General features: G+C 37.8%; 2 protein-coding genes and 1 long non-coding RNA gene across 4 annotated transcripts; 1 reads left to right on the top strand and 2 right to left on the bottom strand.

Annotated features, from left to right (window-relative positions):
• Nucleotides 1–10,037: 10,037 nt before the first annotated feature.
• LOC105037616 (BURP domain-containing protein 6) lies at nucleotides 10,038–12,093 on the bottom strand. 2 transcript variants are annotated; one of them, XM_073260350.1, is made up of 3 exons: nucleotides 11,905–12,093; nucleotides 11,699–11,804; nucleotides 10,038–10,917 (listed from the first exon to the last, which is right to left on the bottom strand). In XM_073260350.1, the coding sequence occupies exons 1-3, from the start codon at nucleotides 12,076–12,078 to the stop codon at nucleotides 10,187–10,189; spliced, it is 1,011 nt and encodes a 336-aa protein (XP_073116451.1). In that variant the 5' UTR covers nucleotides 12,079–12,093; the 3' UTR covers nucleotides 10,038–10,186. The 2 variants fall into 2 exon arrangements, with proteins under 2 accessions (XP_073116451.1, XP_073116449.1); XM_073260348.1 differs by having other exon boundaries at nucleotides 10,038–10,929.
• Nucleotides 12,094–15,020: 2,927 nt separating this feature from the next.
• On the top strand, nucleotides 15,021–16,956 carry LOC140859197 (uncharacterized). The gene is made up of 3 exons (XR_012142660.1): nucleotides 15,021–15,221; nucleotides 16,039–16,362; nucleotides 16,448–16,956. It is a non-coding gene; the product is annotated as an uncharacterized lncRNA (long non-coding RNA).
• A 32,454-nt stretch (nucleotides 16,957–49,410) lies between these two features.
• Nucleotides 49,411–51,466, bottom strand: LOC105048270 (BURP domain-containing protein 6). Its single transcript, XM_019851993.2, has 3 exons — nucleotides 51,333–51,466; nucleotides 51,127–51,232; nucleotides 49,411–50,341 (listed from the first exon to the last, which is right to left on the bottom strand). The coding sequence occupies exons 1-3, from the start codon at nucleotides 51,429–51,431 to the stop codon at nucleotides 49,584–49,586; spliced, it is 963 nt and encodes a 320-aa protein (XP_019707552.2). The 5' UTR covers nucleotides 51,432–51,466; the 3' UTR covers nucleotides 49,411–49,583.
• Nucleotides 51,467–72,089: the final 20,623 nt, after the last annotated feature.

Raw genomic sequence — 72,089 nt, forward strand, 5'->3', positions numbered from 1 at the left:
TACCCTAGCCAGACTCTTTGAGTCCGATTTATCGAAAACGGGAAGGAAGAAGACTCCGATTAGGAGTCCTTCCTCCTTCTGTGAATTTTTTTTTTTCGTTGGGCCATCAAGGGTTACCGGCCCAAGAACCTGTGCTGTTACAATCTCCTCCTTAAAAAAAATTTCGTCCTCGAATTTACATACCTGAGTTTTCGAAGAGTTGTGGATACTGGATCTTCATTTCTATCTCGAGTTCCCATGTAGCCTCTCTCTCACTATGATTGCTCCATTGAATCTTCACATAAGGAATAATTTGATGTCGTAACACCTGATCCTTTTTGCCAACAATTCGTACTGGATATTCTTCATAAGTCAGATCCTTCTGAAGTTGCAAAGGTTCATAACTCACCACATGACTTGGATCTGGAATATACTTTCTCAACATTGATACATGAAACACATTATGTACACCAGATAAAGCCGGCAGTAATGCTAACCGATATGCAACGTCTCCAATCCTGTCTAAAATTTCAAAAGGGCCAATATACTTTGGACTCAACTTACCACGAACTCCAAATCTCATGATACCTTTAGTAGGAGAAACTCTCAGAAAAACATGATCGTCTATTTGAAATTCTAGCTCCCTTCTTCTATTATTAGCATAACTCTTTTGCCTGTTCTGAGCTGTACGAAGCCGTTCTTGGATCATGTGTACTTTTTCCACTGTCTGTTGCACTATTTCTGGTCCCAACAATTTTCTTTCTCCCACCTCATCCCAACAAATGGGCGACCTGCATTTTCTTCCATATAATACCTCAAAAGGAGCCATCTGAATGCTTGCTTGGTAACTATTATTATAAGCGAACTCAACCAATGATAAGTGATTATCCCATGCACCACCCAAGTCCATAACACAAGCCCTTAACATATCCTCTAGGATCTGTATGGTTCATTCTGATTGTCCGTCAGTTTGAGGATGAAAAGCTGTACTGAAATTTAACTTGGTACCAAGGGCTTTATGAAGGTTCTTCCAAAATTGAGAAACAAATCTACTATCTCGATCTGACATAATAGTAACTGATACTCCATACAGTCGTACTATCTGCTCTATATACAAACCTGCCAATCTTTCTAAGGAAAGATCAATTCGAAAGGGTAAGAAATGCGCTGATTTCGTCAATCGATCAACAATTACCCATATAGCATTATTATTCTGAAATATTTTAGGTAACCCAGTTACAAAATCTATAGTAATATGCTCCCATTTTCACTGAGGAATTAGAAGAGTCTGCAATGGTCCTGCTGGTCTTTGATGTTTGGCTTTTACTTGTTGACGTACCAAACATTGGGCTACAAAGTGTGCAATATCCCTTTTCATACCAGACCACCAAAAATTTCTTTTTAAATCTTGATACATTTTTGTGCTTCCAGGGTGAATGGTGTAAGCCGAACGGTGAGCCTCCTTCAGAATCTCGTCCCTTAATCCTGGGATCTTGGAAACACATAGTCTGTTATCGAACCTCAATGACCCATCCTCATGTGTCCAAAATTTTGTCTGTATACCGGATTCCACTGCTTCTATGACCTTTTGTAACTCTGAATCCTTCTTTTGAGCTGTCTTAATCCTTTCAATCAAAGTAAGCTGTGGTATAAAATTTACAAGTTGAACTTGAGGATCACGTAGGTGTATTTCAATTCCTGATTTCTCCAAATCTAGCAATATAGGCTTTTGTGAGGTAATTAGAGCAGCCAATTCACCAGAGGATTTCCTACATAGAGCATTGGCCACAACATTTGCCTTTTCAGGATGATAATTTATTGTCAAGTCATAGTCCTGCAATAGCTCCAACCACCTTCTTTGTCTCAAATTTAACTCTTTCTGAGTAAAGATATATTTTAAACTTTTATGATTTATAAAAATCTCGTAATGCTCTCCATATAAATAATGCCTTCATATTTTTAAAGAAAAAACCACAGCTGCTAATTCTAAGTCATGAGTAGGATAATTTCGCTCATATGACTTCAATTGTTGAGAGACATAAGCTATCACCTTTCCTTTTTGCATCAGAACACAATCGAGACCCTTACGAGAAGCATCGCTATAGATAGTGAAACCTTCTGTTCCGGATGGAATGGTTAAGATTGGAGCAGTCACTAATCATCTTTTTAACTCTTGAAAGCTTTGCTCGCATTCATCTGTCCATTCAAACTTTACTTATTTCTGTGTTAGACGAGATAGAGGCATAGCAATACAAGAGAAACCTTCCACAAATCTTCGATAGTAGCCAGCCAATCCCAAAAAGCTACGTACCTTCGATACTTTAGTAGGTCGGCTCCAGTCGACTACTGCCTCCATTTTCTTTGGGTCAACTGAAATACCGTCCCTGGAGATGACGTGCCCGAGGAAAGTAACACTGTTCATCCAAAATTCATATTTTTGTAGTTTTGCATACAGCTTCTTTTTCTTCAAAATTTTAATACAATCCTCAGATGTTCTTCATGCTCGAGTGAGCTTTTTGAGTAAATTAGAATATCATCAATAAATACAACTACAAATTGATCTAAGTATGATGCAAACACTCGATTCATAAGATCCATGAAGGCTGCTGGTGCATTGGTCAAACCAAAGGGCATGACTAAAAACTCATAATGCCTATATCTAGTCCGAAAGGTTGTTTTTGATATATCTTCAGATTGTATCTTCAATTGATGGTAGCCCGAACGAAGATCAATTTTTGAGAAGACCTGTGCCCCTTGCAACTGATCAAACAAATCATCAATTCGTGGTAAAGGATATTTATTTCGCACTGTTATCTTATTTAATTCTCGATAGTCTATGCAAAGCCGAAGGCTACCATCTTTCTTCCTTACAAAAAGTACGGGAGCTCCCCAAGGTGATACACTAGGTCTGATAAATCTTTTGTCCAACAGTTCTTGTAATTGCTTTTGTAATTTCTTCAACTCTGCTGGAGCCATTCGATAAGAGATTTTAGAAACTGGACTAGTGTCCGGAATCAAGTCAATAGAAAACTCAATCTCTCGATCAGGAGGTAGTCCAGGCAGGTCATGTGGAAGAACATCAAAAATTCCTTCACAATAGGAATATCCTGTAACTTGAGCTTATTATCTTGAGTGTCTAATACAGTGGCTAGAAATCCTTCACATCCTTTTCTAAGAAATTTCTGGGCACGGATAGCTGAGATAAACTTCTGGGGAAAGAAGGGTTTAGTATTCTTAAAACTAAACTCTGACTGATCTGAAATTTGAAACCTTATTGTCTCTTTGAAGCAATCAACTGTAGCATGATATGCTGCTAACCAATCCATCCCCAAGATTAGATCAAAGTCCTTCATCTCTAAGACTAATAAGTCTGCTTTCATCTCCCTATCTTCAATACTCAGTATACAATTTTGCAAATTGAATTAACCAAGATCACCTCTCCACTTGGTGTGCAGACACAGAGATCATTTTCTAAAGGTGTAGCAGACATCTCATTGGTCTTCTTAATAAAACTAGTTGCTATAAAAGAGTGGGTAGCTCCAGGATCAAATAGAGCATAGACATCGTTGGATGCTAATTTAATCATACCTGTCAGATATTTACATAATATTCATTTATCATCCAAGGCTATATTTCTATATATATCTAAGCATATAATATTTTCTGACATGTATACTAAAAGAAATAGGAGGGTCGATTCAGTACCTGTCACCACTGAGTTAGAAGCATTAGCATCCTGTTGTGTAAGTGCATAGACTCGTCCTTGGGTTCTTATCTTTTGTTGTCCCCCATCTTGTCTTTGTACACTTGGGGTGCCCGATTTGCAGGGATATTCTGATAATTTTGAGGCATCTGCTGACTCTGTAATCCTCCTCCACTGCGGTATACAATTACTTTATGACCATCTCGTCCATATTTGTAACATTGTCTCCCGGGCCACGTGCAATCTCGTCTAAAATGAGGTCCTCCACACCTATAACATATAAGGCTCCCTTGAGGTTGTACTTTACCTTCAGTGGCAGTTTGGCTTGGTTTTGGGGTCTTTGATTTGAAGGCTCTGATACTTTGATCTTGAGAATCAATTGCTCGACCCCTTTTCTTCATACTTTTCTCTCTTGCTACTTGAGCATCATTAAGTCCTTTTTCTATTATTAAGCATTTGTTGACAACTTCTTTATAAGTGGGCAGCTCAAATGCAGTCACTAATTGTTGGATTTTATCCCTTAATCCATTCTCAAAATTTCTGGCTCGAACATTTTTCTCAGCTATCAATGCAGGGGCATATCTTGACAATTCTTCAAATTTGGCTGCATATTGAGCAACTGTCATGTGGCCCTGTACCAGTCGATCAAACTCTCGAAATTTTTGGAGTCGGATACTCTGAGAAAAATACTTCTCATAAAAGACCTTTCTAAATTCTTCCCATGTAAAAGGTACATCATTTGGCCCCATCTTTTCAATTTTCATCTCCCACCAATCGGCTGCCTCACCTTGTAACATAAAAGTGGCAAAAGTGACCTTATCTTTAGCAGTACATCTCAAAGCATGAAAAACTTTCTCTATTGCTTTTAGCCAGCTTTCAGCTTCCATAAGATCTGAGGTCCCTGAGAATGCTGGTGGTGCATACTTTTTGAAATCTAATAAATTGATTTGATGTTCATACTGATTTTCAGCTCCTTGTTGCTGTTGGGACTGTTGCTCCTGAAATATTTATTGTATGATCTGCTGTTGTTGTCCTTGTTGCACCTCCAATATCCTCCTCATATCTTCCTCACAGCCACTTGTTGTTGAACCAGTACTTGCATTAACTAAGCTGCAGTAACTTGTTCCCCAAGTTGAATTTCAGGTTCTCTTGGAGTTTCTTCCCGAGAGTGACCTCTGCAGGCTCAGTAGGATATTCTTGTTGTGGTGCATCATCATCCGATGAGGGTGGAGCATTTTCTTATTGTATAGCTGGATCCCAAGCATTAGAGCCATCCGCAAAATGAGTAGGTCTCCGATTTCGTCCACGCTCAGTCCCTCGTGCCATGTCAACCTATACAGTTTCACTTTAGTCAGGAATTTAAGAAAAATATCTCATATTAGTCAATTTTCTTCTAAAAGTCTACCCGTTTACTTTCTCTCTGAAATGAACCTTAGGATTCCTAAACCTAGGCTCTGATACCACTTTGTCACATCCCGAATCCAGTACCTGAGTTGGGCACGTGACACGACCACACAAATCCTAGAGCAGCGCCCTGAGGATCATATAAGGCCTAAATAATTTTAACACTTCAAATTTTAAATAATCAAGTAAATTCCAAATCAATAAATCGAGTCACAACTTCAAATCAAATGTAAACTTGTTCAATACAATTATTCAAATGTTCATTGATAACAGAGAATTTAAACTAATTGAACTACTAAAGGCTTCAGTTCTTATTTGCTCTCATCCAAACCATCCAAACTAAGCATCCTATGAGTCTGAAAAAAAATATGAAGGAAATATGAGCTTCTCTAACTCAGTAAGAAACACTACATATGTACATCAAGCTAGTAGATAAAATTAATATTTCTAAAACTGATACAATTTGTGAAGACTCATATGTATATAATAACTGAAATATTGTCATAAATATACATTTAATAATATGGATCATCGTATATCATCAAGTAAAATCTTCACTCATTATTGAATTACAAGTTATATATTTCATCTTTTCACATCTTCAATTGACAATCTTTTATCCCTTTTTGGCTTTGGACTAACCAGGATCATGCGACGATCTTTTATTCGGATCGATTTCTGTGATCTTCCTTGGATCGAACTATTTATGATCTTTCTCGGATCAAAGTGGCCATGATCTTTCTCGGATCAAATCATTCATGATCTTTCTCGGATCAACTTATTCATGATCTTTCTCGGATCAAATTCTTCCACACATAAGCCTGTGGGGGCTGTCCCAGGCATAAGCTCCTGGCCGGCTATCCACATGACAAGGTCAGTCCAAACCATATTTTCTTTTTTTTTTTTTTTTTTTCATGGATGTATAATATTAATCAATTCAAATTTTGCAGTGTACTCAAAAACAAACATGTCATAACTATATAACCATGCCATCATATGTATTGATAAAAATATATTCATGCTCGCAATCACATAAATAAATAACAGTATTTCACATATGGTAAATTCATCGATCTCAAATCCAACGATGCAAAACTAACAGTAAAATAGTATATACATGTGATGATGATCATGTATAATGATTCTTACGTCGATCAATGATAAATCAAATTCACAACCTTATAGTCTGAAAATCAAAATCCTACTCGTTGTCCCCTTGATCGTTGGACTGTTCTCCTATCAAACAAATCAATTTAACCAAATTAATTTTCTAAAAAAAAATTAAATATTGAGCTTTATCGGGACTCTTACCTATGTCCCCTTTTTTTTATTTATTTTTTTTATTTATTATATATATATGTTTATATATATATATATAATTTAATTTTTATTTAGAGAATAGAGAAGAGGTTTCTTCTCCTCTTCCCCACGATCAAAACAGGGGACCCGATCTCTTTTCGAGTGCCTCCCCCTCATCCAGCCAGGTAGGCCATCTCTGGCCACCCTCCCCGGCAACCTCAACGACGGCGAGGCTACCGTCCTAGTGGCAGCCCCACCCCTCCTTGTTGTCAGCGGCGGAAGGAGAGAACAACGCAAAAAGGGGTGTCCATATTTGAGCCCGAACCGGCATCTCGCCGGCTTCCAAGCACACTGATGGCCGGAGGATCAATTCGAAAAGAAGGAAGAAGGAACGTACCTTGTTCCGACGGCCAAAAATAGCTCTGACGGTCCTTCTCTTCCGATCAATCGCTCGCGACATTCTCTTGAAAAAAATCTCTCAATCCCTTTAATTTCTTCGAAATTTTTTGTTGTAAAATCCTTAGGAGAAAGGGGGTCTTTATAGGGAAGGTTTTCTACCCTAGTCGGACTCTTCGAGTTTGATTTCATCGGAAACGGGAAGGAAGAAGACTCCGATTAGGAGTCTTCCTCTTTCTGTAAATTTTTTTTTTCGTTGGCCATCAAGGGTTACAGGCCCAAGAATCTGGGCTGTTACAAAATCTCTGTCACGCCCCGAACCCAACACCCGGGTCGGATACGTGATGGCCGCACACTCCTTAGAGCAAGCCCTAAAGAATATGCAAGGTCAAATTAAATCATTACAATCTTATCAACCATAATATTTAATTTCAACAATAATTCATAAAACTTGCATAATTACAATTAACATTCCTTCAATCCTCTGATCAAGTATCAACGGTACTCTATCTATGCATCCGCTCACTCACAAATCATACCATAGCCAACCATGGACATCTTGTAACTCTGAGAAGAAAAGAAAGATAAAGGGGTGTGAGCTTTACAGCCCAGTAAGAATTCCCATATCACACTGATATAGTAATATAGTCTGAAAATAAGGATAAGCAATAAAATATAAAATCTCATGTTCAATGTCCAGAATAATGCAAACATTCATAAATTTTTGTCTTGTCAAAATAGATGCATCATCATATATTAACAGGTGAAACACTTTTGTTCAACAATTGTTTCATGTTTTATCTTTCATTTCTCCTTTCATAATCACATGATTTTTAACAGTTTTCTTCTGGCTCTGGACTATCCAAGTCTATACCTCAGTCATCATCCGGATCGAATCCATTTAAAAAGTCTTTCAAGACTGTCCCAGGATGAGCTCCTGGCCGACTGTCCCACGTACCAAAGCCCGTGAGAGGCTGTCCCAGGCATAAGCTCCTGGCGGCTGTCTCAGGCATGAGCTCCTGGCCGGCTGATCCACCTGTAAGCCAGTGGGGGCTGTCCCAGGCATAAGCTCCTGGCCGGCTGTTCCACATGACAAGGCTAGTCCATACCATATATCTCTTTCTTTTCATTTAATCATTATGTGTTGATTTCATCAATCAATTTTGTCTTGCATTATGATCAATTCAGATATGTCATATCCATATAATCATACCATCAATCTCTGATACATATATATTGACATAATATACTCATGCTCAAAATCAAATAACAGTATCTCAGGTATAATAAATTCATCGATCTCAAATCCGACGATGCAAAAACCAACGATGCAAGACCAATAGTAAAATAGCATATATAATAGTGATCATGTACATAGATTCTTACCTTTACCGGTGACTGATCCAAATACAGAAATCAATGTTCTTCTTTGATTTATGAATTTTTTTAACAAAATATTCCACTCGATATCATTTGCAGATGATCATCTCTTCGTAACCCTGATTAATATAAAAATCACATATGGAGAAAATTACCGATAATCGACCTGATAACACAAATCTAGGATCTCTCTTAGGATTAACCAAAATTAGGATTTACCTAAGTATCTGGATCCTCCACTGATCCATAAGACTTCTAGAGAGAGAAAATCCATGAAGAGAGAGAAAATTCTACAGAGAGAAAGTAGAGAGAGAAAGTGGAGAGAGAAACCTTCGTATCCTTCCGATGAGGCACTCATGATCGAGATCATCACAGGTCCTATCAGGGTGACTCAATATGAATCAAGTGTTACAAATTTCGAATAGGATCAGTTGGGATCAGATCTATCGCACGAATTTCGGAGCAATCTCAAATCATCTTATTTTCATCTTCAAGTTTATTCTAGGGTTCATGATGCAATCAGAGAGGAAGAAAAGATCCTAGAGAGACAAAATTCGTAAAGAGAGAGAAAAGTCTAGAGAGAGAATCTAGAGAGAGAAAATGTAGAGAGAGAAGGTAGAGAGAGGAGAGAGAAAAGAGAGAGAAAGAAGAGAGAAAGGAGAGAGAGGAAAATTCTCTCCTTCTTCTTCTTTTTATTTTATTTTATTTTATTTTTATTTTTCTCTTTCTCTTTTTTCTTTTTTTTTTCTTTTTTTTTTTTGCGTTTTCCTTTTCTTTTTCTTTTTCTTTTTTTCTTTTCTTTTTCTTTTCTTCTTCTTCTTCCTTTCTTCTTTTCTTCCCGCGGCCTCCCTTGGCTGAAACAGGGGAGGACCGTGAGGTCCCCCTCGGTGGCTTGGCCTCCGGCGGGGTGGCGGCCTGGCCGGAGATCCAACAACGGCCGGCGATGGGGTTCGGCCGGCGGCTCTTTTTTTTTTTTTTCGAAAAACAGGGGATCCGTCCCCTTTCTTCATGAACTCCGACCATTGGCCGGTCGCCGGTGGCCAAGGCTTTCAGGGAAGGAAGAGAGATATATGGGAGTCCGATCTCGGGGATGGGACGCCGCAACCGGCGGCGTCGGTGGCCGGAAAAGAGAGGAAAAGGTTCGGCCGAAACAGAGCAAAACAGGATTCACTATTTTCAAGGATTTTCCGACGATCCTGACGGCCGGCGAGGAGTTTAAAAACATGGGAAGAAAGAGAAGAGAGAGAGGAAGAAAGATTGAACTCTTACCTGAACTCCGGGGGCTTCTTTGACCTTCAATTTCCGACGAACACGAGAAGAGGCTGCCGTGGCTTCTTCGGAGAAAAGGAGAGAAATCGGGCTCGAAGATCACCGGTGGAGGGTCTTGAGAGAGGGAGAGGCTTATTTATAGGGGATCCTAGAGTTCTAAAAGGCCTAGAGTTCTTCTCCGATCGGGATTCATCGGAGAAGAAAACTCCTTTCGGGAGTCCTCCTTCCGTCCCTTTTTTTTTTTTTTATTTATCTGGGTTATTACAATGTCATTCAGAAAAACCAGTGGGAAGATGTTGTCTAAATTTTCTGGTCATGTATACATAACAAAGATTTACCTAGTCGAAAGCAGATGTGGGATTAAACGTATATCTTCCTCTCGGAGGGATACGAGCCAATTTCCCTCCCAGCTGTTGGCTTTTTTTTTTTTTTTTTTAATTAGTTAACATAGGAAATTCAAATCAAATACTTTCAAATGCAGAAAGACAGGAAAGCTTCTAAAACTGGGGCGAAGTTCATTTACGTCCAACGCAAGTTTATGCCATCGTGAGTAAACGCTAACGTCTTGAGCACCATCACATAAATAAAAGCACGAAAAAGGAAAAAGTTCACCTGAACATAAATTCTAGTTTTAGTTATACGACAGGAATACATGACATACATCACCATAACATCTGAAACTGTAATAGGATAGCCTAGCCAAAGAAATCTTCCATAGAAGTTTTCTAGGGCAATCGTCTCCAACGATGAGATGCTCTATTTGTTGGGAATCCAAACAATATCGCTCTGCGGGAGGAAGTGGCAGATGGGCACCGTCCCGGGCTTGACGTGGAGCAGCTTGAAAGCCACATGCTCGGGATTGTATCCGGCCGTGTCGGTGTGGCATGTAGCCACCCCCTCCACCTTGGTCCCATCCTTCGCGACCATAGACACCTTGAACGCCTCCGCGCTCGTCGTGTGGCAGTAGAACACAGCGTATGGATACTTCTCACCGTGGCAAACCACCGCCTTAGAGCTAGGCTGCTTCTGCACTTTGGATATGCTGTAAACCTGTGTCGGTGTACCCTCCCTATCGACCGCCGTCGACAGGGCTTGGACGTCACGAGTCCCAAGGCTGGACGTGCTGAAATCCACCATGGCCTCGACCGAGGTGGCGCAGTATTTGGTCTCTCCCTCGATCGCCGGCTCCTCGCAGTCTTGAAGGGTCTTCTTCATGGCCTTGGCTTCCATGGAGTAAGGCGTGATGGAGAGGCGGGAAAGGATCTCCGGGAGCTTCGCGGAGGAGAAGGGGATGGAGTCGGCGGCTTGGCGTGGAAGAAGGGTAGCGCCGGCGACGGTCCGGATGAAGTGCAACGTCATCTTGGCACCCGGGTGCAAGTCTTTCTCAAGGAAGAAGACGGTTACGGAGGGATCCGGGATTTGGCTCGGAGTAACGGCGGCGTGCCCGTAATGGGCAAACACGTCGTCTTGTTGGTCCCACTTCTCATCTGCAAACACACCTACAATTACGTAGGAGTTATTGTTAATCATTCATGTTAATTACATGAAGATGGGTCATCCACAATCAAATGATTCGACTAAAATTAAGCAGAGGGTACAGCTAGCAGGAATTGTTAATGAGGCATGTAATCATGGGGTTAGGCTTGGTTGGATTATAGTTCCAGAGCATGAACTAGACTTGTAGTTAATTTCAAGCAGAGCTCATGTTGTTTTAATTTGGAATGTGGTTAGCTTGAGAAATTGCCGGCAGGTCCTGTCCTCACGGGAGCTTCTATTAGCCAAAAAAGAATTCTAATTTAGCCAAATTTTTTTTCTGCTCGATGGCCATTAAATTTTGTTTCGCTGCCCATGTATAAAGCAAAAAGAAAGAACATTGACCAAACAGGTACGAGCGTCTCTGAAATATGCACAACAGGGATTAGGCTTGTAGCCTGATTAATTATTTCCGCGAAACAAGTAAATGGCGGTTAATTTAAGGGCTAGAGTATTCCATTGCCCTTCCCTCTAAATATGTCATCCCTAATTAATCTCAACAGTTAGACACTGTCACAATATTTATTAGTTGTTCAAGCGCTTCTTTTATGTTTCTGTTCTAGGAAAATTACAAGAAACACTCCATATTTAAATTTGTGGATCGGTAGGGATATAACACAATTAATTAGCTTGAAAATAATATACTTTTACCAAATAATAAATAAAACTATCGAGTTAATTTTATAAAAATAAATATAACTAATCGGTCAGTTTAGGCTTAAGTTAGATCGAGACCAGGACGTGTCACATCGTGGATGGCACTTGGCATGGGAGTGTTGGGCAAGACTGACTTCCAGTAGACATCTGCAGGCAAAGCAGCATGATATGCTTCTACTGCAACCTGAAACAAAAAATTGTTCCCCAGATTAGACCACCATGGATAGAGTAAGAAATAGACGGGGATGGAATAGATAGCTAGAAATCCTCGCTGTTACGCTCACCAAAAAGAACAAAAGAAAAACTAGGAAACAAGCCATGGATGAGGAAACCAAGAGTGGAACACTAAAGCTGAGAAGGTAGCTAGAGAAGCTGGTGCACATGGAATGCCAGTACATTTGGGATGGATTTATAGAGGAGTCCAGGGGCTCACCACGAAGAAGAACCACAAGCATCATACTGCCCGAGATCCAATTATTGTGCTGCCCGGCTGCCCTTGTGCCCAGTGCAAGGCGGCTTGGGTTGTCTTGTGCGCAGTGCAAGGTGGCTTGGGTTGTCTTGTGCGCAGTGATAAACACGTGGATATTATCTTCTTGTTCCCAACTTCTATTTCCTCAACGAGCAGGGGCAGCATAACACAATATCTCGCATAAAAAATTACTTTTTTTTGTTGGAAGAAGAGTAATGGAGTTGGGCCTCCCACGTTATTATTTTTAAAATTCGGGTGTGAATCGCGAGGAGGGGACAGACGTGGACCGTGTGCAAGAGGCTGACACACGGTTACACATACAAAGTTATTTTTTTTTTTTTTTTTTTTTTTTTTTTTTGTGATCGCGGGAGGGACAGACGTGGACCGTGTGCAAGAGGCTGACACACGGTTACCACATACAAAGTTACTATTAAGTTTGGTATACATTTTCGATCCTGTCCTCATCAATTTTCGGGATAAATCGGTTACTCAATATGGCATTAGAGTTCAACTTTGCTGGAGATTATTCCCTCCATACTAATTATTTATTTGACGGGCAACGCATTACCCATCTCACAGTTAATCTCGTCTATCTCGAAGGACGTACGGCTAGCATGCCAACTATGTGTCACTGACTTTTTCCCTATCAACTACAGATAATGTCTTAGTTGATTTTTTGACCCTCCAGTGAGATGCCAGCTAAAATAAGAGCAACAAGAGAGCAGCAGATCCTAACTATTTTTCTGTGAGGTTTTTGTATCACTAGAGCAGTATTGTCCATGAATTATATTGTCATGCTCTTTTGTGCCTTGGTATTCCTTTCAAGCCCCTAATTAAATTCGTGCAACGGTGTGGACTTCTTGTCTCAACATTTTTCTTTTTCTTCCTAAAGAAATCTCAACATTTTTTGATGGTAAGATCTAAGTGGCTTTCTATTGATGGCACATTGAAATTTATGTTGTTCAATTTAGCAAAAGAAAAAAAAAAATTATGTAGAGAGGACTTCTTTAGTTCCACATTGGTTAGAGTCAAGAGAGAGCATGGTTTATATAGATTGAAACCTTCTCTCCCAAGTGAGACGCCTTTTAAAGGACAAAACCGTGAGACTCTAAATGACCAAGACCCATTAAAACCTAATGCCCATTGAAACTCAAAAGATGGTCATGAGTCAAAGCGGACAATACTTCACGTATATGGAGATCTAGAGTTAGGAGGGAGCTTATATAGATTGAAACCTTCTCTCTCTCCCAAGTGAGGCGCACAACTCCTCTTTGATCCATAACCGCACCTTTTAAAGGGCAAAATCACGTATGCGAAGATTCGACTCCAACTGCACCTTTTTAAAGGGCAAAATCATATATGCGAAGATTCGACTCCTCCTTGATCCATAACCGCAACAATACCAACCAGCAAGATTCCCATTCCAATTAACAGCACCTTATGCCCAGCAAATTGAATTGTTTCTGCACTGATTAGCAATGATAATACTTGAAATACAAACTTTTGGAGCAGCTCTTCCCAATAATTGTGGTCCGACAGGTGATGGCTGTCCCGGTCATTGCCAAGATTCCCCTGCCATGACTGATTGGTGCGGCATGCTAGTGGATCGAAAAAGTTGAAAGCTACAGATGTGTATGCTGTAATTAAAAATTAAGAATCGTGATGTATAGATACCAGGATCTTTCAAATGGATTTGGAATTTGATTGCAGCTCCAAGAATCATGTTATTCGGGTGGAAAATCAATTTGGGTATATCAATACAATTTCATAAAAACTCATATATATATATATATATATATATATATATATATATATATATAATAACTCAAATACTGACTTAAACATGCATTGAATAAATAATAGATCATCATATACTATCAAGTGATGTCTTTGTTCAACATTAATCTACATGATCTTAATATCTGATTCATCTTTCCACAACTTCAGTTTGATAATCTTTTATCCTTTTTGATTTTGGACTAACCAAGACTATACCTGAATCTCTATCCGATCAAATTTTCACTCATAAACCTATCAAAACTGTCCCAGGTATGAGCTCCTGGCTGGCTGTCCCATATATGAAAATCCGTGAGGGCTGTCTCAGACATAAGCTCCTGACAAGCTGCCTCAGACATGAGCTCCTGGCCGACTGATCTACTATAAGTTCGTGAGGCTGTCTCAGACATAAGCTCCTAACAGACTGTCCAAGGCATAAGCTCCTGATGGGCTGTTCCACATAACGAGGTTAGTCCAAACCATAACTTTTTTTTTATGAAATTATAATACGTTGATTTTATTAATCAACTTCAATTTGCAGTATGATTAAGACAAATATATCATACCCATATAATCATATCATCAATCACTGATACATATATATTGACATAACATACTCATGCTAAAAAATCATATAAGCAAATAATGATGTCTCAAACATGTAAATTCATCAATCACAAATTCGACGATGCAAAATCAACGATACAAGGCCAACGATAAAATAACATATATAATGATAATTATGTATACGGATTCTTACTTTTATCGATGATCGATCTAAATACAGAAATCGATGAGCTCCTCAATCTATAAATCCAAAATTAAAATATTTTGCTCGATATCTTTTTGTACAATAATTGTATCTTTACATGATCAGGATCAAATATAAAAATCATATATATGAAAAAGTTACAGATAAACGATCCTAATGATATAAATCTAGGATCTCTCCTAGGATCAACTAAGATTGGGATTACTTAAGTATCTGGACCCTTCACTGGTCCATAAAACTCCTAGAGAGAAAATCCATGAAGAGAGAAAATTCTAAAGAAAGTAAATGGAGAAATTAGAGGAGAAAGTGGGTTTTTTAGAGAGAGAAAGTGGAACTCAACTCAGAGAGAATGGAGCGGGGGAAGAGAGGAAAATTTTTTTTTTTCCAAGAAATAGAGGACCCACCCGCTTCCCTTCTTCTTCACAGAAGAGGAGATTAAGTTCCCTCCCTGGTTCCAGTCACATGGGAGGCTCTCCTCCCATCTTGCCAGCTCGTGGCCGGAGAAGCAGACCACGGCGGTGACCAGAGACACAGGTCCGGCGACCAACGATCAATGACGGCAATGGAAAAAATCTAAAAGAAAGGTCGGTAAGACAACTCGAAATAGGGAAAATTAGAATTGGATTTTTTTTTTCATGAAAACGTCGGGCACTAATTAGTTAAAATCCAAGCTTTAGAGACTATGGGAGACTGAGGGAAACATGATTGATGAGATCACTGGCTTTTAATGGATTTGAATCTGATTTCTGGCGGCCAAAACAATGAAGAATCACCGGTGAGTTGGGAGAAAATCAACAGGCTTTTGGTGACGATTTTAGGAGGAAAAGTTTAGAGATCAATTTAAGTAGACCTTGATAAGAGAGGTTTTTGAGTTGGATTTAAACTCAATATTCCGCATTGATTTGGAGTTCTAATTGGTGAAGAACTCCTGGAGTTCTTCCGTGTTTCCCCTACCTTGCACGTGCTGGTCAAACAAGTCTTTTTCTTTTTCTTTTTTTTTTTTTTCACTTGGAGATCTGTGCTTGTGATGAGGTTGGGGTTAAGTTGGTTGAGCCTGGTTGAGCCGGGTATTACACTTATTGAGAAAGGAAATGCAACTAGGAGTACAGGCACAACTGGTGCGAATGAGGAATCCACTCGATCTCATGCCACACTTCAGCTTGCCATCAAAAAATCAGGGAATAGTAGCGAATCAAAACCTCTCGAGTAATTGGCAAGCTATCCTTCATCGACCTCGCCGGCGGTGAGCGTGGTGCAGATACTACTGATAATGATAAGCAGACAATGTAGCTTTTTTTATTTTTCAATTTGACATGGCAGCATATTTTAGTTTTGTTGTTATTTAAAAAGCAAAGAATGTACTCTCAGCTGTCTTGACTGAAAATTTAATTTACAATGCAGAATAGAAGGTGCTGAGATTAACAAAAGTTTGCTTGCCTTGAAAGAGTGCATGAGAGCCCTTGATAATGACAAAACCCATATTCCTTTTAGAGGGAGTAAATTGACTGAAGTACTGAGGGATTCATTCATTGGAGACTCCCCCACTGTTATGATATCATGCATTTCTCCAAATTCTGGTTCATGTGAACACACTCTGAACACATCGAGATATGCTGATAGGTGATATTATAATCTGTCAGAAGGATCTTTCATCAGTAACCAATTTAAGAGATTCAACTGCTGCACCCTTGTCTTCTGCTCTATCTGCTTTCTCCAGTCCTGAGGGTAAGAATGTTGAGATTGCTAGTGAAGTCCACAGATTTGTTTGGTCCAGACAAATTGAGAAAGAAACATCTGTCTTACAATGCAGACCATGCCTTCAGTGGTAGAGAAGAGGGGACTTTTGCTTCTTGATATGCTAGTTATTTCAGGGAGCAGACTAAGGGTTCCACAGCTGTAGAGGATTATGATTTCTCTGAGGAGGCATATGAGCAGAACAAACAATCTTGGAAGAAAGGAAAGGCAGATGCATACTCTGCTTCACCTTTGGAGGATAGGGTGAGGAGAGCTGATTCCCGCACGAAGTGGAAGAATGTGCCTGAGGTTGATGCCAACGATTTGCACTCAGATGATGATCTGAATGCCCTTTTGAAGATAGGAGCACTATCAGAATTTCTTAATGCTTGTATTCTGTCAGCTTTTCAACATTTTGATATGTAAAAAATGGTATGATTCCAGGAAGCGGAGGATCTAGTGATGGCTTATAGGAGACAAGTTGAGGACACGATAAACATTATCAGGGTGGTACGCCCCATTGAATTGTTAATGTTTGATGTTAAATTATGTGTGAAATGATGATGACGATGGCAATGATGCAGATATTTTCTCTTTTTTTTCTTTTTTTTTTTTTGTGTGTGTGTTGTTTTGGGGGGGGGGGCGCGGGGGAATGGGGTGAAGAAGGTATGCACTGCATCATCAGTTGTCTTGGAAAATGCAACTCAGTTCTAATCATTCTCTGGTCACAGTGTAATACCCGACCCAATTGGGCCTTGAACCAAACCCCCACCCCCATCCCCCCCCCCCAAAAAAAATAGAACGAAGAAGACTCCCGCTGGGAGTCTTCTTCCATCCAAATCATCAGAGGAGAAGTTGGATCTGGAGGAGATTCGACCTCTCCTCCACTCTATAAGACCCCTTCTTCCCCTTCTAAGCAACCCACGATGATCACCGATCTCTCTCTCTCCTTTCTCCTTGGTTTCTCCAATTGAAGTCGAGGCCTCTCGCACCCATGCTCATCAGAAATTGGAGCCGACGACATTACTGAAGTCCGAGGAAAACACCAACCCTTCTTTCTCTCCTTCTTCCTTATCTTCTCGTGGCCTTGGATGCCGGCTTTAGCCATCGGATTTGCCGAAAAATCAGCAAAAGTAAGAACCCCCATTTTACTCTATTCGATTGGGCCATCTCTCTCTCTTTTTTGGCCACCGGCGTCATCGTTTGCAGTGTCTTTCTCCTAGGATAGGATCCTCACCCCTCTACCTATCATTCTCGGAAAGCTTTGGCCGCCAATGATCGGTCAATAACTAAAAAATAAAAGATAAGGGGTGGATTCTCTATTTTTCTGATTTTTCTAAGCTTTCTAACCAATCAAACCTTACCGCTGGCTCTCCCTTGCTCTGTCGCTATTGACTAGATGCTGCCACTTGCTGCCAGACCTTCAGCCATGTCGCCGCCCCTTGTCGGAGCTCGAGCCACCAAGCTCCTCCCTCTGGTCCTCCCTTGTTTGGCCAAGAAAACTCTCTCCTCTCTCTACTTTTCTCTCTAGGTTCTCTCTCTAGATTTTCTCTCTAAAATTTTATCTCTCTAGAGTTTTTCTACTCTCTCTCTTTCTCTCTCTAATTGCATCATAGACCCTAAGATAAACTTGAGATGAAAATAGGATGACCTGAGATTGCTTCAAAATTCGTACAGTACATTAGATTCCAGTCCGATCCTTATTCAAAATTTATAATATCGATCATGGTTAATCCATATTGAGTCACTCTAATATGACCTCTGATGATCTCGATCATGATTGTTTCATTTGAAAGATATGAAGATTCTCTATCCACTTTCTCTCTCCATTTTTTCTCTCTAAAATTTTCTCTTTCTTCATTAATTTTCTCTCTCTAGAAGTCTTATGGACCAATAGAGGGTCTAGATACTTAGACAAATCCCAATTTTGACTTAAGAGAGGTCCTGGATTTATGTTATTAGGATCGTTTATCCATAATTTCTCTATATATGATTTTTATATTTGATCCAGATTATGAAGAGATACAATTGTCTACTTAAGATGTCGAGTAGAATATTTTATTTTTAAAATTCATAAATCAAAGAAGAATACTAATTTTTATGCTTGAATCAGTCACTGGTAAAGATAAGAATTCCTATACATGATCACCATTATATATGCTATTTTACTGTTAGTCTTGTACCATTGATTTTGCATTGTTGAAATTAAGATCGATAAATTTGCTATGTTTGAAACATCATTATTGCTTATGTGATTTTTGAGCATGAGTATGTTATATCAATATATATATATATCAATAATTGATAGCATGATTATATGGGTATGATTTGTTATCGTGATCACACTGCAAATTGAAATGGATTAAAGAAGTCAAAATATTATAATTTTATGAAAATAAAAAGAAAGAGAGATATGGTTTAGACTAGTCTTGTCATGTGAAATAGTCCACCAAGAGCTTATGCTTGGGACAGCCTCCACAGGCTTATGCGTCAAAGAATTTGATTCGAGAAAGATCATGAATATTTGATCTGAGAAAGATCATAGACATTTTGATCCAAGAAAGATCATGAATATTTCGATCCGAGAAAGATTATAAAAATTGATCCGATAAAGATCGTCACATGATCCTGATTAGTCCAAAGTCAGAAAGAAAAAAATTAAAGATCATGTTATAATGAAAAGAGAAATGAAAGACAAGACATGAAATAATTGCTGAACAAAAGTATTTCACCAATTAACATATGATGATGCATCTCTTTTGGCAAGATCGATAATTTATAAATATTTACATTATTTCAGATATTGAACATGAGATTTAATATTTTATTACTTATCCTTATTTTTAGATTATATTATTATATTGGTGTAATATGGAAACTCTTATTAGTCGTAAAGCTCACATCTCTTTATTTTTTTTTCTTCTCAGAGTTACAGGATACTCATGATTGGCTATGGTATGGATTTGTGAGTGACCGGATGTATAGATAAAGTGTCATGATATCTGATCAGAGAATTAAAAAAAATTTAATTATAATTATGCAAGTTTTATTAATTATTATTAAAATTAGATATTATGGATGTTGAGGTTGTAATGAATTATTTTAGGTCTTGCATACTTTTTAGGACTTGCTCTAAGGAGTATGCGGCCTTCACGTATCTGACCCGAGTGTTGGATTCGGAGCGTGACAGAATGGTATCAGAACTTAATTTTAAGATCACTAAAAATTATGAAGTGATATCAAAACTTTATGTATGATTAATAGGATGTGACAGAGTGATATCAGAGAATATAACTTATGTGGTATCAAAACTTTAAGGTTACTAAGGATTGTGACATAAGTGATATCAATACTCTAAAATTATAATCAATAGAGTATGATAGATAAGATCAGAGCTTAAGGTTATGATCATTAAAGATGTAATAAAATGGTATAAAAGATTAGGTTATGATCACTAGATAATATGACTTAAGTGGTATTTGTTTTTAAGATTATAATTATTTAAATTGTGACTTTAGTAATATTTGAACTTAGATTATGATCATGAGGAACATGATAGACATAAAAGAAAAGATTCAATATTTGAATTTCGAAGCAATAGATAGTATGATAAAATTTATACATAAGCGGTATATAATGTCTATAATGGAATTGATAAGTTTTATCTTGGATTTCAATTAGTAGAGTTGACCTAAGTATGAGAAGAGTTGACCCTGAAATGAAGTGTGAGGTATTGATAAGTTGTGTTGAGTATACTCAATAATTTTGGAATGCAAAACTTATATGGTTGAAGATCATGATAACTTTTCTAATTTTGATGATAATTATCCCAACATTATAAATTTTGGACTTATCAAAAGGAAGTTAATTAGGGTATGGTCTAAGAAGGAATTACATCATATGAGAGAGAAATATTTTTAGTATTGAACCTATAAGAGGTAATATATGAACTCAATTTTAGATGAAAAATATACTTAAAATTTATTATGAGAATATGAGATATATGTATTGGTGAAATCTTTGGTTATTTAAAATATCATATTTGGATATGATTTCTTGATCTTTCAAGTTGTATTGAACTTCAAGTCAAAAGATTACTTTTTTAAGTGGATCTAAGTTATTTTGATATTATTGTTAAATTAAATAAAAAAATTAATTTTATTGCAGTATGATATACACATTATGAAGAAATTTTAATAATTCATATTACCATCTTTGGATTAGATTCTTTAATTATTGAAGATAGTAGAGTATATTAATTATTCATGTCAGAGTTCAGATTTTTGAGCTGGTCTAAGGTATCTTGTTATTGTTAAATTTTGAATGATTGATATAAGAGATAAGATTTTATATGGATTTATTTCTTGATGCTAAGGGTTATGATGAAGGAAGCTTTGCAAAAAATAACTAAGTTGATTCTACTTACAAAGATGTTGACTTGAGTTCTTCTAGTTTGTTCAAGTTGGAGTTAATTCTTTTGTAAAGAAAGATTGGTTTGAAAGTTGTCTAAATGATTGTAAGGTAAATCGAAGGTTAACTCAAATTAATTCTAGACATATTGAATTTTTGAGGAGTGGTGAAGCTTATGTAATGAGTTCAAACATAGAAGGTAGATGCAGATTTAATTTTGATGTGTTATACCCAAGGGGCAATAAAGATAAAGAAACTTTAAATTTTGCTCCAAGATCTATATAAAAATTTGAAAGTTGGATCTACCTTTGATTGATCTAACATACAAAGATATTTTTATCTTTAATAGATTTATATAATTTGATAAGTTAAGATCAGAGTGCGCAGCAAAAGCATGGTGGATTAAATTGATTAAAATATTAATTTTTTGATTTAAAAGATATTATAATGGAATATATTAGTTACAAATAAAGAAAAATTTTATTGATAATGAAAAGATGCTACAGATTTTGACTTAATCTGATCATAGTCGGGCTATTTTTGCCAGTAGGTTGCTTTATTGCAGATAATATCAAGAAATCCTAGATATCTCAAATTTATTATTAACAGTTTGATAGTTTTTTGTTAGTTCAAATCTAGAATATTTTGACATAGATATCAGATTCTATTTTTTCAAATTTAACATTGTTACTCGAACTGACCTAGAGGATTGAGATTTTTTAAAATGAAAGTTTACCTGTTAAATTTGTTGGAAGGCCAAAAGAAGAAAGAAATCGATGATTGTGAAGAGTGTCCAATGTTCGATTTTTCTTTATTTTTTCATCATAGATAGTCTGAGATAATTATAAATTTCGAGTGGAATGTATTGGAACAAATACCTGTGGTATGTTAATATAAGTATAAAATATTACTACTCTTCTAGAAAAATTAAAAAATAAAAAAAAGGGGGAATGAGGTTGAGATTTTAAATAATTTTATTATAACAAGATTATGAGAAATAAATAATATGTAAGATATTATCAGAAGTATGAAAATTACATGATGCAGGTATATTTTTTAAAAATATATCTTAAACGACGTAACTTTATTTTGAGGATGAAATTATTTGAAGGAGGAAAAATGTAATATCCGGCCCAATTGAGCACTGAACCAAGCCCAAAAAAAGAAGAAGAATGGAACGAAGAAGACTCCCAGTCCCACTGGGAGTCTTCTTCTACCCAAATCACTGAAGGGGAAGTCAGATTCGTAGGGGATTCGACCTCTCCTCCACTCTATAAGACCCCCTCTCTCCCTCCTAAGCAACCCATGGTGATCACCGATCTCTCTCTCTCTCCTTTCTCTTTGGTTTCTCCAATTGAAGTCGAGGCCTCTTGTACCCATGTTCGTCGGAAATTGGAGCCGACGACATTGCTGAAGCTCGAGCAAAACACCAACCCTTCTTTCTCTCCTTCTTCCTCATCCTCTCGTGGCCTTGGATGCCATCTTCAGCCATCGGATTTGCAAAAGAATCAACAAAAGTAAGAACCTCTATTTTACTCTATTCGATCGGGCCATCTCCTTCTCTTTTCGACCACCGACACCATCGTTTGCGATATTTCTCTCCTGGGATAGGATCCTCACCCCTCTACCTATCATTCTCGAGAAGCTTTGGCCACCGACGATTGGCCAATAATCGAAAAACAAAAGATAAGGGGCGGGTCCCCTATTTTTCTGATTTTTCTAAACTTTCTCGCCGGTCGAACCTTACCGCCAACCCTTCCTTGCTCTGTCGTTGTCGACTAGATGCCGCCACTTGCTGTCAGACCTCCGGCCATGTCGCTGCCCCTTGTCGGAGCTCGAGCCACCAAGCTCCTCCCTCTGGTCCTCCCCTATTCGGCCAAGGAAGAGAAAGGAAAGAAGAAAAAAAAAGAAGAGAAGAAAAAGAAAAAGAAAGAAAAAAAAAGAAAAAAAAAAGAGAGAAAAAATATAAGAGAGAGTTCTCTCTCTTTCCTCTCTCTTCTCTCTACTTTTTCTCTCTAGTTTCTCTCTAGATTCTCTCTCTAGAATTTTCTCTCTCTAAATTTTTTTGCTCTCTCTCTTTCTCTCTCTAATTGCATCACAGATCTTAAGATAAACTTGAGATGAAAATAAGATAATCTGAGATTGCTTTGAAATTCGTACAGTGGATTGGATCCCGATCCAATCTTTATTCGAAATTTATAACATCGATCATGGTTAATCCATATTGAGTCATCCTAATATCTGATGATCTCAATCATGATTGTTTCATACGAAAGATACGAAGATTCTCTATCCACTTTCTCTCTCTAAATTTTTTTTTCTCTAGAATTTTCTCTCTCTTCATAGATTTTCTCTTTCTAAAAGTCTTATGGACCAATGAAGGATCTAGATACTTAGACAAATTCTAATTTTGGCTAATCCTAGGAGAGATCCTGGATTTATGTTATTAGGATCGTTTATCCTTAATTTTTCTATATATGATTTTTATATTTGATCGGGATCATGAAGAGATACGATTGTTTACATAAGATATTGAGTGGAATATCTTATTTTCAAAATTCATAAATCAAAGAAGAATATTGATTTCTGTGCTTGAATTAATCACCGGTAAAAGTAAGAATCGCTGTACATGATCACCATTATATATGCTATTTTATCATTAGTCTTGTATCATTGATTTTGCATTATTGAAATTAAGATTGATGAATTTGCGGAATATCTTATTTTCAAAATTCATAAATCAAAGAAGAACATTGATTTCTGTGCTTGAATTAATCACCGATAAAAGTAAGAATCTCTGTACATGATCACCATTATATATGCTATTTTACTATTAGTCTTGTATCATTGATTTTGCATTATTGAAATTAAGATTGATGAATTTGCTATGTTTGAAATACCATTATTGCTTATATGATTTTTGGGCATGAGTATGTTATGTCAATATATACGTATTAGTGATTGATGGCATGATTATATGGGTATGATATATTATCATGATCACACTGCAAATTGAAATTGATTAAATAAATCAAAATATTATAATTTCATGAAAATGAAAAGAAAGAGAGATATGGTTTGGATTAGTCTTGTCATACGGAATAGCCCGCAAGAGCTTATGCTTGGGACTGCCTCCACAGGTTTATGCATGGAAGAATTTGATCCGAAAAAGATCATGAATATTTGATCTGAGAAAGATCATAGACATTTTGATCCGAGAAAGATCATGAATATTTCGATCCAAAAAAGATCACAAAATTCGATCCGATAAAGATCATCGCATGATCCTAGTTAGTCCAAAGTCAGGAAGAAAAATGTTAAAGATCATGTGATAACGAAAAGAAAAATGAAAGACAAGACATGAAACAATTGCTGAACAAAAGTATTTCACCTATTAACATATGATGATACCTCTCTTTTGATAAGACAGATAATTTATAGATGTTTGCATTATTCTGGATATTGAATATGAAATTTAATATTTTATTACTTATCCTTATTTTTAGATTATATTATTATATTGGTGTGATATGAAAACTCTTACTGGGCTGTAAAGCTCACATCCCTCCATTTCTCTTTTTCTTCTCAGAGTTATAGGATGCTTATGGTTGGCTATGGTATGGATTTGCGAGTGAGTGGATGCATAGATAGAGTGTCATGATATCTGACCAGAGGATTGAAAGAATTTTAATTGTAATTATGCAAGTTTTACTAATTATTATTAAAATTAGATATTATAGATGTTGAGGTTGTAATGAATTATTTTAGATCTTGCATATCTTTTAGGATTTGCTCTACGGAGTGTACGGCTATCACGTATCCGACCCAGATGTTGGGTTGGGGGCGTGACACATAACTTCCTTTGTCCTCATTCGATTGAATAACCTTGAATAACCCATCTTTTATTACGGTTAGTAATTGCTGGAGCAGCAATGGTCCAAATAGCACGACCATCTTCTCCTTTTCGAATGTCTCTTGTGCACTTCATTTTCTCCTTGGATAGTGATGCATCTGAATTTGTCTTCATCCAAATTCACCCGTGTTTCCCATGTTTCCTTGGATAGTGGTACTTGCATAATGCATACATATCTCTTTGGGCAAGGAGATATAGGTTGACTAGAAATTAGGATCAAGAAAGAACACGAGATTTATGTGGTTGATCTTATGTCCATGGGCAAAGACAACTGAGGATGAACTGCTGAAAATGAAGGGGGACAAGAAAAAGAGAGGTAGCACCGCTGAAAATGAAGGGGGACAAGAAAAAGAGAATATACATGGCATTCAATGTATATGGTCTCAAACAAACATGCTGCTGCTACTCTTGATGTTGTGTCTTGGGGGTGCATCTAGTTTTGCTGGAACAGGTGACTTACAGAACCTGATGTTAGAAAGAGGGTTACCCTAAGCAGGAGATATTATTGCAAAACTCACTCTACAGGTTGTGTGAACTGGCAATAGTCCCAGAACTGCTGTATGAATTATGAGAAGCCTTTGAGCAGCTATTTTGTTACCCTGATTTCATTCAGATTCTATGCTACCACTTACATTAAACAGCCTAACAAATATCTGTTTCCTTATGACATCTCTATGGTCAATTGTTGCATTCATTTCACATCACTAACTCTTTAACAGCATGGAACCATCTTCTTAGATCTCCAAGCCACCCAAAAATCTTCCTTAAGGTTCGATAATGCTTTAGTCTAATATAATGGATGTCATTGGAATATATTTTGAGAGAGAAAGGCTGTTGTTTGTCTAGCTGTTGACTGGAAGTTTGAGGGGAAAATAAGGATACCATAATGGCCACTTTGGATGTTATGGTAAAATTAAAAGATAATGACATTAAAAGATGGTTATTTGGTTATGCTGTTGTTTATGGAACGTCATGTTTTACTAAATAAGCTAGTCTTATAAATTTTAATTCAGCAACATATAAGTGGAGAATGTTAGAATTGGCCATTATTCATGTCATAGAATGGTCAGAATAAGCTCGTCTTATAAATTTTACATAAAAGAGATCTTTGCAACTGTTATTATTGTTGAGAGATCGTGATTGTCAGTATTTTAAACATAGTTGTCTTGTTTGCACGAATGGGAAGGTTATCGGTTTAGGAGGCTTGTAAACTTTTATCTTGACTAAATTAATGTTTTTCAGATAAAAAATCATAAAACAGCTAACTCCTTTGGAACCATCATCAAGGTGGAGTCTACTACCATAACTAAACAGGCTACATGACCATGATACTATTAGAATTTGATGTCTCGAGATTCGATCCACAATAAGTCCAAAATGAGATTCAAGACGACAAATGGAGTTCAACGAGTCCAAGAATAGCCTAAACAGAGTCCAGGCGGATAAGTTGCGTGCGGAGGAAGTCAGAGCGGCCCACGAGCCGGCTGTGGCACGGGTCGGGCCCGACAGCACGTGCGTGCATGGGCCGGCTGCAAGCTGCAGCCCATGGGCATGCACGACAGCGCGAGTGGGAGCCCAGTGCATGGTGTACTACGGTCCATCACGGACCATGGTCCATAAGGACCCGCATGGATCGGGGGGGCATTTCTCCTGGGTTTTCATGGTCTACGATGGATCGAAGGGCTTTCTCAGATAATTCCCTAGGTGTTTGCATGATCGAACAAACGAGGGATGATCTGGGGGCTAATCCAACGGCCAAGGAAGGTTCTAATATTGATCTGATCGCCAAGAAGCTTGATCGGGCATGATCAAGTGGTTGAGGAGGATTGCGGCATTCCCTTCCACCTTAAAGGAGGTAGCTTGGCACTGGTATTCTAGTTTGAAGTCGACTTCGATCTACTCCTTCGAGCAATTGAGTCGATCTTTCGTCAGTTATTTTATCAGCAACCGATGACAGCAGAAGCAGTCGGACTGCCTCCACACTGTCAAGCAGAAGGATGGGAAGAATATCTGATCATTTGTCTGCTGCTTTAATGCGATTGCGCTTGAGGTTCGCGATCTAGATCAATCAATTGTGATGTCCGCATTGATGAGCAGACTTCAGAAGAATGACTTAAAAAAGTCGTTGATAAAAATCTATCCTTGGGGCTTCTTTGATATGCTGGCCAGAGTGGAGAAGTACATCCACATGGAGGATGCCTTCACAGAGGACGAGACCCCCCGCTAATTCCACTGTGGGGGGAGGAAAGAAGATGCTGAACAAGAAACTCTCGATTGTGAAGGAGGAGAAGATGCACCAGTACTCAAGGTCACCCCCTTGTCGTCAAAAGAATGGGGCCTCACATAACCATCGGCAAGGAAGTCCTCCGAGGAAGAATCGGTGTGCCCTATCACCACTAAAAAAATACAACAATTATACCTCGCTAAATGCACCAAGGACTCAAGTACTTATGAAGATCAGAAGGCAGCTCCCAGAGGCTAAGAGGCTGCGGACGCATCCGGCTCAGAGGGACCTGAACAAGTATTGTCTGTATCATCGGAATCATGACCAGAACACGGAAGACTGTATTCAGCTCTAGGATGAGATCGAAGATCTTATTAGGCATGGCCATCTTGATCGATTTATCCGACGTCAAAGGGAGTAGTGGGAGGATCGACGAAGATCACCCTAGCTAGCAAGACCACCACCACAGATTGAGTAGCAGGAGGATCAACCCCCAGTTGGTGTCATTAACACCACTGCTGGGGGGCAAAACAGCAGCAGTGTCGATGGAGAGGGGAAAGTAGGAAGAAGCGGCAAATTGAGGAACTCATAACCTTCACTGAGGATGATTTCCAAGGAGTTTAGTTCCTACATAACGATGTAGTGGTTGTAACCCTTAACATTGAGAATTATAATGTACACCACATCTTCATACATAATGAAAGTTCCATCGACATTTTGTTTTACGATGTCTTTGTAAAAATGGGATTGTCTGCCAACCGACTTGGGGGAATAAGTCCCCACTCATTAGATTTACCGAGAAGTGGAAGGGGTTATCACCTTACCGATGAAGTGTTGGTGCATGTGTGGTACTCCCAAGCCCTGGAAGGCCACAAGAGGAGCCATGAGCTTGGCTCCAGGATTTTAGGATAGATTTGAGTCTTAGGGCTAGCACCAGTTCAATCCTAGGGTGGAGGTTTAGCCATCCACTGTCATGAGGCCCTAGTTTGTGGATCTCATGGGGGCTGATACAAGTTTGGATCAGATTTGGATCCATGGGGTTGAGTGCATGATCAGACCATGGGTGTACATGGATTTGGGTGAGTGCATTCGGATTGGATTAGCCTAGAAAATTTTTGGACTAGGATTTAGGTCCATGTATAGGTGTATATATATACATATTGTAAACCCTAAATTGAGTGGAATGAAATACAGTCTTTTCTCCTAATCTCTCCCCCTCTCTTGGTTTGCATGCCGCCCTAGGCAGCAGAAGAAGGAGGTTTCATGCGTGGCCCCCCATTCCAAAGGGGGGGGTGTGCGATATGAAGGATTAGCGTAGGAAAGGATGGCTAGTTTCTCCGTGTGATCCCACATTCTAAAGTACTTCTCTAGGTGGGATTGGTTGCTAATTTCTAGGAGGTTTCATGCCTCAAATCACTAGGTAGTTGCCTCACAACCAACTCCTAAAAAATAGGAGAGGAAGTGCAGAAGAGGACTTGCCGCACTAGGAGATTGTCGCCCATCTATTGTTGCCAGTTTGATCCTTGTTTCAACACCTAAGAGTCTAGGGATTTGAGGTGTCTTATGGCTAGTCCAAGAGGTGGTTGCAAGCCCTAAGGGACCAGATCTTTGCTGTAAGAAAAATCCCCAAAGGATCAAGACAAGAGGCGTAGCAAGGAAAGGCTGTGCAGGTTGCTGTCAGGGTGTGCGCTGGTAGTCCCTATTGGATAAGAGATTTTCTTCCCACTTGGATTGAATTTTATGCTCTGGTTAAAATAGTAAGGAGGGCTCTATCTGAAGACCTTAATATTTTGATAGATCACCCAAAAAAGATCAAGAAGGTGGGAGATGAGGCACACAAGTAGCAAGTGCGTAGGCTAAAATTTCTACCATGGGGTCCCTATCGTACAGGGATCAGGGACTCTTCTCATCTAACAAATCTAATTCAGATTTGTCTAGATTTGTTAGCCCCAAGTATTTACATCCCTAGCCTTAGTTTCAAGGGTTTTGAGAGTGGAAGATCAGATCTAGAGGTGCATCCTAGGTCCCTAAAAGTGGGAGAGATGGAAACTAAGTTGCTGCTGCAGGGTTCTTGATATACAGTGACATAGAGCATAAAGTTTGCTAATCCTAAAGAGTCTAGATCATCATGACTCTTGTAGAGGGCTCCGTTGCAAATATCCTCAGGTCCATGCAGGTGCACGATGGTCACAACATGAAGGCTGGTAGCTTTCCCCTTCAATCCATCACCTAGGTCGACTTCTTGGTTGTCCGAGCCCCTTTGGCATATAATGCGATCCTTGGATGACCAGACCTTAACACACTCCAAGCTATCATGTCCATGTACCATTTGAAGACAGTTTTTGATAGCGGAGAGAGTTGGAGAAGTCCATGGAGATCAAGACTTGGTGTGCTACTACTATAACATTGCTCTCCGAGGAGGTATCCCAGTTGAGTCTTCCCCCATCAAGGACTAGACACTTGTGATGGTTAGTTGAGGAGTGCAGGATTCCAGTTGAGGAGCTCGTACCCATCCCTTTGGCAGATAGAAATCCAGAGCACACCATCTAGATCGGATCAAGCCTGGATCTGGTGATGAAAGCTCAGCTAACTTTTTTTGTAGAAAAATACAGATGTCTTTGCCTGATGCCAGTTGATATGTCGGGCATTGATCTCTCAGTGATGGTGCACCGACGCAATGTGAACCCGCAGCATTGTCTAGTTAAGCAAAAGAAGTGAAGTTTTGTGCCTGAGCAGTAGAAGGTGATCGTGGAGGAGGTGGACAAGCTACTCGAGGCAGGCTTCATCAAAGAGATGACCTATCCCGAGTAGATCATGAACATGGTCATGGTAAAAAAGGCAAATAAAAAGTGGCACATTTGCATTGATTTCATGGACTTGAATAAAGCTTATCCAAAGAATAGCTACCCTATATCGAGGATTGATCAGCTGGTTGATGCTACGTCGGGTTATGAGCTCCTCACCTTCATGGATACCTTCCCCAGTTATAATCAAATCCGGATGGCACTCAAAGATGAGCATAAAATAGCTTTTATTACTAACAGGGATCTTTTTTATTACAAGATTATGTCCTTCGGCCTGAAAATGCAGGTGCAATTTATCAACATCTCATGAATCAAGTCTTCAAAGATCAAATTAGATAAAATATGGATATATATGTAGATAATATGCTCATCAAAAGCAAGTCCACAAGGATCCACATCGAACATCTCAAAGAAGCCTTCGCCACCCTTCGAAAGTATCAGAGGAAGCTAAACCTGATAAAGTGCACTTTTGGGGTAACTTCTGATAAGTTTCTCAGTTTCATGGTCTCCAACCAAAGAATCAAGGTCAATTTGGAGAAAATCAGGGCCGTCCAAGATATGATCCCTTCAAGAACAATCAATGAGGTGCAGTGTCTCACGGAAAGAATCACCGCCCTAAACCGATTTGTTTCGAGGATGATCGAATGATGCTTGCCCTTCTTTCAGACTTTGAGGTAGTCAAAGAACTTTCAATGGACTGAGGAATGCCAGAAATCCTTCACCGACTTGAAGAACTTTTAGCTTTGCCCCTTTACTCGGCAAACCTGATCCAGGTATGGAGTTGTTTCTATACTTATTTGTTTCTCCTATAGTGATAGGTGCCATGCTGGACCAAGAGTGGGAAAGGATCCAAAAGCCAATCTATTACATCAGCTGGACCTTAAGAATGCGGAGATCCAATATTCGAAGCTCGAAAAGTTGGCCTACACCCTCCTTATTGCCACTCGAAAGCTTCGATCATATTTTCAAGCTCACTCAATCATTCTCCTGACCGACCAACCATTAAAAAGCATCCTTCATCGATCGATACGTCAGGATGAATTGCAAAATGGGTAATAGAGCTCTTTGAATTCGATATCCAATACCACCCATGGTCGCCAGTCAAGGCTTAGATTCAAGCTGACTTCATGACAAAATGCACCATTCCGAACAAGCTGAAAGAACCCAAAGAGATCGAATCCCAAGAATCAACTCTCAAGGATCCACTCGAGGTCAGTTCAGATGTGTGGGAGATATATGTGGATGGGTCATCCAACTCTACGGGGTCAGGAGCAGGATTGATTCTTTAGCCCAGATAGGACTGTCATCGAGTACATCCTTCATTTCGAGTTTTTTGTAATGAATAATGAGGCAGAATATGAAGCTTTAGCAGTCAGCCTCAGGATCGCCAAGGAGTTAGGGATACGAGATCTGAAGGCCCGCAGTGACTCCCAACTAGTCGTTGGACACATCCAAGGCCAGTACAAGGCTCATGAGGAGAATATGATGAAGTACCTCTAGAAGATCAAGAATCTAGTGTAAAAGTTCAGAACTTCAAATTTTAGCAAATACTTAGATCGGAGAACTCTCGCACTGGCCTATTCTCAAAATTGCCAATGTCGGGCTGGTCTAAATTGCCATGAAGAGCCTTCTTCGAGACACTGAGCAAACCATGCACAGAGGAGCCAACAGCGGTAATGCAGGTGGATGAAAAACCTTGCTGGATGGACTTTCTAATCAGTTATCTCAGAGATGGGACCTTGCCAGTAGATCGAAGGAAAACTCGAAAAATAAGATACCAGTTGCCTAGATATCTTCTTCACGAGGAGAAGCTGTACAAAAAATCATTTTCTCTACCACTCCTCAAATAGCTGCAACTAACCAAAGCTGATACACTCTGAGGGAGGACATGAAGGCGCATGCAGAAGCCATGTCGAGAAGCAAATGTTGGCCTACAAACTCTACCAACAAGGCTATTATTGACCGACTATGCAACAGAAAATCCAAGACTTAGTCACACGATGCAATCAGTGTCAACAACATTCAAATATACAATACTTGCTTGCCATGCCAATCACTCCCATATGTGCGCTATGGCCATTTGCACAGTGGGGGATGGGCATCCTCAGCACCTTTCTTTCGGCATCGGATCAGTGAAAGTTTTTACTTATTGCCATAGACTACTTCACCAAGTGGGTAGAAGCAGAATCATTGGCCCATATTACTGAAATAAAAATGATCGACTTTATCTGAAAGAGCATTATTTGTTGGTTCGAATTTCTTCAAGTATTAATAACTGACAATGGGAGTCAATTCATTGGGTCCCAACTGGAACAGCTTTGTGAGGAGCATGGAATTTCACATCACCTCACCTCTATAGCTCATCCTCAGGAAAATGGAGAGGCAGAGGTGACAAACTGAACCATCCTATAGGGCCTGAAGTGGAGATTGAGTAGAGCAAAGGGAGCATGGGTTGAGGAACTTTACCAAGTGTTATGGGCATATCGAACGACGTCGAGGGTTCCGATGGGGGAACCCCCCTTCAACCTTGCCTTCAGAGTCGAAGCGATGGTCTCTATTGAAGTCAAAATCTCGTTAGCATGAGTCGAGAATTATGAGAAACAGACCAAAGTTGAAAGGCTATGCATAGATCTGGATTTGCTAGAGGAAGCCCGAGAAAGAGCTCGCACATAATGACTGCCTATCAGCATCGACTAGTCTGATATTATAACTCGAGAGTCAAGGAGAAGTACTTCAGAATCGAAGATCTAGTTCTACATAGAGTGAAAGTTTTTCAATCAAGTGAACAAGGCAAGCTAGCACCAAAATGGGAAGGCTCTTACCAGATGGACAAAATTGTCATGCCAAGAACCTATCACCTGAAGCAACTAGATGGAGCCTTACTTCTTTGGCCATGGAACTCTAAGAATCTCTAGATGTATTATCAGTAATGTACCATACCATCTCCTTCAATAAAGAATTTTTATTTCTTCAAGTTGTTTTCTTGTCTACTTGTCGACTCATAGCCTGGATAGTGCGGCCTTTGATCGACCCCTGTAGATCGGCTTTTAGACAACATGGCTTTTGATCAGCTTTTAGATAACATGGCTTTTGATCGGCCCATAGAAAAAGCCTTTGATCGACCCATAGAAAGAGCCTTTGATCAGCTTTTGGACAACAGGACCTTTGATCGGCCTGGTCTTTGATCGGTTCGTAGAAGGAGCTTTTGATCAGCTTTTAGACAATATGATTTTTGATCAACCTAGCCTTTCATCGATCCATAGAAGGAGCCTTTGATCGACTTTTAGACAATATGATCTTTGATCAGTCTAGCCTTTGATTGATCTGTAGAACAAGCTTTTGATCAACTTTTGGATAACATGACCTTTGATCGACCTGGCCTTTGATCGGTCCATAGAAGGAGCCTTTAATTAACTTTTGGACATCACAACCTTTGATCGACCTGACCTTTGATCGACCTGTAGAAGGATTCTTTGATCGACTTTTGGATAATACGGTCTTTGATCGGCTTGACTATTGATCAGCCCGTAGAAGGAGCCTTTGATCAATTTTTGGATAACACGACCTTTGATTGACCTCTAGAAGGAGTCTTTGATCGATTTTTAGACAACATGACTTTTGATCGATCGACAGAAGGAGTTTTTTGTTAGAAAATTAGGTAGGATGCATGCATAGATTTCAAAATCCTTTTGAATTACAGTGAAAATAAACTGGATTAAATCCTTTAACCCCACATGCATTAGATCTCATCTAATCCTATCTGAGCTTAGGAACAAAGATATGTATATAATCTGAAAATTAAAATAAAGCAGAGATTAAATCTTTATATCTTTGCATGGATTGAAATACACCACTATTGATGATCTTAGATCCAAAGGTCTTTGAACCATACACATGTCCAGCCTCTACAGGTATCCACTGGGATCAATCTTGAATCTTTCTTCTCATGGTATATCTTTTTTCTCTAAGTAAGATCTTAGCCTCTATGAACCTTGATCAATAGTTGATCTTGACTGTACCCTCAATCTTTGAACTGTAGTCTTTTTCTCCTCATTCCTTTCTTTAGAAGAAACACCTCTCAACTCAGATGTATGGGATGATGGACGTCCAATCCTTGGGCATGAAAAAGAGAGGAGGGAGAGAGGGTGAGGTGTGGAGAGGAGAGAGAGATTTGATTTTTATCAATAAATTTTAATAATTATAAAATCTTAAGAGACCATCTCTTTATATTGACCCTTTCTTGATTTCAAATCAAGAACCAATTAACCTAAAAAGACTAGTCCTTATCTCAAAAGAATTTTTATCTTTTTAATTTAATTATTTTTTAAAAAAATCAGAATTAATTGGTATGGACTTCACCTCCTTTGGCAAGTAGATGGGGCACCCCTCAGCAAATTAGGCAGACAGAGTAGGCGCCCCTCAACTAAAGAGGCAAGTAGTTGGGGTGCCAACTCTTGATGCCCCTTCTAGGGTTTTTGACACAAGAGAGAGGGCATGGCACTACTCTCTCTCTCTCCATCCATGCCAAGGCAAGAGAGGGGGCAGGCCCCTCTCTCTTCCTCACACCACTTCAAGGGGTTGGCACCCCTTAGATCTGCCAAAAGGGAGGCTTGCACCTCCTCTCTTTTTTCCAATCATTTCTCACTTCAAAAAAAAATAATAAAAGAAAAAATAAGAGATTAGTTAGCCAACTCATTAACTTAATCCAATCCATTGGGGCTCATAATTAGATATCCTGTGAAATCTAAATCGAAATGGATTTAGATTAGGTTCAAGATTATGGACTTGATCCAATCAAAGTTCAAAGAAGAATTAAGTTTAACCATGTGCTAGCGTAGTTCTTTTAAATCTAATAAGATTTCAATAAATTCTAATCTAATTAGAACTTCACAAGTTCAATTGGTAAATTCAAAATTAAATTTTTAATGTGTGATTTCATAGGTTTCATTTTATCTGGTAGTGAGATATATTATGACCTTCATCACAATATCATCGAAATTCTTTTTGATGGGTTGAAACAATTTCAACTCTATCCTTTGAGATCATCGATCATCAAGATGATGTTCGATGAGTCTCACAATTCATCTGTAACATCTAGCAGTATGTAGTAGTAATCCAGTAGAATAAAAGTATGAATTTTTGATACAGTTATCGTATGATTCTGTCTTTTTATCATGAGTTCTAACTAGACGAAAGTCATGGAGAACTCGTCAGACCCCATCATCAGTCATATGCTAAATTGACTTGACTCAAGTCAATTTATGAATCCTATGAATTTTTTTTCAGTATTCACACTTGCTTTAGCTAAAGACTTTCTGAACTCAGTCTCACGAATCGCATAGAACTTCTTCTTTTCTATCAATATCGATAGATTTTATCTAGGTACATCCTACTCTAAATAGCAAATTTGAATCTACTGTAGCCAACATACATAATAGAGATCCGAACGACTAGAGATCAAGAGAACGTGCAGTCAAACTCAGTAGCATCGTTGTAAATAGTCGATGATACTGTAGGTCAAAGAACTACTCACACCACTACAATATCGAGTCAATCACTGATGAGTGAGTGACATTCAAGTAAATTTTTATGTTGATCATGCTCGATACAAGTTTTCTCTAACAACCATCTGCACCTTCACTCTAGTATCCCTATACTGCAAATCTGAGACTCATCTGCCCACAAGAGAGGTGAACCGTGTATCGATCTTGAATGGATTAATCACTACTCTTCGTGATGATCGTTTATTCAAGAGCATTTAGAAACTAACAATTAATAATGTATGTCTCAAATTTTTAATACTTTAAAAATATACAAAATCATCTTTATTAATTTCTAGGATAAATCATAGACACATAAATATGATTAGAATAAAAAACTCTTTATTGAAAATAAAAATATTTTCAGTACAAGATTAAGTTCTAAAATTATAAAATATGTCAGCCAACAATTGACTTCTAGGGTACATATCTAACAAACTTTCACTTGATTTAAAACCAATTGACCATATATCTAAGGCTCATTTTCTCAAAGTGAGCTTCGGCCTTTTGCTAGCTGAGCAGCTTAGTCAGTTGGTCCACCATGTTTTATGCGAACTCAACTCTCTATACCTCGACGAATTTTTTTTCAAAATATTCGCATATGGTGTGGAACCACCACTCTATATACTTGACTTCTGGTGAGAACTAAGTTTCTTAGCAAGAGCTATGGCATCATTATTTTTGCAGTATAGTGTAATGGCATCTGATGGCATCACATCCAGCTCTACAATGAACTTTTTGAACCAAAAGACTTTCTTAGTAGCTTCAGAGGTGGTGATGTACTTGACTTCCATGATCGAATCTACAATGATCGGCTGCTTGAAACTCTTCCAGCAAACCGACGACTATTACATAAAAAGATACACCCCGATGTAGACTTTTTATTATCGACATTAGTTATGAAGTCTGAATCGATGTATCGCTTAACTTTCAGCTCTGATCCTTCATAAAAAATCAACAATAAATCTTTAGTTCTTCTCAAATACTTAAGGATATTTTTCACAATAATCCAATTTTTTTCATTTGGATTTGCCTGATGTTTGCTCATGACACCCATGATAAGGGCTATATCAGGTCATGTACATAATATGGTATACATGAGGCTCTCCATTGCTAAAGCATAAGAGGTCTTGCTCATGTGCTGGATCTCAAGTGTGTCAGGATATATCTTCTTAAAGAGATGAATGCCATATCAAAGGGGCAAAAGATATCTCTTGAAGTTTTTATGTTGAACCTCTTCAGCATTTTCTCTATGTACATTCGCTGTGAGAGTCTTTTTATTCTCTTAGATCTATCTCTATAGACCTTTATACCAAAAATATATGAAGTTTCTCCTAGATCTTTCATGGTGAATTCTTTTGATAACCATACTTTGATCGATGTCAGTATGAGAATATCATTTTCAATCAGGAGGATGTTATCCATGTACAATTGAGGAATGTGATAGTGCTCTTACTGATCTTTTTATACACACACGGCTCTTTATTTTTGATAAAATCAAATATTTTAATCACATCATTAAAGTAATTGTTCTAATTTCGAGATGTTGCTTGAGTCTATATATGGATCTTTGCAGCTTGTAGATCTTGTGATCACTATCACTAGATGTAAAATTCAAAGACTGCTCCATATAGATATCTTTCTCAAGATATCCATTTAGGAAGGTAGTTTTCACATCCATCTGCCAAATTTATAATTATGAAGAGCTACAATTGCAAACAGAGTATGGATGGATTTTAGTATGGCTATGGACGAAAAGATTTTATGATAGTCAATACCTTCGTGTTGACTATAATCTTTCGTAACTATCTTTGCCTTATAGGTCTCTACCTTATCATCCGATCTAATTTTTTTTATAAATCTATTTACATCCAATAGATACAATACCTTCAGGTGGATCTACTAAGGATCAAAACTGGTTAGAATATATGGAATCAATTTCTGCCTTCATCTTTTTTATCTATTTTTTGAAGTAAATATCTAACATTGCCTCATTATAGATCTTGAGATCATTCCTAATGTCTCTATCTCCTATAAAGAATGGTTCCTTTAGATTCTCTGTAAGAATACCTAAGCACCTTTCAAGAGGATGGGAGATCCTACTTGATCTTCGAGATGAAAGAGGTACCATATCCACTGGCTCACTACTGGATTTAGATTCTTAGACTCAATACTTTTCAGAGACTTTCTTTAGCTCAATCTTCCTCCCACTACGTCCATCTTGGATAATTTTTTTTTTAAGAAGGCGGCATGACAGCTCACAATCACATTATGATCCTGAGGAAGATAGAATTAGTATCTTATAATTTTCTTAGGATATCCAATGAAATGAGCCTTAAAGGATCTAGCCTCTAACCAGTCTACCTGCTGTCACTTGACAAGGATCGGACATCTCCAAATCTTAAGGTATCCAAGAGTTGGCTTCTTACCATGCCATAACTCGTATGGTATGGTAGGAATGGATTTAGAAGAAACCTAATTCAAAAGATAAATTGCAAAAAATAATGCATGTCCTCAGAGAAAGACAGAAAGGTCCATGAAACTCATCATGGATCAGATAATATTTAATATAGTCCAATTCTCTCTTTCAGATATCTCGTTGAGCTGAGGTATTCCTGGAGGTATCTACTGTGAGACTATACCATTATCCTTGAGATAGATTCAAAATTTTCTACTAAGATATTCTCCTCCTCAATTTGATCGAAGAATCTTGATGGATTTTTTGGTTTGTTTTTCTACTTAATGTCTGAACTCAACAAACTTTTCAAAGGTTTCTATCTTTCGATGGATCAAATACATAAAACCATATCATGAATAATTATCGATAAAAGTTATGAAGCAGACATAGCCACTTCTGACTTGTACATCGAATGGACCACACACGTCAATGTATACTAGGGCTAATATCTCAGTAGCCCTTTTTTCTTATCTCACAAAGGATAATTTGATCGTTTTTTTTGAAGATACGATTCACAAATCGGATAAGACTAAGAAGTCAATGGTCTGAGAAGATAATCTTTCTCTCGTTTGTTGAGTCTGTCCTCTCCTATATGGTCTAGCCTAAGGTGTCATAGATATTTTTGACTAATCCTATCTCTAAGTTTCTTAGACCCTATGGTATTTATAGTTTGCTCATTAATATTGACACTCATATCTATATGTAAATGATAAAGACTGTTAATCAAGAAAGCCCGTATTACAATTTTATTTTCAAAATAAACTAAACACATATCTTTATTGAAATAAAAATTATAATTATCTTGTGCCAGCACAGATATAAAAATTAAATTTCTACCAGCTATAGGTACATAATAGCAGTCTTTTAAAATTAAACTAATCCCTAATGGTAATCACAGAGGATAGATTTCGATAGCTACAGCAGCAATCCTTACTCCATTATCGATCCGGAGAGTGATCTCATCTTTTCTCAGCCTCTTACTTCTTCAAGATCCTGCATAGAAGTACACAAATGAGTACTTGAACTAGAATCTAGAATCCAACTAGAAGAAGAGAAAATCATTAGATTAGTTTTAATAACAAGCATATCAAATGTACCTTCAGAAGGTGTATCTTTCTTCCTGCTCTTGACAGTCATCAGGTAGGCCAGACAAAAGTCTGACCTTCGATATTGCAATAAAAATATTTTTCTTTATCGTCAGCCTTCTTCAGAACCTGCTTCTTGAGCTTGGCCTCATTCTTTTACTTTTTCCAAGCTTTTTCTTCTTCTTGAAAGAAGATTTTATCTTAGAGAAAGTATGCTCCATAGTTAGAACTATATCCTTTGAACTCTTCAGGGTATCCTCTGCTGTTACCAATATGTTCAATAATTCGCATGAAGTGCTATCAATTTTATTCATATGGTAGTTTATAATGAACTACCTATACAAATCAAAAAGAGACTGAAAGATTAAATCCACCTGTAATTCTTTGTCCATATTCATACTGAGCTTCTGAAGCCCCTCGATGTCCTTAATCATTGTCAAACAATGATTATTGACAGATAGTCCATCACGTATTTTCGCTCTAAATAGTCTTCAAGAGACCTCAAAGTAAGCTATACGACTCTGCTCACCGTACAACTCTGGTAGGTGAGTCAGTATTTTTTTTACAGTCCTCATATCTTCATGCTGTCATTGAAGATCATTGGACACGGATGCTAAAATGTGGCACTTCATCTTATTATCCTTATCCATCTACTTCTCAAATATGACTCATTGATTAGGGGATGGACAAGTTGGTAATATAGGTACATCTTGATCTAAGACATGGGTTAGTTTCTTAGAATTGAGAACGATTATCAAATTCTGGAGCTAGTCTTTGTAGTTTATACCGATCAACCTATTGGTATCGAGGATATGCGCTAAGGGGTTGACACTCGACATGGTTATCTATAGAGAGAATAATTTTTAATTAGATATTTATACTTATAAAAATATTTGCTCTAGAAATTTTTTAAAATCAAACAAGGCTCCTACTATTTTTTCGAATCTCCACACTCTTTGGGTGGAGAAATGAAAACCTATATATGATCGATTTTAAGTAGGTATTGCGGTCTCACTAGTTTATACACACCTCACTTAACAGTTATTAGTAAGTATAGATCAATGAGTGGACAACACCTTATCCATTGCTTCACTGAGCAAGATGCAACGGACTTGATTTCTAAGACTTATGGCCTCATCTAACAGTTATTGATATATTTCTTAGTTAAGTCAGATCCATTGTTCACCAGCAGATGCAAAGCCGTTATTGGGATTGATCCGCACCTAATAGTTATTTGGCCCAACCCTATCTCTACCCCAGAATATCAAATATCAATAGAGTGGTTATACCTTTTTGATGCAACTGAACCACTGTAACCAGTCAAGAACGATCAACACCAAAAAAGCACCTGCATCTTTACAACGATGGAAGATTTCTAGACTTAATACTTAATGAGAAGATTTCAATTTAGGTCTCTTTTAAATCAATAGATATAAGGTCCGACTAATCAAATTTAGATCAGTATATCCACATGTTTGACCAACCTAGTCGGCATGGGTGAACTCGAGTCAATAAGCGATCCTGTGCAAAACTGAATCTCCCAAAATGGTCAGATAAGTTAAGATGAGTGAGGATCCCGCCATTGCTTTCCTTAGACACCAATCAAATTGATCAAGTCTGACAACATAATAATTAAATAACCACCATCTAGATACTTACCTTAGATACCAAATTGGTTGATTAGAATTGATCAATTTAATCTATTGAAATAGGCTCGAACCATTAAGCCAAATTTAATCTTGAGTCAATCAATTCACATCAAAATATGAATCGATGAGACTAACTACAATTAAACTCGACTTTAAGCTCCTTTGACTTAATCCTAATCAACCATTGATTAGGTTCAATCAGCTACTTAAAATCGACAACGGGTTCTATCTGATCTAATCAATTGACCCTAATATAGTTTGATCACTAGATTTAATTTATTCAACCCATAACCACATGCAATAACATAATTTTTAGATTATATTTCATTGCATGTATTAGTGGCTTATGATCTTGAAATAATTTCAGATCTAAACCTAATGTCACATATCACATATATAAAATTTTAGATCTAAATGATAAACATATATCATATATATATATATATATATATTAATTTTTAGATCTAAAACTAAATTTATATATATCAAATATATGCATAATCAGATCTAAAATAATGATTAAAATATTTTAAAAATATTTTTTAAAAAATTAATTTATATCAAACTAGGATAATCTTTCCAATATAGAGGATAAATCCTATATCAGGACAACCTTATATCAATTCGATGTGAATATTTAATCATTCTAATTTTAGATCTGAATATAAAATAAAATATATCATATATATTATTTTTTAGATCTAAAAATTGATTTAAATATTTTAAAAATAATTCTTAAAATCGATCAATTTTATGCTAGGACAATCTTTTTAATATAGGAGGTAAATTCTATACGAGGACAACCTTATACCAGTACAAGATCAATTTTAAATCATCTAAAATTTCAGATCTAAGATAAAAATCAAATTATACATATCTTAAAAATTAGTGGCTCTGATACCACTGTTAGAAAATCAGATAGGATGCATGCATAGATTTCAAAATCTTTTTGAATTGCAGCGAAAACGAACTAGGTTAAATTCTTTAACCTGACATGCATTAGATCTCATCTAATCCTACTCGAGCCTATGAATAAAGACATGCATATAATCTAAAAATTAAAATAAAGAATAGATCAAATCTCTATACCTTTGCGTGGGTTGAAATATACCACTACTGATGATCTTAGATCCGAAGATCCTTGAGTCACACACATGTCCGACCTCTACAAATATCCATTGAGATCAATCTTGAATTCTTCTTCTCGTGGTAGATCTTTTTTCTCCAAGTAGGATCTTAGCCTCTATGAACTTTGATCAACAGTTGATCTTGATCGCAATCTCAATCTTTAAATTGCAGCTTTTTTCTCCTCATTTCTTACTGTAAAAGAGACACCTCTCAACTTAGATGTGTGGGATGATGGATGCCCAACCCTTGGGCATGGGAAAGAGAGAAGAGAGAGAGAGTGAGGCATGAAGAGAAGAGAGAGATCTGATTTTAATCAATAAATTTCAATAATTATGAAATCCTAAGAGACCATCTCTTTATATAGACCCTTTCATGATTCCAAATCAAGAATCAATTAACCGAAGAAGGTTAGTCCTTATCTCATAAGGGTTTCTATCTTTTTAATTTGATTATTTCTTAAAAGAAATAGACTTAATTGGTATGGGCTTCACCTTCTTTGGTAAGTATATGGGGTGTCCCTCAGCAAATAAGGCAGACTGAGTGGGCATCCCTCAACTAAAGAGGCAAGTAGTTGGAGTGCCAACTCTTGGCACCCTTTCTAGGATTTTTGACATAAGAGAGGAGGCATGGCCCCACTCTCTCTCCTATCATACCAAGGCAAGAGAGGGGGGGCCTCTCTCTCTTCCTCATACCACTCTAAAGAGTTGGTACCCCTTGGACCTACCAAAGGGGAGGCTTACGCCTCCTCTCTTCTTTCCAATCATTCCTTGCTTTAAAAAAAAATAACAAGAAAGAAAATAAGAGATTAGTTAACCAACTCATTGACTTAATCCAATCCATTTGGGCTCATAATTAAGTATCCAGCTACATCCAAATCAAAATAGATTTAGATTAGGTTCAAAGCTATGGACTTGATCCAATCAAAATTTAGAGAAGAATTAGGTTTAATCATGTACTAGCATGATTCTCTTAAGCCTAATAGGATTTCAATAAATCCTAACTCAATTAAAACTTCACCAGTTCAATTGATAAATTTAAAATTAAATCTCTTAATGTGTGATCTCATAGATTTCATTCTATTTGGTAGTCAGATATATTATGATCTTCATCACAATATCATTGAAACTTTTTTCAGTGGGTTGAAATAATTTCAGCTCTATCCTCGAGGGTCATCGATTATCAAGACGATGTTCGATAAATCTTACAATCCACTAGTGATATCTAACATTATGTAGTATCAATCCAGTAGAATAAAAGTATGAATCTCTAAGTACAGTTATCGTATGATTCAGTCCTTCTATTATGAATTCCAACTAGACAGAGGTTATGGAGAATCGTCAGACTCCATCATCAGTCATACTCTAGATTGACTTTACTCGACTTTATTTATGAATTTTAAGAATTTTTTTTTTCAGTATTCATATTTGCTTTGGCCAAAGATTTTTTGAACTTAGTCTCGTGAATCGTATGGGACTTCTCTTTCTCTATTAAGATCGATAGATTTCGTCTAGGTACATTCTACTCTAAACAACGAATCTAAATCTACTGTAGCCAACATACACAGTAAGAGTTTGAATGGCTAGGGATTAAGAAAATATGCAATCAAACTCAGTAGCCTCGTTGCAAATAGCAGATGACACCGTAGGTTAAAAGATCACTCACACCACTGAGCATCGAGTCAACCACTGATGAGTGAGTAAATATCAAATAATTTTTGTATTGATCATACTCAGTATAAGTTATTCTCTAACAACCATCCGCATCCTTATCTCAGTATCCTTACACTACAGATTTGAGGCTTATCTGCCCATAAGGGAGGTGAATCATGCACCAATCTTGAATAGATTAATCACTGTCCTTCATGATGATCTTTTGATCGGTAGCATTTAGAATCTAACCACTAATAATGTATGTCTTAAATTCTCAATACTTTGAGAATATACAAAATCATCTTTGTTAATTTTTAGAATAAATCATGGACACATAAATATGATTAGAATAAAAGGCCCTTTATTGATAATAAAAATATTACAAATACAAGATTAAGCCTGAAATTATAAAATATGTCAACCAACAATTAACATCTAGGGCACATATCTAACGCCTTTGATCGACTTTTGGACAATACAGCCTTTGATCTGCCTAACCTTTAATCGATCCGTAGGAGGAGTCTTTGATTGATTTTTAGACAACATGACCTTTGATCGGTCTAGCTTTTGATTGATCTGTAGAAGGAGCCTTTGATCGACTTTTGGATAATACGGCCTTTGATCGGCTTGACCTTTAATCGATCCATAGAAGAAGATTTTGATCGACTTTTAGACAACACGACCTTTGATCAGTCTGATCTTTGATTGACTTTTAGACAACATGGCTTTGATCGATTTGACCTTTGATCAATTTGTAGAAGAAGCCTTTGATCGACTTTTGGACAATATGGCCTTTAATTGGCCTGGCCTTTGTGTTGTGCAGGATTAGTACACATTTAATGAGACTAAGGGAGAGGTTAGTAGTTGAAGGAGACTCGATGAGACTCTAAAAAAAGATGGTAGCTGAAAAAATTTAGTGAGATTCTAATTAGGGTTGGCAGTCGAAAGAAGACTGATGTATTGATAATAATTATGAGAGTCAATAAGGAGGGTCGACTAGTGTCTGATTGATAAAATTAAATGGATCTAACCACTCAGTCTGCTAGTTGAGGATGATCTAGCTTAATGTGGGTCAACTTAGGTGTAAAGCCCCTGTACCTAGTGGATAAAGGCTAATAAACCCCACCTCTCAACAAGCATTTGTCTTTTGAAAAGTTGGTTAGGGGCTATGGTCCTAACAGTTGGTATCAGAGTGAGATTATAGGTTCGAAACTCAGTAGGCCCCCAAAATGTTAAAAAAAATATCGCTGGGGAGGAGGAATTGTTGTGTAAGGTTTCTCACATTTGGTGAGATCTAGAAAGAGGTTGGTAGCCGAAGGAGATTCGGTAAGACTCTGAAAAAGAATGATAGTTGAAGAAATTTGGTGAGACTCAAGCTGAGATTGGTAGCCAAAGAGAAATTGATGTATTAACAATAATTATGGGAGTCGATAGGAAGGGTCAATTGGTGCCTGATTGGTAAGATTAAATGGGTCTAACTACCTAACCTACTGATTGAGAGTGATCTAACTTGATACGATCAACTCAGATATGAAGCCCCTGTGCCTAGTGGATAAAAACTAATAAACTCCACCTCTCAATGATTATTTATCTTTTGAAAAGTTGGTTAGTGGTTATGATCCTAACACTTTGATCAGCTTGTAGAAGGAGCCTTTGATCGGATTTTGGACAACATGACCTTTGATCAGTCAGACTTTTGATGGGTCTATAGAAGAAATCTTTGATTGACTTTTAGACAACACGGTCTTTGATCGGTCTGGTCTAGTAGATAAAGGCTAATAAACTCCACCTCTCAATGATTATTTGTGTTTTGAAAAGTTGGTTAGTGGCTATGATCCTAACACTTTGATCAGCTTGTAGAAGGAGCCTTTGATCGACTTTTGGATAATATGACCTTTGATCGGTTTGACTTTTAATGGGTCTATAGAAGAAATCTTTGATTGACTTTTAGACAACACGGTCTTTGATCGACTCATAGAAGGAGCTTTTGATCGACTTTTAGACAACACAATTTTTAATCGGCCTAACCTTTGATCGGCCCGACATGGTCTTTGATTGGCCTGTAGAAGGAGCCTTTGGTCGGCCTTCAAAAGTGGCCTTTGATCGGCACAGCCTTTGATTGGCCTAGCCTATAACAGGCTTTAAGTTGAGATGACTTATGTTCGGCATAACTAAAGGAACTTTCTATCGGCCTTGCACGAGTCAACCATCCTTAATCGACCAAGAGCGCTAATTCCATATGTACGTATATAAAGACATGCAACGATAGACTTTAAACTTGCTTTTTGATTAATAATGAAAGTTTCTATAAAGATGACACACCGAGCATTGCACAAAGAAAAATGATGATAAATAAAAAAGCACAACAAAGGTCAAGCCGACTCTATGCTCGTTTGAAAAAAACCTCCTATAAAAGACCAAAATTCGGATGCACCAATGCCTCCCCTGTGCGAGCATCATAGCTCCTGAAGCGACAGGAACGCCTATGAGTTTGGCTCAAAGTCCTATCTTTTGTGACTCATCGACTGTCAGGCTAAGGTCGGAAGGCCCTTTTTCTCACCTTGGCCTCAATGTCATTGAGCTTTGGTCTTGGAAGAAACCACAGCCCCAAAGCTCAATGGAAACCTCCACCGCCCCTCAAGTGAGATTTCGACGTTCTTCCATTGGACAACAAGGAGTACACACCACTTCCACCATGGGAGAGGTGCAAGAGGCAGGCGATCATCCAAATGGAGGAGGTGGAGAAAGAGGTGCTTTCACGCCCAGCGACCGGCAGCAACCATCACCCTTATTTCATTCCAAAATGGGAGCCCAACCCAGCTAGAAGCTAGACAGGGCGCCAGCGACGGTGGATGAAGGCTGCATCTAGATTGCTTTAGTAGGCCATTGAGGGCCGTGTAGAGGAAACCCCCAAGCAACGACGGTCGTGGGGCCCTTTAGAAGCAACCGCATGATCCAGTGGCCATCCTTCTTGAAGGCATATGCTTTACAGAGACCCCACCAAAGACTGTCACTGAAGCCAGGCCTACTTTGAGCAATCTTTGCGGGCTGTGGATCCACACTCCCACAAAGTGAGATGGCCATTTCTAATACCTCCCATGCCAATCTAGAGCTTGCGAGATGACTCCACTCTCCCGAACAACCGCCGACAGTCTTGGTCGGGCACAGGGTTCTGCCACCAACAAGGAGTGATTTCTCCACACGATGGCATGCGGAAGGGAAATTTCTACCCTGGGGTGGAAAGGGGAGTCCCTTTATAAAAAGAAAAGCACCCCACAACTACCTCCATTAACTCGTGCCATGTGTTGATTGGGGGCTAGCCACGGGCATGGCCTCTACTGTGGTGCATTCAATTTAGGCATAAGGGGCATGGTTGCACCGCTTCACTTCTCCCCCATGTCAGACTTTCGAAGTGACGTGCATTTAATGCGGGCACAGAAGTGCAGGTGCACCCCAAAAATGATGCGTACATCCCACGAGAGAACTGGCTCTTTACATTCTCAATCGATGCATGCAGAACCACTCCCTCCACCCGACAAAAGCTCAGACTCAGAGTAGGGGCATGTGTTGGAAGATCCCACCTGAAATGATAACATGAAGAGATCAAAGCCCGACAAGCTAAAACCCCTTATCGGTGCTGATCGTTCAACTGCTGTCTCAACCACTGACCAGCGCTCGACTACCAAGCGATCAGTCGGCATCTCACTTTTTAAATGGTCGAAGATTGACTTCTGGCAAGCCTTCTCAGGCATATTGAGTGGCGACACTCGACGGGTTCACCTGACCAACCTGTGGGCTTGTTTTTCCGACCTGTGCTGAGCCTGATCGTGCCTTCAGACTCTTATCCTTCCGTCAAGCATGGGTCCTACTTATGAGCTAGCCTTTTTAGGCATAAGTCCCGACTGAGCAGCAAAACATTAGGACTGGCTGCCACGTAACCTCGTTGGGTCATATCAGACCACATAACCAGAAGCCATTACTTGAGAGATCAATTATCCAAAATCCTATTGGTCGACCCGACCCTCGATCAGCTAACATATAAGGAAGGAGGAATGGCTTTAACCAGACGGCCTTCGATCGACCCATCGTTGGATGGCCTCTGATCGGCTTAACTTTTAGGGACTGTTATGATTGGCCTGACCTTTTATCAGTCCTACATCAAGTGGGATCTTTAGACCCATCCTATTAATCGGTCCTTGCCTAACCCCATATCAGTTAGTCTCTAACTAACCAAGAATGTAAACGACAACACGGTATGCGATGAAGATAAACTTGCCTCTTCATTGATAACAACGGGCTTTTACAATGCCAAAAGAGAGAGAGAGAGAGAGAGAGAAAAGAAAAGAAGAAGGCAAGTACAAATATGAGGATTTATTCCTTATCAGAGGAAGAAGAGAACAACTCCTCGTCGCTGTTCTTTGGCTAAAGATAGCAGAGGTTCAACTGAGGCATCACGTTCCACAGGCCAGCCTTGCAGTCCTCAAATCCCTGAATGAAGGTGGAGGCGGCAGTGTTGGTGATTTTCCCCTCAAACTCCTTTGAAGCCCAGAACTCCTCAATGTACTAATCTCGCACGGCCATCGGAATCCAAAGAGAGGGGTTGGGGGTGCGGAACCCCCAGGCGAGCTGTAGCTGCCCCCTCCCGATGGGAGCCTGGCTTGGTTGGGGGGCAGGAGGAACGGGCGGTGCACCAGAGCCAGCAGTGGAAGGCTGACCCAATCGGGTTTGGATTGGACTTGGACTTTGATTTTCTAAAAATTTTTTGGCTTAAGCCCAGCCCAAAGCCTGATACTAAATTTCAGACCAGGCTTGGGTAGGGATGTGGCCTAGCCCAGTCTAGTCCATTTTCAGCCCTAAACAGAAGTGAGAATGAGAAGGTTACATGTACATTTAAAGTGTCTGCTTTTGTCAAATAGCATCATATAGATATTCCCAAATACTTTGCCAAATCTTCCACTGATGGAAATTGAGGTCTTCAACTCCTCTTGATTTCATGATCCATCAATACACGATAAATTGATGTTGCCTTCCTCATTGCGTTCTCCTAGCACCATTGGTACCTGTGCCAGCATGCATTTCTAATTTTATCTAGTTATGTTTACCCTTTTTTTAAGATTTACTACACATCCACATTGGTTGTCTTGCGTATACGATGATGCCTTATATGCCAATTTCCAACATCTTGACTAGGTAGAAATAATAATGTCTTGCCTGACAAATTGTTTTCTATAGGTTTATAGAAGCTTAAATGATGATAAGCATTATAAATTTGCATGATCAAGTAGTTATATTTACATTTTTGCAATTATGTAACACACACTCAAGTTTGATATAATTAATAACTTGAGTTTGCATGTCCAGTATCCTCTAGTATATATGGATCATTGACCAGGTCTAATCTGATCCCACTTGCTATAATTTAGAATCTCATCCACATCAAAAACTAATCAGAAGCTATTATTTGATTTTTTTTTTTGATCCTATATAAATATCGAAAATCTACCCATCTCAGAGCAGATATGATATTAAACACATATTTGCATGGATCCTCACCAATTCTAGTTTGAAGCCAATATCTTCCTCTTAGAGGAATGGGAGCTAATTTCCCTCCCAGCTAGTGGCTAATATTTATTTTAGTTAGTTAACACAGGAAATTAAAATAAAAAAAATTCAAATGCAGAAAGACTAGAAAGCTTTTAAAACTTGGGCAAAGTTCATTTACGTCCTACACAAGCCTATGCCATCGTGAGTAACCACATAGATCCTCTATTGTACATCACAACGTATGGTGCACAGCGCACCCCATCCATCGTGTGATAGATGCTTGCATACGATTGCACGCAACGGGCGTGCATCCATGCACGACCGTCCATCGTGTGATTGACGGTGTATTATGCACCGCATATCCATCGCACGATTGCATGCAATGGACGTGCATCCACGCACGACCGTCCATCATGCAATTGACGGTATGCTGTATACCGTACCATGCAATGCACAGCAGAGAACTCAAGCTCTGTAAGTAAATGCTAACGGCTTGAGCACCATCACATAAATAAAAGCCACAAAAAAAAGAAAAAGTTCACTTTAACATACTTACAACGGAAATTCTGCTTTTATTTTTATACAACAGGAATACATATACATCACCAAAAATGACACAAGAAAAGTTCACCTCATCATACATACATAATTCTACTTTTATTTATGCAACAGGAATACATATACATCACCATAACATCTGACAGGCGCCATGACAAAGGAAACTGTACAATAGGATAGCCTAGCCAAAGAAATCTTCTGTAGAAGCTTTCTAGGGCAATCGCACCTTCATCTCCAACGATGAGATGCTCTATTTTTTGGGAGTCCAAACAATATCGCTCTGCGGTAGGGAGTGGCAGATGGGCACCGTCCCCGGCTTGACGTTGAGCACCTTGAAGGCGACGTGCTCGGGGTTGAATCCGGACGTGTCGGTGTGGCATGCAGCCACCGCCTCCACCTTCGTCCCATCCTTCCCGACCATCGACACCTTGTACGTCTCTGCGCGTATCGTGTGGCAGTAGAACACAGCATATGCGTAGTTCTCACCGTGGCAAAACACCACCTTAGAGCTAGGCTGCTTCTGCACCTTGGATATGCTGTAAACTTGTTTCGGTGTACCCTCCCTATCGACCGCCGTCGACAGGGCTTGGACGTCACGAGTCCCAAGGCTGGACGTGCTGAAATCTACCATGGCCTCGACCGAGGTGGCGCAGTATTTGGTCTCTCCATCGATCGCCGGCTCCTCGCAGTCTTGAAGGGTCATCTTCATGGCCTTGGCTTCGATGGAGTTAGGCGTGATGGAGAGGCGGGAAAGGATCTCCGGGAGCTTGGCGGAGGAGAAGGGGATGGAGTCGGCGACTTGGCGTGGAAGAAGGGTAGCGCCGGTGATGGTCCGGATGAAGTGCAACGTCATCTTGGCACCCGGGTGCAAGTCTTTCTCAAGGAAGAAGTTGGTTACGGAGGGATCCTGGATTTGGCCCTTAGTGACGGCTTTGCCCCACACAGTATCGGCTCTGCGCCACCCTAAACGAACGTCGGATTTGTCCCCCTTCTCACCTCCAAACACACCTACAATTACGTAGGAATTATTGCTATCATTCATGTTAATTACATGAAGATGGGTCATCCACAATCAAATGATTTGAGTAAAATTAAGCAGAGGGTACAGCTAGCAGGAATTGTTATTGAGGCATGTAATCATGGTTAGGCTTAGTTGGATTATAGTTCCAGAGCATGAGCCAGCCTTGCAATTAATTTCAAGCAGAGCTCATGTTGTTTTTGGAATGGTTAGCTTGAGAACTTGCCGGCAGGTCCTGTCCCCACGGGAGCTTCTATTAGCCAAAAAAGATTTCTAATTTAGCCAAAATTTTTTCTGCTCGATGGCCATTAAATTTTGTTTCGCGGCCCATATGTAAAGCAAAAAAGAAAGAACATTTATTTTTTTGGTAGCAGAAAAAAGAACATCGACCAATTACAGGCACGAGCGTCTCTGAAAAAACACAACAGGGATTAGGCTTGTAGCCTAATTATTTCCTCGAAACAAATACATGGCGGTTAATTTAAGGGCTAGAATATTCCATTGCCCTTCTCTCTAAATATGTCATCTCTAATTAATCTCAACTGTTAGACACTGTCATAATGTTTATTAGTTGTTCACGCGCTTCTTTTATATTTCTGTTCTAGGAAAATTGTTAAGAAACACTCCATATTTAAATTTGTAGATTGATAGTGATATGACACAATTAATTAGCTTGAAAATATTATACTTTTACCAAATAACAAATAAAACTACTGAGTTTTATAAAAATAAATATGAACTAATCGGTCAGTTTAGGCTTAAGTTAGATCGAGACCAGGACGTGTCATATCGTGGATGGCACTTGGCATGGGAGTGTTGGGCAAGACTGAGTTCCAGTAGAGATCTGCAGGCAAAGCAGCATGACATGCTTCAACTGCAAGCTGAAACGAAAATTTGTTCCCTGGATTAGACCACCATGGATAAAGTAAGAAATAGACAAGGATGGAATTGACAGCGAAGAAACCTAAGCTGTTCGCTCACCAAAAAGAACGAAAGAAAAACTAGGAAATGAGCCATGGATGAGGAAACCAAGAGTTGAACACTAAAGCTGAGAAGGTAGGTAGAGAAGCTGGTGCACATGGAATGCCAGTTTTGGGACGGATTTATAGAGGAGTCTAGGGGCTCACAACAAATAAGAACCACAAGCATTATACTGCCCGAGATCCAATTCTTCTGCTGCCCGGCTGCCCTTGCACAGTGCAAGGCGGCTTGGGTTGTCTGGAGTGGAGTGATAAACACATGGATATTATCTTCTTCTTTTTTTTTCTTTTTTTTTTTTTGGGTAGTATGGATATTATCTTCTTGCTCCCCACGTCTATTTCCTGAACGAGCAGGGGCAGCATAACACAGTAGCTCGCATACAAAATTACCTTTTTTTTTTTTTTCCGGAAAAGTCAGATGGAGTTGGACCTCCCACGTTATTTCTGAAATTCGGCTATGAATCCCGAGTTAGGCTTCTCTAACTCAATTGCCTCAAAAATGAAATTTGGCTATGAATCGCGATGAGGGGATAGACGTGGACCGTGTGTGAGAGGCTGACACACGGTTACCGCATACAAAGTTACTATTAAGTTTGGTTAACATTTTTGATCCTGTCCTCATCAATTTTCTGGATAAATCAGTTACTCAATATGGCATCAGAGTCCAACTTTGCTGCAAGCTCAAATTCCCTCCATACTAATTATTTATTTGAGTGGGGATTTTAAATATGCGCACCACAAAAGCCGATGCTGTTTGAACGGGAAATCATATGGGGTGGGTGCTATAAAACATCATATGAGGCGGGCTTCACAATATGCAATGTGTCCCTTAATACTAATCTTAAAGTATGAGTTTAAAAGTTAAAGACTTTTTCTACTGATAAATTATCAGTTCCGTGATTAAAGCATTCTCTTTTCTTCTTCTTTTCAGTACATAGTGATATATACTATATGATTATATAATACACACTAAATATATGATTAGATGATATATACTGTAAGTTTTTTTGATATACACCCAGCAACGATTTAATACACCTATAGCTAAATTGATACATTATTTACCGAATTTAGTTTCACTAATACAGAGTATACAACTAATTGATATACATCTAGCAAAATATTCATCCAACATCCCAATATATATCTTTAGATAAAGCGATACATAGTTTTCAAAATATAGTATTCATCAATACATAGTACATCAGCAAATGATACAACTAGATGGCTTATTGATACATATTGGAAGTTTTTTTGATACAATCCGTTACGATTTAATACACATCTATGAATAAATTGATACACAATTTATCAATTTAGTATTCACTAATACACAGTATATGATCAGTTGATACATACCTAGCAAAATATTTATTCGACATCTCAATACACACTTCTAGGTGAAACGATACAGTTTTCATAAACTTTTACATGCAAAGATTTTAAAAAAGAAGAGAAATTTGAAAGAGGAGAAAGGGCCTCGAGGTGTGTATTAGGTCATTATTGGGTGTGTTCTAAAAAAACTTACAGTATGTATCAATAAGCTTTTTAGTGTACATCATTTGTTCATATATTGTGTACTGATAAATATTATATTTTAAAAATAATATACCTCTTTATCTAGAGATGTGTATTAGGATATTGGATGAATATTTTGCTAGATGTGTATCAACTAGTCATATACTGTATACTGATAAATACTAAGTTCGGTAAACTATATATCAATTTAGCTGTAAGCATATATTGGATTGTTGTTGGATGTGTACCAAAAAAGTTTACAGTATCTATCACCTAGTTATATATTTAGTGTGTATTATATGATCATATAATATGTATTATTATGTACTGAAAATGAAAAAAAAGAGAATACTTTAATCATGGAACTAATAATTCCGTCAGTATAAAAAATTTTTAACTTTTAAACTTATAGTTTAAGATTAATATTAAAAGATACGTGGCACATTATGAAGCCCGTCCCATATGATCTGTTATAGTGTCCACCACATGTACTTTGTGTTCATCTCACAGTTCATCTCATCTATCTCGAAGGATGGCTAGAATGCCAACTATATGTGTCATTGACTTTTTCCCTATCAACTATAGCTAATGTGTTGATTTTTTGACCATCCAGTAAGGTGCCAACTAAAATGAGAGTGATAGGAGGGTAGCAGATCCTAACTTTTTTCTGTGAGGTTTTTGTATAACTAGAGCAGTATTGTCCATGAATTATATTGTCACGCTCTTTTGTGCCTTTGCTTTCCTTTCAAGCCTCTAATCAAATCCGTACAGTGCGGACTTGCCTTCTTGTCTCAACATTTTTCTTTTTCTTCCTAGAAAAATCTCAACATCTTTTGGTGGTAAGATCCAAGTGGCTTTCTATTGTTGGAATAATGAAATTTATGTTGTTCATTTTAGCAAAAAAAAAAAAAAAAATCTAACTGGGTCATCCTCGCTTTACATTAAATCATGAAGGGTTCATGCCACACAGCCAAATGCTTAGGCGAATCTCTTGATTTCTTAACATCGGAATTCTTCTTATAAGAGGTCTCACCATGCAGGCCGATAACCTACATCCAGATATGCATTGCGCATATGCTATATGTGACTTTTGTCACTGGACTCACAAAAGAGAGATCTAGAGATGCTAATGTAACACATAATTCCCATGCAATAGGTGTAACTCATAATTCCTCGTTGGCGATCTGTGTACCTAGTTTTGTACCAAGTTGCAATATTATGTGTCATAGTATACAGATACATCATATGGTAACCTTTTTATTAGATTTTTCTTTACCGTAAGACCACTCTTCATAAAATAATAGACAACCATATTTTTACATCAATTGTTATAAGGTCCGTGAATGAGAGTAAAAGTCTTTATTTTCTGTAACAAGAATGGTTTCTAGCTTCAATCATGAGGCACAGATTCTATCTAACATGACCATGGTAGGGTTAAGTTTTTTGGATGATCCATATTCAAGAGCTGCCAAATTTTTTTCCTGTAAAAGATGAGTATCCAGCTTTTGAATGTCTGCTTGCAACCAGTATGTGGTGTCTCTGGAAGGAGCAAAACTCTCATGTTTTTAAATATCAAGCTTCCATGCCGTTGCCAACAGCTAAACAAGCAGTGTTTACTCAGCTGGACTTCTCTATCCACCGATCATAAGATACTACGCATGGTTTGACAACTTGATTTTTTATATATATGGTCTATAAAGTGGTCCTTCATGTTGTTGAGAGATATCACTGTTGCACAGCTCAGCCATTCAGACTCTTCAAGTTTTGCTCTGAAGTAGTCAATTCCTCAGGCGGGTTCTATAGAAATATTGTTTTGGTCTTTTCTGGATTAGTGTTTGGTTTTATGGGCCCAGTTATTTTATTGATATGACGCGCCCATGCAAATATATATACTTATTTCTAAGCTGGGGAAGTAAACTCGGCTGAAGTTCATGTTTTTTTGTACCTTTCATTTACAGTAAATAAAAGACTAGGGGGAAGGGCCTCTCTTCCACCTGGATTCTAAAAAAAAAAAAAAAAAAAAAAAAAAAAAAAAAAAAAAAAAAAAAAAAAAAAGAGGATGATCAGGCAATTGGGCTCCACCAAGTTTGTATTTATTTCTGCTATCAATTGAATTGCTTAGTGTCAATTGCTTACAAAACGACATACCTGAGTGGTACGTGCCAACTGCCACACACTGCAAAAATTTTGTAGTGAACAATTTATCTTTCAGTGGTAATTGAGATGTAGGTGGCTTTAATTTCTACTGTCAACACATGCATTGAAATTTATGTGGCTTAATTAAGAAAAAAATAATAAAAGTCTGATTGGCTCACCTTTGCTTTATGTTAAACGATAGAGTAATGCCACCCAGTCAATGGTTAGGCGCATTTCCTGATCTTTTAACATCGGAAATTCTTCTTATAAAAGGTCTCACCATGCAGGTAAGTGGCCTACATCTAAATTTGCATTGCACTGATGCTCAATGTGATTTTTGTCACTGGACTCACGAAAAAGAAAGAGAGAGGCTAATGTAACATATTATTCCCACGCAAGATAAATGATATAGTTGCAGCTAAACATTGTCATTCTAGCTTGTCTTACAGCAAGTTGCAATATTATGTGACACAGGATGTTTATACATCACATGCGTAACTTAGATTTTTCTTTACCGTGAGACCGCTCTACATAAAATTAGAGATAACCATATTTTAACATCAATTGGTAAAAGGCCCATGAGTGAGAGTGCAAGTCTTTGTTTTTTGGAGTAATTCTTTATCTACCAGTTCGATAGAGAAAAAATACACCGATTCATTGGATTGGGCCATATAGCATAATTTTTTTGACCAAAATACCATTTTGTATTGAATACCATGACATCTTGGATAATGTTATGACGTCCTGTTGCTTTTTCATAGAATGCAATAGGATGTCATACTAATAGTATGACATCTTATTATTTTTTATAATATTTTGATGATTGTTTATAAAATATAACAGCATGTCATAACGTAATTATGATGTCCTATTATTTTTTATAATATCTCGATAATTATTCATAGGATACAACAGCAAATCATAGGATGTAATAGGATGTCATACTATTATTATGACGTTCTATTATTTTTTATGATATATCGATAATTATTTATAGACTACAACTGTAGCAGCCCGGTTATCTGGGCCTGTAGCCCAGACGGCCCAACAACACAAAAAAAAAAAAAAAAAAAAAGAAAACAGAGAAGGAGGAAGACTCCTAGCCGGAGTCTTCTTCCTTCACGATTCCGGCAATTTCGGGCTCAAAGAGTCCGGCTAGGGTAGGAAACCTCCACTATAAGATCCCCCGACCTTCCTTTAGGAAATTACAACCAAAAATTTTGAGGAAAATCGAGGGTTTTGAGAAACTTTCTCAAAGATTACCGTGGGGGGGTTGATCGGAAGAAAGAGGAGTCGTCGGAGCTTTCTTTGGACGGCGGAACCAGGTATTTCCTTTTCTCCTTGTTATTCTCCGGTCACCGGTGTTTGGAAGCCGGCAAGGACCGGTTCGGGCTCAACAGGGATACCCTGTTTTTGTGATTTTTCTTCCTTCCCTGCCGCCGGCAACAAGGAGGGTGACTCTGCCGCCGACACGGTAGCATTGCCGGCGTCGGAACGTTGCCGGGGAAGGTGGCTGGGGGTGTTCTCTGGGTCGGGATATGGGGAGAGGTTCGAATGGGGGCTCGGGTCCCTGTTTTCGAACGTAAGGAGAGAAGAAGAAGAAGCATCTTCTCTCTTCTTTAATAAAAAAAATAAATAAATAAATAAAAAAAATATATATATATATATATATAAATATATATATATATATATATATATATAAAAGGTGGGGGAACATGGGTATGAGTCAGATGACCTTAAAATATATAGAAAATTTATTTGGTTAAATCAATTTATTTTGTTTGATAGGAGAGCAGTCTAACGATCAGGGAGACAACGAGTAGGACTTGATTTTCGGATTATAAGGTTGTGAATTTGAATTCCCAATTATCGAGGTAAGAATCCTGTACATGATCATCGCTAAATTTATGTTATTTATTTGTTAATCTTATATGTTGAAATTGCAATATTGAAATTATAATCGATGAATTTTCCATGCTTTAGAGTTGAGATATGGCTTATATGAATATTTTTTGAGTATATTATGAAAGAATTTTTATGATTGATGGTATGAATCTTATGGACATGAATTATCAACTTATTCATTCTGTAAATTGAAATAATTCGATAAAATTCATAATTGAATGAAAAGGGTATGTTTTGGACTAACCTCGACATATGAATCAGCCGGCCAGGAGCTCATGCCTGGGACAGCCCGCCAGGAGCTTATGCCTGGGACAGCCCCCACTGGCTTACAGGTGGATCAGCCGACCAGGAGCTCATGCCTGGGACAGCCCGCCAGGAGCTTATGCCTGGGACAGCCTCTCACGGGCTTTTGTACGTGGGACAGCCGGCCAGGAGCTCATCCTGGGACAGCCTTGAAAGGCTTTTATGAAAGAATAATTGGATTGGAAAGAGATTGAGGTATGGTCTGGGTTAGTCCAAAGCCAAAAAGGGTTGAAATATTAACAGATCAAAAATATGATAAGATACAATATTTAATATGAAATTCAACAATGAATGAAGATTCCACCTGATGATGTATGATGATACATATGCATATTTGTGATATTATTCTAGTTATTGTATACCTAGAAGATTTCTCAATTGCATTGGTTTTAGAAATATTAATTCTATTTACTGGCTTGATGTACATGTGCAGTGATTCTTACTGAGTTGGAGAAGCTCATATTTTTCTTCTTATTTTTTTTCAGACTTACAGGAAACTTAGATTGGATGGTTTGGGCGAGAGCAAATGAGGACTGAAGTCTTTAGTAATTTAGTTAGTTTAAATCCTCTGATGCCAAAGAACATTTGAATAGTTGTATTGAACAAGATTGCATTTGATTTGAAGTTGTGACATTGGTTGATTGATTTGGTATTTAATTAGTTTTTTAAAATTTTGAAGTGTTAAAATTTTAGGCCTTATATGATCCTAGGGTGCTGCTCTAGGGTTTGTGTGGCCGTGTCATGTGCCCAACTCAGGTATTGGGTTTGGGGCGTGACAGAGTGGTATCAGAGCCTAGGTTTAGGAATCCTAAGGTTTATTTTAGAGAGAGAGTATATGGGTAGATTTTTAGATGGAAATTGACTAAAACGAAATATTATTCTTAAATTCTTGACTAAAGTGAAACTGTGTAGGTTGTCATGGCAAGAGGGACTGAGCGTGGGCGAAATCGGAGACCTACTCGTTTTGCAGATGGCTCTAGTGCTTGGGAGCCAGCTACACCACAAGAAAATGCTCCACCCTTATCGGATGATGAAGCACCACAACAAGAACATCCTACTGAGCCTGCTGAGGTCACTCCCGGGGAAGAAACTCCAGGAGAACCTGAAATTCAACCTGGGGAACAAATTACTACAGCTCAGTTAATGCAAGTACTGGTTCAACAACAAGTGGCTGCAAGGGAAGATATGAGGAGGATATTGGAGGTGCAACAGGGACACCAACAGCAGATCATACAACAAATATTTCAGGAGCGGCAGTCCCAGCAACAACAAGGAGCGGGAAATCAGTATGAACGTCGAATCAATTTATTAGACTTCAAAAAAATATGCACCATCGGCATTCTCAGGGACCTCAGATCCTATGGAAGCTGAAAGCTGGCTAAAAGCAATAGAGAAAGTTTTCCATGCTTTGAGATGTCCTGCTGAAGACAAGGTCACCTTTGCCACATTTATGTTACTAGGTGAGGCAGCCGATTGGTGGGAGATGGAAATTGGAAAGCTTGGGCCAAATGATGTACCTTTTACATGGGAAGAATTTAGAAAGGTTTTCTATGAAAAGTATTTTCCCCAGAGTATCCGACTCCAGAAATTTCGAGAGTTCGATTGTCTGGTGCAGGGCCATATGACAGTTGCTCAATATGCAGCCAAATTTGAAGAATTGTCGAGATACGCCCCTGCATTGATAGCTGAAGAAAATGTTCGAGCCAGAAAATTTGAGAATGGATTAAGGGATAGAATCCAACAGTTGGTGACTGTCTTTGAGCTGCCCACTTATAAAGAAGTTGTAAACAAATGCTTAATAATAGAAAAAGGACTCAATGATGCTCAAGCAGCAAGAGAGAAAAGTATGAAGAAAAGGGATCGAGCAACTGATTCTCAAGGTCAAAGTAGCAGGGCCTTCAAGCCAAAAACCCCAAAACCAAGCCAGTCTGCAGTTGAAAGTAAAACTCAATATCAGGGGAGCATTATATGTTATAGATGTGGAGGATCCCATCTTAAACGAGATTGCACATGGCCTGGGGGACAATGTTACAAATGTGGACGAGATGGCCATAAAGCAGTTGTATGCCGCAATGGAGGAGAATCTCAGAGACAGCAGACGCCTCAAAATTATCAGAATACCCCCGCTAATCGAGCACCCCAAGATGTACAAAGACAAGATGCGGGACAACAAAAATCAAAGACCCAAGGACGAGTCTATGCACTTACACAACAGGATGCTAATGCTTCTAACTCAGTGGTGACAGGTACTGAATCGATCTCTTAAAAATTTTTTTATATATATGTCATGAATTATTATATGCTTAGATATATAAGGACATATAGCACTGAATAATAAATGAATATCTGACAGGTATGATTAAAATTGCATCCAACAATGTCTATGCTCTATTTGATCCTGGAGCTACCCACTCCTTTATAGCAACTAGTTTTATTAAGAAGAATAAAGAGATGTCTCCTACACCTTTAGAAAATAATCTCGGTGTCTGTACACCAAGTGGAGAAGTGATCTTGGTAAATTCAATTTGCAAAGATTGTGTGCTAAGTATCGAGGATAGGGAGATGAAAGCAGACTTATTAGTCTTAGAGATGAAAGACTTTGATCTAATCTTGGGGATGGATTGGTTAGCAGCATATCATGCTACAGTTGACTGCTTCCAAAAGACAATAATGTTTCAAATTCCAGAACAGTCAGAGTTTAGTTTTAAGAGCACTAAACCCTTCTTTCACCAGAAGTTCATCTCAGCTATTCATGCTCAGAAATTTCTTAGAAAAAGATGTGAAGGATTTCTAGCCACTGTATTAGAAACTCAGAATGAAAAACTCAAGTTAGAGGATATCCCTATTGTGAAGGAATTTTCTGATGTTTTTACTGATGACCTACCTGGACTACCTCCTGATCGAGAGATTGAATTTTCTATTGACCTGATCCCTGGTACGAGTTCAGTTTCTAAAGCTCCTTATCGAATGGCTCCAGCAGAATTGAAGGAATTACAAAAACAATTGCAAGAGTTGTTGGACAAAGGATTCATTAGACCTAGTGTGTCACTTGGGGAGCTCCAGTACTTTTTGTAAAGAAGAAAGATGGTAGCCTTCGGCTTTGCATAGACTACCGAGAATTAAACAAGGTAACAGTGCGAAACAAATATCCTTTACCACGAATTGATGACTTGTTTGATCAGTTGCAAGGAGCTCAAGTTTTCTCAAAAATTGATCTTCGTTCTGGTTACCATCAGTTGAAGATACAGCCGGGAGACATATCAAAAACAGTCTTTCGGACTAGATATGGGCATTATGAGTTTTTGGTCATGCCATTTGGTCTGACCAATGCACCGGCAGCCTTTATGGATCTTATGAATCGAGTGTTTGCATCATACTTGGATCGATTTGTAGTTGTATTTATTGATGATATTTTAATTTACTCGAAAAGCTCACTCGAGCATGAAGAATATTTGAGGACTGTATTAGAAACTCTGAGGGAAAAGAAGCTGTATGCAAAGCTACAAAAATGTGAATTTTGGATGAGCAGTGTTACTTTTCTCGGGCATGTCATCTCCAAGGAGGGTGTCTCAGTTGACCCAAGGAAAGTGGAGGCAGTAGTTGACTGGAGCCGACCCACTAACGTATCAGAGATACGCAGCTTTTTGGATTAGCTGGCTATTATCGAAGGTTTGTGGAAGGTTTCTCTAGTATTGCTATGCCTCTATCTCGTCTAACACAGAAACAAGTAAAATTTGAATGGACAGACGAATGTGAGCAAAGCTTCCAAGAGTTAAAAAGACGATTGGTGACTGCTCCAATCTTAACCATTCTATCTGGGACAGAGGGTTTCACTATCTATAGCGATGCTTCTCGTAAAGGTCTCGGTTGTGTTTTGATGCAAAAAGGAAAGGTGATAGCTTATGCCTCTCGACAACTGAAGTTATATGAGCGGAATTATCCTACTCATGACTTAGAATTAGCAGCTGTAGTTTTTGCTTTAAAAATATGGAGGCATTACTTATATGGGGAGCATTGCGAGATTTTCACAGATCATAAAAGTTTAAAATATATCTTTACTCAGAAGGAGTTAAATATGAGACAAAGAAGGTGGCTGGAACTACTGAAGGACTATGACGTGACAATAAATTACCATCCCGGAAAGCAAATGTTGTAGCCGATGCTCTAAGTAGAAAGTTTTCTGGTGAATTGGCTGCTCTAATTACCTCACAAAAATCTATATTGCTGGATTTGGAGAAATCAGGAATTGAAATACGACTGCATGATTCTCAAGTTCAGCTTGCAAATCTTGTACTACAGCCTACTTTGATTGAAAAGATTGAAGCAGCTCAAAAGGAGGATTCAGAGTTACAAAAGGTCATAAATGTAGTAAAATCCGGTATACAGACAAAATTTTGGATACATGAGGATGGGTCATTGAGATTTGATAACAGACTATGTGTTCCCAAGATTTCAGGATTAAGAGACGAGATCCTAGAGGAAGCTCACTGTTCGGCTTACACTATGCATCCTGGAAGCACAAAGATGTATCAAGATTTGAAAAGAAATTTTTGGTGGTCTGGTATGAAAAGGGATATTGCACAATTTGTAGCCCAATGTTTGGTATGTCAACAAGTAAAAGCTGAACATCAAAGACCAGCAGGACCACTGCAGTCTCTTCTTATTCCTCAGTGGAAATGGAGCATATTACTATGGATTTTGTAACTGGATTACCTAAAACATTTCGAAATAATAATGCCGTATGGGTAATTGTTGATCGATTGACGAAATCAGCACATTTCTTACCCTTTCGGATTGGTCTCTCCTTAGAAAGATTGGCAGGCTTATATATAGAGCAGATTGTACGACTGCATGGAGTACCAGTTACTATTGTGTCAGATCGAGATAGTAGATTTTTTCGCAGTTTTGGAAGAGTCTTCATAAAGCTCTGGAACCAAGTTAAATTTCAGTACAGCTTTTCATCCTCAAACTGACGGACAATCAGAACGAACCATACAGATCCTAGAGGATATGTTAAGGGCTTGTGTCATGGACTTAGGCGGAGCATGGGATAATCACTTATCATTGGTTGAGTTCGCTTATAATAATAGTTACCAAGCAAGCATTCAGATGGCTCCTTTCGAGGCATTATATGGAAGAAAATGTAGATCGCCCATTTGTTGGGATGAGGTGGGGGAAAGAAAACTGTTGGGACCAGAAATAGTGCAGCAGACAGTGGAAAAAGTACACATGATTCAGAAACGACTTCGTACGGCTCAGAGCAGGCAAAAGAGTTATACTGATAATAGAAGAAGGGAGCTGGAATTTCATGTAGGCGATCATGTTTTTCTGAGAATTTCTCCCACTAAAGGTGTAATGAGATTTGGAGTTCGTGGTAAGTTGAGTCCAAGATATATTGGCCCTTTTGAAATTTTAGACAGGATCGGAGAGGTTTCATATCGATTAGCATTACCGCCGACTTTATCTGGTGTTCATGATGTGTTTCATATATCGATGTTGAGGAAGTATATTCCAGATCCAAGTCATGTCGTGAGTTATGAACCTTTGCGTCTTCAGAAGGATATGACTTATGAAGAATATCCAGTACGGATTGTTGACAAGAAAGATCAGGTGTTACGACATCGAATTATTCCTTATGTGAAGATCCAATGGAGCAATCATAGCGAGAGAGAGGCTACATGGGAACTCGAGACAGAAATGAAGATCAAGTATCCACAACTTTTTGAAAACTCAGGTATGTAAATTTCGAGGACGAAATTTTTTTTAAGGGGGGGAGATTGTAGCAGCCCGGTTATCTGGGCCTGTAGCCCAGACGGCCCAACAACACAAAAAAAAAAAAAAAAAGAAAACAGAGAAGGAGGAAGACTCCTAGCCGGAGTCTTCTTCCTTCACGATTCCGGCAATTTCGGACTCAAAGAGTCCGGCTAGGGTAGGAAACCTCCACTATAAGATCCCCCGACCTTCCTTTAGGAAATTACAACCAAAAATTTTGAGGAAAATCGAGGGTTTTGAGAAACTTTCTCAAAGATTACCGTGGGGGGGTTGATCGGAAGAAAGAGGAGTCATCGGAGCTTTCTTTGGACGGCGGAACCAGGTATTTCCTTTTCTCCTTGTTATTCTTCGGTCACCGGTGTTTGGAAGCCGGCAAGGAGCCGGTTCGGGCTCAACAGGGATACCCTGTTTTTGTGATTTTTCTTCCTTCCCTGCCGCCGGCAACAAGGAGGGTGACTCTGCCGCCGACACGGTAGCATTGCCGGCGTCGGAACGTTGCCGGGGAAGGTGGCTGGGGGTGTTCTCTGGGTCGGGATATGGGGAGAGGTTCGAATGGGGGCTCGGGTCCCTGTTTTCGAACGTAAGGAGAGAAGAAGAAGAAGCATCTTCTCTCTTCTTTAATAAAAAAATAAATAAATAAATAAATAAATATATATATATATATATATATATATATATATATATATATATATATATATATATATAAAAGGTGGGGGAACATGGGTATGAGTCAGATGACCTTAAAATATATAGAAAATTTATTTGGTTAAATCAATTTATTTTGTTTGATAGGAGAGCAGTCTAACGATCAGGGAGACAACGAGTAGGACTTGATTTTCGGACTATAAGGTTGTGAATTTGAATTCCCAATTATCGAGGTAAGAATCCTGTACATGATCATCGCTAAATTTATGTTATTTATTTGTTAATCTTATATGTTGAAATTGCAATATTGAAATTATAATCGATGAATTTTCCATGCTTTAGACGTTGAGATATGCTTATATGAATATTTTTTGAGTATATTATGAAAGAATTTTTATGATTGATGGTATGAATCTTATGGACATGAATTATCAACTTATTCATTCTGTAAATTGAAATAATTCGATAAAATTCATAATTGAATGAAAAGGGTATGTTTTGGACTAACCTCGACATATGAATCAGCCGGCCAGGAGCTCATGCCTGGGACAGCCCGCCAGGAGCTTATGCCTGGGACAGCCCCCACTGGCTTACAGGTGGATCAGCCGGCCAGGAGCTCATGCCTGGGACAGCCCGCCAGGAGCTTATGCCTGGGACAGCCTCTCACGGGCTTTTGTACGTGGGACAGCCGGCCAGGAGCTCATCCTGGGACAGCCTTGAAAGGCTTTTATGAAAGAATAATTGGATTGGAAAGAGATTGAGGTATGGTCTGGGTTAGTCCAAAGCCAAAAAGGGTTGAAATATTGACAGATCAAAAATATGATAAGATACAATATTTAATATGAAATTCAACAATGAATGAAGATTCCACCTGATGATGTATGATGATACATATGCATATTTGTGATATTATTCTAGTTATTGTATACCTAGAAGATTTCTCAATTGCATTGGTTTTAGAAATATTAATTCTATTTACTGGCTTGATGTACATGTGCAGTGATTCTTACTGAGTTGGAGAAGCTCATATTTTTCTTCTTATTTTTTTTCAGACTTACAGGAAACTTAGATTGGATGGTTTGGGCGAGAGCAAATGAGGACTGAAGTCTTTAGTAATTTAGTTAGTTTAAATCCTCTGATGCCAAAGAACATTTGAATAGTTGTATTGAACAAGATTGCATTTGATTTGAAGTTGTGACATTGGTTGATTGATTTGGTATTTAATTAGTTATTTAAAATTTTGAAGTGTTAAAATTTTAGGCCTTACATGATCCTAGGGTGCTGCTCTAGGGTTTGTGTGGCCGTGTCATGTGCCCAACTCAGGTATTGGGTTTGGGGCGTGACAACAACAGAATATGATATTATTATTATAATATTTTATTATTTTTTATGATATCTCGATAATTTTTTATAGAATACAACAGGATGTCATAGGATGCAACAGGATGTCATACCATTATTATGATGTCCCATTATTTTTATGACATACCGATAATTATTTATAAGATGCCGTATGATGCATAGGATGCAATGTCAAACCATTATTATATATGATGTTTTGTTATTTTTTATGATATCTCGATAATTTTTTATAGCATCCCGACCAAGCATGAGCAAATAGAGTAAAAAGAGGGAAATAGTATTTTGATCAAAAAAAATTTAAAAAAAATGCTGAGCCATATTAAATATCTGTCCCCTTATTAATTGTACTATATGGCCCAATTTAGTGAAGTGGTGCATTTTTTTCCTCTATCAAAGATGGTGGATAAAGAATTTTTCTTATTTTTTGTAACAAGAATGGTGTATCTAGCTTAATCATGGGGCACCGATTATATTTAATGTGACTTGACTTGGTAGGGTTAAGTTCTTTAAATGATCTAGCAATTGGGCTCCACCAAAATTGTATTTACTTTTGCTATCAATTTAGTTGCTCAGTGTCAGTTGGTTTCTGTCTTTTTTTTCTTTTTATTATAACATATAACTAAAAGAGCAGATTGGAATTAGAGACAAAGGAGACGGGAGAAATGGAGTTCTTCTATTTCATTTTCAAGTGTTTCCATTGCAAACTACGTACATGGCCTCTATTTATAGGCTCATGTTCATAAGTAATTACATTTACAATAAGTTAAAAATAAAAAAAAGAAATTAAAAACACATTAGGTGTTATGGAATGTGAAAAGTTTTGAGAGTTGAAGAATGAGAAAAGACATCCACACACATAATATTCATAGCACTACCCCATGGATGTCCATTACGAAAGAATATGCCTCGTTAAAACCTTACTAGAAAAAAAAAACCCATGGAAAAAAAATATCCTAGTGAAGGAAAAAGAGTATATTATTCTTTTGTACAATATGCAATGAAATATTATCTCATTATCTTCGTACAATATTGTTGGAATGTCCCTTTTGAAAGACAGACTACATTTCTTTCGAATATATTAGATCATGGATCTTAACCAAACACATTTTCGACTTGCCTCAAGGATTGCTAAAATTTCCGCATGATTAGAAGTAGCAGCAGCTATAATCTGCTTTGTAGAACATCAGAAAATAGTTGTACCACCACATGTGAATAAATAGCTTGTCTAAGATCAAGCTTTATGTGGATCAGATAAATATCCTACATCCGCATAACCAACTAAATCTGGTTTGTGTACATTTGAATAATATAAACCCATATCCATTGTTCCTTGAAGATATCGAAATATATGCTTAACTCCATTCCAATGTCTTCACGTTAGAGAAGAACTGTAACTTGCTAACAAATTTACAAAAAATGATATATCTGGTCGTGTATGACTCGCAAGATACATTAGTGCTCCTATTGCACTAAGATATGGTACTTCAAGATCAAGAAATTCTTCACTATTCTCTTGAGGTTAGAAAGGATCCTTATTCACATCAAGTATCCTTACAACCATTGGAGTACTTAATGGATGTGCCTTATCCAAATAGAATCATTTTAGGATCTTTTCTGTATAAGTTGATTGATGAACAAAAATCCCATTTGTTAAATGCTCGATCTGCAAGCCAAGATAAAGCTTTGTTTTTCCAAGATCTTTCATCTTAAATTCTTTCTTTAAGTAATTTACCGCCTGTGGAAATTCTTCAAGAGTTCCAATAATGTCCAAGTCATCAACATATACAGCAATTATAGCAAACTTAGGTCCAAATCTCTTTATAAAAACACATGGACAGATGGGATCATTTTCATAATCATCTTTCAATAAATATTCACTAAGACGATTAAACCACATACATCCAGATTGCTTTAATCCATATAAAGATCTATATAATCTGATTGAATAAATTTCTTGAGAATATGAATTATATGCTGCAGGTAACTTAAATCCTTCAGGAATTTTCATATAGATGTCATTATCAAGTGAGCCATATAAATAGGCTGTAACTACATCCATTAGACACATATCAAGTTTTTCATATATTGCTAGACTAATTAGATATCGAAATGTAATTGCATCCACCACAGAAGAATATGTCTCTTCATAACCAATGCCAGGTCCTTGCAAAAAACCCTCATGCAACAAGTCATACTTTATATCTCACGGTTTCATTTTTCTCATTCTATTTTCGCACAAATATCCATTTGTATCTTACTGACTTTACACCATCTGGTGTACGGACTATAGGTCCAAAAACTTCATGTTTTGCAAGAGAATTTAATTCTGCCTCCATTGCGTCTTTCCATTTTGGCCAATCATTTCTACATCTACATTCTTCGACAAATTTAGGTTCAAGATCCTTATTATTTTTTATAACATTGAGTGCTACATTATATGCAAAAATATCATCGATATCTATTTTATTTCAGTTCCATCTTTTCCATGATATAATTTATTGAGATCTCTTTATTTTTACTAATTTCAGGTACCTAAATTTCTTCTAAAATTTTATAATCAATTTTGTCTAGAGTCTTTTCAAGAGTTAATGCCTTCTCAATCCGATCATCTTGATTATTTGCTCCTTTTTCTTTTTGAGAATTTTTATCTTTGAAACCGATTGGTCTACCGCGCTTCAAGCGTGCCTTAGACTCATTAGCACTAGTAGATTATCCTACAGGGACATCCGTTCTAATTGGAGCATTTGCAGCTGGTATATGTGATTTAGTTACTCTCTTCAGGTCAGAAAATGTGTTTGGCAATTAATTTGCTATAGTTTGCAAATAAATTATCTTTTGAACCTCTTGTTCACATTGCTTTGTGAGAGGATCAAAATTAGATAATGATAACGCATTCCATGTAACTTTCTTTTCCAGCTGCCTATTCTCTCCCCCTAATGCTGGAAAAATTGATTCACCAAAATGACAATTGGCAAATCGTGCCGTAAATAAATCTCCTATCAGTGGTTCTAGATATTTAATTATAGATGGAGATTCATATCCAACATATATTCCCAACCTCCTTTGAGGACCCATCTTAGTGCGTTGTGGTGGAGCAATTGGAATATATACTGCACATCCAAAAATTCTTAGACGGAAAATATTTGGTTCCTGACCAAAAACCAATTGTAAAGGGGAGAACTTATGATAATTTGTTGGCCTGATATGCACAAGTATGCTGCTGCATGTAAAATAGCATGTCCCCAAGTAGAAATGGGGAGTTTAGTTCTCATAAGTAATGGTCTAGCAATTAACTGGAGGCATTTAATAAATGATTCTGCTAAACCATTTTCTGTATGAACATGTGCAACAGGCTGTTCAACGATTATTCCAATTGACATACAACAGTCATTAAAAGCCTGAGATGTAAATTCACCAGCATTGTCAAGATGAATTGTCTTAATTGCATAATCTGGAAAATATGCTCGTAATCGAATTATTTGCACAAGCAATCTCACAAATGCCAGGTTGCGAGTTGATAATAAACACACATGTGACCATCTTGTTGATGCATCGATTAAAACCATATGATATCTAAATGGTCCACATGGTGGATTTATGGGCCCACATATATCACCTTGAATACATTCCAAAAATGCAGAGGATTCAATCCCAACTTTAGCTGGTGATGGTTTAATAATTAATTTACCTTGAGAGCAAACAACACAAGAGAATTCATTAGATTATATTGAAGAATTTTTTGATTCTTCAGTGGATGTCCGTGTGAATTCTCAATGATTTTTCGCATCATTATTGATCCAGGATGGCCCAACCGGTCATGCCAAACAATAAAATTATTTTGATCAGTAAACTTCTGGTTTACTGCAGCATGTGTTTCAATCGTACTAATATTTGTGTCGTACAATTTGAAAGAAAAAGCAGGTAATTTTTCCAATATACATTTCTGACTCGAGACAATAGTTGTAATATAGAGGTACTCAATGTTTTTCTCATTTATTGTCTCGATATGATACCTGTTCCGACGAATATCTTTAAAACTTAATAAGTTCCTTGGAGACTTAGTGGAAAGTAATGCATCATTTATCGTAAACTTAGTTCCTCCAGGTAATAGTATATTAGCTTTTCTGGAGCCTTCTGTTAATTTTGTGCTACCAGATATTGTATTGACATTGGCTTCTTCTATTATCAAATGAGAAAAATATTTTTTATCTTTAAGAATGGTGTGCATTGTTGCACTATCTGCGAGACATATATCTTCGTCATTGATCTTGGATCCAGCTAAAAGTTGAAGTTTTTCCATATTTTTCTTCATTAAAACAAGATATATAGTAAGAAATCTTACAAATTAACATAAGAAAATATTGCATATGAATTTTATTATTGAAACCATAATGGAAAACTTATCAAACACAAGTGAAATTTCGTAATGAAATTTCTTATTGAATACATACTGAAAACATACTAAAAAAAACCTCAAACATACTAAGAAACACTAAAATATCTTCATTTTTGGACATTTCCATCACCAATTAAATGATCAATTCTTCCTTCAAGATTTTCAAAGAAATCGGCAACATCCAAATGTGTCATATCAACATGGTCATGCTTGAAATCGTCATCTTGATGTGCAAGGTTTGCCTCTATATTTTCCCCATTATCTTTGAGCGATTCTTGATAAAGTTCAATAAGATATTTTGATGTACGACAGATACGTGACCAATGCCCTTTCATGCCGTAGCAATAACATAAATTTTCTGTATTCCATTTATTCCGTCCACTTTTGTCTTTCTCTTGTTTCTCTCCATTATTCTGCTACTTCTGGTGATGAGATATGTTGTTATAATTGAAAGAGTTATTACTATAACCACCATGATTGCGATAATTATTGCGACCTTGACCGCATCCATGGCCACGGCTACGACCTCGGCCATGCCCAAAATTGTTAAATGATGTCACATTCACTTCAGAGAATGGAGCAGAACCAGTTGGGCGGGCTTCATGATTTCTCATTAATAGCTCATTATTTTGTTTAGCCATAAGAAGACATGTAATCAGTTCAGAGTATTTCGTAAGACCCATATCACGATATTGCTGCTGCAGGAGTACATTTGCAACATGAAAAGTAGAGAATATTTTTTTTTAATATATCCTCATCAATAATATTTTCTCCACATAATTTCAATTGTGAACTGATTCTAAATATCACTGAATTATATTCACTTACAGTTTTAAAATCCTACAATCGTAAATGTATCCAGTCATAATGAGCTTTTGGAAGAATCATTGTTTTCTGATGGTCATATCTTTCCTTTAAATTTTTCCAAAGATCAAATGGATCTTTTACCGTAAGATACTTAGATTTTAATCTTTCATGGAGATGGTGATGAAGAAAAATCATCGCTTTGGCCTTATCTTGATTGGATGCTTTATTTGCTTTTTTAACTGTCTCCAAGATCTATAGCATTGAGATGAATTTCAGCATCTAGTATCCATGACAGATAATTCTTGCCGATAATATCAAGAGCCACAAATTCAAGCTTTGCAAGATTTGACATGATGAAAACTATCATAGAATATAGCAAATAAATTAGAAAAATAAACTTTCAATATAATAATGATTTAATAATTGTGAAACTATTAATCAACATATAATAGAAAATGAATGAAAATATTAACAAATTAATAGATAATGCATTCAATCTACTACTGTAATAAGATCAAAACAAGAAATTTAATGGGATCAAAATTACCTATGGCAATCAAATTACCTACTAAACATGCCTTTAGACTTGTCATACTCCCTTATCTTGATTTATATGGTAATAAATGCTTATACATAGAATGCGACAACAATGAGATTACATCAAAAGTTTTCCCTATGCAGGATACTATGGTTCTCAGGAGCCATACAGAATATTTATCATTCAGTTAAGCCCATGGTTTAGATTTTTTTTACTGTACATGGAAACTAAAGCCATCAACATGACAAGCACTTAGAACAATAGTAGGTTAAGTGTTTCAAGAAATGCTAGAACAGAACTATAGTAATAGGATCTACCCCCACTCACTAACAAACAAAAATCCTTTAATGGGCTTCAAAATTACCTGAAGAAATGAAGCTTGGCTTATAGAAATGATGAAGAGATAGTACCAAAACTTGAGAAATTAGAGTCTTATGCTGATAATGTATTATAAAATATTACTAAAAGAGCATATTGGAATTAGAGTCAAAGGAGATGAGAGAAATGGAGTTTTCAGTACAAGAAATAGAGATTTTGCTGATGCAACATTTATCTACGCAAAAATTTGCATAGTAAAGAGCACAATTAGCTACACGAAAATATAAACTTGGTAAAAAGATAATAATTAGCTATGCTTAAGAACAAACATTGTAAAATATAAGTATCGACATAAACGTAGTGTCGGCATTTAAACCAAAGCATCGATAATGAATGGTCTTAATTTTTTAATTTTTTTCAAATCATTTGCCGATGCTAAATTTGCATAGGCAATAATCCTAATTGCCTATGCTTTCTTTTTTCATAGGTAATTAACCTCATTACCTATGCTAACTTTACGTCAGCAAATATTTTTTTTACTATTCTTTTTATTTTCATAAAAAATTTACCGATGCCAAATTAGCATAGATAATGAGATTAATTACTTACACAAGATGAACGCGTAGGTAATTAGGCTTATTTCCTACACAGCCTCAGCGTCAGCAAATGACTTTCTTTTTTATTATTTTTATATTTTTATAAAAATATTTGTCGATATAAAATTTACATAGGCAAGCAGCTAATTGCCTATGCTTCTATCTAGCGTAGGTAGTTAACCTCATTGCCTATATAAAATTTATCTCAGTAAATATTTTTTTTACTAATTTTTTATTTTCATAAAAATTTGTCAATGCTAAAGCAGTGTAGGTAACAAGGTTAATTACCTACCTCAAGACGAAAGTGTAGGGAATGAGGTTAATTAACTATAGAAAAGAGAAGCGTAGGCAATTAAGCTTATTCCCTACGCAACCTTGGCATCGGTAAATGATTTTTTTATTAATTTTATATTTTCATAAAAATATTTGTCGATGCTAAATTTGTATAGACAATAAGCCTAA

The sequence above is a fragment of the Elaeis guineensis genome, chromosome 7 (assembly GCF_000442705.2).
Source record: "Elaeis guineensis isolate ETL-2024a chromosome 7, EG11, whole genome shotgun sequence".
NCBI lineage: Eukaryota > Viridiplantae > Streptophyta > Magnoliopsida > Arecales > Arecaceae > Elaeis > Elaeis guineensis.

Bases quoted from the DNA above. Each gene is read 5' to 3' on its own strand.
- LOC105037616 (XM_073260348.1), bottom strand. From the start codon at position 12,078: ATGATGCTTGTGGTTCTTCTTCGTGGTGAGCCCCTGGACTCCTCTATA. The intron at 11,805-11,904 runs GTGAGCGTAACA...TTTTTGTTTCAG, and splicing joins TTTTTCTTTTGTTCTTTTTG to GTTGCAGTAGAAGCATATCA. The intron at 10,930-11,698 runs GTCTCGATCTAA...ACGTAATTGTAG, and splicing joins CCACGATGTGACACGTCCTG to GTGTGTTTGCAGATGAGAAG.
- LOC105048270 (XM_019851993.2), bottom strand. From the start codon at position 51,431: ATGTGCACCAGCTTCTCTACCTACCTTCTCAGCTTTAGTGTTCAACTC. The intron at 51,233-51,332 runs GTGAGCGAACAG...TTTTCGTTTCAG, and splicing joins TTTTTCTTTCGTTCTTTTTG to CTTGCAGTTGAAGCATGTCA. The intron at 50,342-51,126 runs GTCTCGATCTAA...ACGTAATTGTAG, and splicing joins CCACGATATGACACGTCCTG to GTGTGTTTGGAGGTGAGAAG.